This window comes from Rattus norvegicus, chromosome 5 (assembly GCF_036323735.1).
Source record: "Rattus norvegicus strain BN/NHsdMcwi chromosome 5, GRCr8, whole genome shotgun sequence".
NCBI classification, from domain to species: domain Eukaryota; kingdom Metazoa; phylum Chordata; class Mammalia; order Rodentia; family Muridae; genus Rattus; species Rattus norvegicus.
This window is the reverse complement of record NC_086023.1, coordinates 146,974,289-147,044,825: the sequence shown is the minus strand read 5'-3', so window position 1 is coordinate 147,044,825 and position 70,537 is coordinate 146,974,289. Positions and strand designations below refer to the sequence as shown.

At 46.1% G+C, this 70,537-nt stretch overlaps 2 protein-coding genes, 1 long non-coding RNA gene and 2 pseudogenes across 6 annotated transcripts; 2 read left to right on the top strand and 3 right to left on the bottom strand.

The window, feature by feature from the left end:
• Positions 1-6,791: 6,791 nt before the first annotated feature.
• Positions 6,792-7,374, top strand: Rpl35a-ps3 (ribosomal protein L35A, pseudogene 3; annotated as a pseudogene).
• Positions 7,375-14,127: 6,753 nt separating this feature from the next.
• Positions 14,128-15,497, bottom strand: Diablol1 (diablo, IAP-binding mitochondrial protein like 1). The gene is made up of 2 exons (XM_002729540.6): positions 15,278-15,497; positions 14,128-15,241 (listed from the first exon to the last, which is right to left on the bottom strand). The coding sequence occupies exons 1-2, from the start codon at positions 15,452-15,454 to the stop codon at positions 14,708-14,710; spliced, it is 711 nt and encodes a 236-aa protein (XP_002729586.3). The 5' UTR covers positions 15,455-15,497; the 3' UTR covers positions 14,128-14,707.
• A 21,814-nt stretch (positions 15,498-37,311) lies between these two features.
• Positions 37,312-37,431, bottom strand: LOC120103253 (small nucleolar RNA SNORA70; annotated as a pseudogene).
• A 1,601-nt stretch (positions 37,432-39,032) lies between these two features.
• Zbtb8a (zinc finger and BTB domain containing 8a) lies at positions 39,033-67,296 on the top strand. 4 transcript variants are annotated; one of them, XM_039109794.2, is made up of 6 exons: positions 39,033-39,055; positions 39,317-39,418; positions 48,451-48,538; positions 56,460-57,320; positions 58,849-59,018; positions 66,639-67,295. In XM_039109794.2, exons 4-6 carry the CDS (start codon positions 56,498-56,500, stop codon positions 66,969-66,971), a joined length of 1,326 nt encoding a protein of 441 aa, XP_038965722.1. In that variant the 5' UTR covers positions 39,033-39,055; positions 39,317-39,418; positions 48,451-48,538; positions 56,460-56,497; the 3' UTR covers positions 66,972-67,295. The 4 variants fall into 4 exon arrangements, with proteins under 4 accessions (XP_038965722.1, XP_038965723.1, NP_001101383.1 ...); NM_001107913.1 differs by lacking the exon at positions 39,033-39,055 and having other exon boundaries at positions 39,140-39,418; positions 56,534-57,320; positions 66,639-67,296; NM_001399150.1 differs by lacking the exon at positions 39,033-39,055 and having other exon boundaries at positions 39,281-39,418.
• LOC120103131 (uncharacterized) lies at positions 66,080-69,596 on the bottom strand. Its single transcript, XR_005505222.2, has 2 exons — positions 67,323-69,596; positions 66,080-66,902 (listed from the first exon to the last, which is right to left on the bottom strand). It is a non-coding gene; the product is annotated as an uncharacterized LOC120103131 (long non-coding RNA).
• Positions 69,597-70,537: the final 941 nt, after the last annotated feature.

Here is a 70,537-nt window from a genome sequence, read left to right as displayed (position 1 = left end):
TTGACATGCGAATGGGACCTGTAACTTGGCAGCAGGTCAAAACCAGTTAACATGCTCTGTGACATCCTTGACGCTATCTCCTCGGCATAGGTCAGGCGCAGTACACAGATCACACACGCGTGGACTCTGCCTTGGATTTTATGTCAGCTATAGGACCTCAGACATAGCTTCCAGGGTCTCAGTAAGACATGCCTGTTCCAAAAGTCACCATACTCAGGAAATCCCAGCACTGTGGCTCCGTTAAGGTATATATAGTTCTCTCATTCCAGGTATAGTTTACCATTTAGAGGTAATTTCCACCATAAATAGTGTTGCCTAGCAACATAGTAAATATATGACTCTTATCAGGTTGTCAGGGAAACGGAGATAGAAAAGTTAACTAAAGGTCAAAATTTCATAGAGCAAATAAATCTTTTTTTTTTTTTTTTTCGGAGCTGGGGACCGAACCCAGGGCAAGCGCTCTACCACTGAGCTAAATCCCCAACCCCAAATAAATCGTTTTTATTTGATGATATATGAAGTAATTGCACAGCAGACACTCCACCTAATTCTTTTCTTAGCAGGTAATATATATATATATATATATATACATACACACACACACACACACACACACACACACACACACACACACACTGTAGCTGTCTTCCGACATGCCAGAAGAAGGCATTGGATCCCTGTGGGTACTGGGAATTGAACTCAGGACCTCTGCAAGAGGAGGCAGTGCTCTTCACCACTGAGCCATCTCTCCAGCCTCTCCACCTAATTCTTTTTTTTTTTTTTTTTTTTTTTGAGCTGGGGACCGAACCCAGGGCTTTGCGCTTCCTAGGTAAGCGCTCTACCACTGAGCTAAATCCCCAGCCCCCTCTCCACCTAATTCTTATAGCCAGACGACTTTCTTATTAAAATATAGCCATCACTTGGGGCTGGAGAGTTGGCTTGGTGGTTAAGAATATTTGCTACTCTTCCAAGGACTGAAGTTCAGTTCCCAGCACCATGTTGGACAGCTCACATCCACCTGTAACTCTAGGTAGAAGGGGTCTGATTCCTTCTGGTCTCCTTGGGTACCCGGGCTATATGACATACATTATACACATAGACACACATACATAGAAGCAAACAGCAAACAGCAACTTTTTCCCCCTGTCTTAAGTACTGTTCTTCTTTGTGTTTATCTCCCTATGAGTGATACAGTTTGCCAAATGTTTTGAAGTATGTCTAAGAGTTGGATAAGCAGTCAGAATGGAGCCATCAGAAATGCCATGTATCGGGCTGGAGAGATGGCTCAGTGGTTAAGAGCACCGACTGCTCTTCCAGAGGTCCTGAGTTCAATTCCCAGCAACCACACGGTGGCTCACAACCATCTGTAATGGGATCGGATGCCCTCTTCTGGTGTGTCTGAAGACAGCGACAGTGCACTCATATATAGTAATGAATAAATCTTTAGAAGATGTCATGTATCACCAAGTGTACATGGTACTTGAAGGTGCTCCTGCATGCTACGAAAGGAGAAGAGATTCATCAATATCTCCCAGGTACAAACCCTGCAACCTGCAAGAGTGACCAGCCCACAAGATACACTGATACAGTGGTGGCACAAAGGACATGGGAGGCCCAGTCAGAGATGGAACCCACACCTGTGAAGTGACCCAAGAACCTGGGATTCGGTTGCAGACCTAGGGGAAAACCTTATACTATTGTTCTCCTAAGGAACATAGCAACAAAATAACTCGTCATGACATCATGCTGTACCAATAAATCAGTTCCTAACTCAGTCCTCCTCAGAGAGCCTTCTTGTGGTAGTCTAACACAGACTTACCACCAGACAATGTGAATGGAGGGGGAGATTTTGGAGCACTCAGTCCCAATGGGATGTCTTCGTTAAAACCTCCATGTACCCTGCAAGGTTCAGGGATGTATGTGGCAGACGAAGTGGAATGATTGTTAGACACCCGGGTGATGGATGAGTCTCAGGAAACAGCGCCTTCCAGATACAAGTCTGGTGTACGTATGAACTCACAGAGACTGTAGCAGCGTCCACAGAGCCTGCACGGGTTCAAGCTAATAGGGTAACGACACTGAAAGGGACAAGTAGGTATGGACTCACATCCCTAAACAAGATACTATCTGAAACTGAGACCTGCTGGCAAAGGAAAATCAGTTTTCTTCAATGGAAACATCTCAGGGCAGGCCCCTGCCCCAGGAGCAGCTGGCCAACACAAAAGCCCACGAGTATTTTTGTAGACTTTTTGTCTCATTTTGCTTTGTTTGGGCATTTTTTTTCCTTGTTACGCTTCTGTTTGTTTATTTTTATTTCTAATTTTGTTTTTGTTTTTGTTCTGTTTTTTAAGATTTTTTATTTTATGGATGTGAGTACACTGTCGCTGTCTTCAGACACACCAGAAGAGGGCATCAGATCTCATTACAGATGGTTGGGAGCCACCATGTGGTTGCTGGGAATTGAACTCAGGACCTCTGGAAGAGCGGTCAGTGCTCTTAACCGCTGAGCCATCTCTCTAGCCTCATTTTTGGTTTTTGTTGTTTGTTTCCAGACAGGATCTGTCTACACAGCCCTGGCTGTCCTGGAACTCCCTATGTAGACCTGGCTGGCCTTAAACTCACAGAGATCTGCCTGCCTCTGCTTCTGCCTGGGCTTCCTGAGGGCTGGGGTATTAAAAGCATGTGCTACCAGACCCAACCCCATTTTGGAGTTTTTACTGGAGGTTTTGTTTTTGCTTTGTTGGTATATTTCTTGTTTTGATTTATTTTGTCTTTTATTTGTTTTTGTTTTTGTTTTTTTAAAGAGAGAGACAAAAAAGAAGGGAAAGTTGGTGGAAGAGAAGTGGGGAGAATCTTTGAGGAATTGGAGGAGGAAACACAATTGGTGAGACAGGATTCAATGAAAACAATTCTTTAAGAAGTATGTCACGAGGCTGGGGAGATGGATCAGTGGTTAAGAGCACTGGCTGGGGTTGGGGATTTACCTCAGTGGTAGAGCGCTTGCCTAGCAAGCTCAAGGCCCTGGGTTCGGTCCCCAGTTCCGAAAAAAGAGAAAAAAAAAAAAAAGAAAAGAAAAAAAAGAGCACGGACTGCTCTTCCAAAGGTCCTGAGTTCAATTCCCAGCAACCACATGGTGGCTCACAACCATCTGTAATGGTATTCCAGGTCCCCTTCTGGTGTGTCTGAAGAGAGATACAGTGTGCTCACATATTTAAAATAAATAAATCATAAAAATTAATAAAAATCCTAAATAAAAATAGAACACTCCCTAGTCTTCCTAAAGTTCTGAGTTCAATTCCCAGAGCCTTCATGGCAGCTCACAACTGTCTAATGCCCTCTGTTGGTGTGCAGATGTACATGGAGACAAAGCACCCATACATAATACATATATAAATATATGGTTATAATACATAAATAAACCTTTTTTTTTTTTAATGTCATGGATCAGGGGCCTTGAGAGATGCCTCATTGGCTAAGTGCTAAGAGTACTGACTGCTTTTCTATTAGGCCCGGCCAGGTGCAGTCTCAGCTCTCTTGTGGTGCCTCACAACCATCTGTAACAACAGTTCCATGAAGTCTGACCCACTCCTCTGGCCAAGCAAAACACTCATACATAAAAATGTAAACGGACCGGCTGGAGACAGGCTCAACGTTTAAGAGGACTGCCTGTTCTTTCAGAGGACCCAGGTTCGATTCCCAGCACCCCATGACAACCCATAACTGTCTCTAATTCCAAGATGTGACACTTTCACATAGATATACATGCAGGAAGAATACAAATGCACATAAAAAAAAAAGGAAAAGGAAAATGTTTAAAATATAGATAGTTTTTTTTTTTTGTTTTGTTTTTTGTTTTTTTGGGTTATTTTTTTTTTTTTTTTTTTTTTTTTTTGGCAGCTCACAATTGTCTGTAACTCCAGACCCAGCAGATCTGTGACTCTCTTCCATTAATGGCCAGGCTCCCAAGTGGTATGCAGACATAAGTGCAGGCAAAACACCCATACACATAAGATAAAATAATCATTATTTTTAAAAGTTCAGAGTCAGCAAGGTGATGGTGGCACAGGTCTTTGATCCCAGCACTTGGGAAGCAGAGGCAGGCAGATCTCTGTGAGTTCAAGGTCAAGCTGGCCTGATCCCCCCATCCCTCTCTCTCTCTCTCCATAGACAGACAGATATATATAGATATATAATGTGTAGCTATATATATATTCATCGATGATGCTCAGAATCATATGTATTTATTATATAGGTGCATATGTCTTACTATAGGGAAGTTACTGACTGAAAACTTATGAGGCCTCCACCTGCTGTGCTGTGAAGGGAACCTGTGCTCACCCAGGAACCAGCGAGCACTGTGCGTCATGGTCGGTGTCATGAAGTGCGTGAGTCCCCTTGTCTGCTTCAGTTGCTCCTGGAACATCAGTAGTGAGGAGAGTTCATTATTTATTCAACAGTCACCCAACCATTATTTATGAAGTTCTTACTGAAGGCCAGAGTCTGGTTTTGCAATGAGTCAGCACAATCCCTGCTTTTAAGGACCTCGATATCAGGGAGACAAGAATTAGAGCAGTTATGGGTGACAGCTCCGAGGATATGTGGGTGGGAGCCCTTACCCAGGCGTCCAGCCTCACAAAGGCTCTCTTCTCTAAGCTGCCTTTACTGGGGCCCCTTCCAGTGATCTTCTGTTTATAAGCAGTTTAAATTGTTCCTGAAACTTCTCGCCTTGCCCGAACATGGTGGCTCTGGACATGGGCAGTGTTTAATTGCTTGTTTAGATGTGTACACATGGTATACACACTTCAGGGCTAGAGATGTTGCTCAGTGGGTAGCATGGGCCTGAGCACACCTCCTATTCCAGATGTTGTAGCCCTGGGGAGGTGGAGGCAGGTGGTTAAGGAGTTCAAGGTCATCTTCAGCTGCATATAGTTTGAGACTAGCCTGGGGTGAGGGAAACACATTGTAGCACTGCAGGATTTCAGATATATGGAGCATTTCAAAAAAATATCTCCAGGGGTTGGGGATTTAGCTCAGTGGTAGAGCGCTTGCCTAGGAAGTGCAAGGCCCTGGGTTCGGTCCCCAGCTCCGAAAAAAAAAAAGAATCAAAAAAAAAAAAAAATATCTCCAGGGATTGGGGATTTAGCTCAGTGGTAGAGCGCAAGGCCCTGGGTTCAGTCCCCAGCTCCAAAAAAAAAAAAAAAAAGGAAAAAAAAATATCTCTAGCATCCGGGCTGGTGAGATGACTCAGCGAGTAAGAGCACTAACTGCTCTTCCAGAGGTTCTGAGTTCAATTCCCAGCAACCACATGGTGACTCACAACCATCTGTAACGAGATCCGATGTCCTCTTCTGGTGTGTCTGAAGACAGCGACAGTGTACTCATACACATAAATAAATATTAAAAAGCAACAAAAAAACCATCAACATTTACACAGGACAGTGTTAAAAGACTATAGTAAAATCATTTATTGTTAAAAAACATTTGTCAATTAAAACTGAATTTAAATCAACATCATATCTGTTGTTTTGTTGGTTTTCTATGATAAAAGGAAAATATTCTTACTGTGACAAATTGGGAAAAGTTCTGGACTGGGTCTGGCTACCCATGTGAAGTAGTTTAATACCCAGAGATCAGGACAGCTCTAGGGAAGGATTGACAAAGGATTTCAAGGCTAGGAAGGACCTGAAGCAAGGTCTGCTTTGCAGAGACATGGAATGAAGCGTCTTGCTCCCCCACTGCTGGGCTCAGAAACTAGGCCCGGAGAGGGTCATGTCGATAACAAACACGTCAGGGCAGGCAGAAAAGTCTGTTCACAGATAGCATTTGTTACCGTGGTCACCTATCAGACCAAACTGCTGCTTGGACTTGTATGATAAAAAATGCTTTGTGTGGTCACGGCCTGCATTCTCGTCATGCTTAGGCAGGGAGAGGGGAAGCCCCAAGTTGAGTGTAGGGGAAGTTAATTTAATTTCTTTGCCCTGTAATCCTCTTTTATATCTCGGCGTTGTTAATACCACCATCATAAACACACACACACACACACACACACACACATACACACACGCAAATAATGTAAACTGAAATTTCCACTATCTAGGTACTTGCTCTGCATTTTTTTTTTTTTTTTTTGGTTCTTTTTTTTGGAGCTGGGGACCGAACCCAGGGCCTTGCGCTTGCTAGGCAAGCGCTCTACCACTGAGCTAAATCCCCAACCTAGGTCAATTTATCTTATCTAAGTTTGTAGTTTATATCATTATCAATGGTGAGTTTATTGTGTGGATGTTTCGTGGAATGAGAGTTTAAGATATAACTCTGATTGCTAAATTACAAGCTTATGGAGTTTTGATTTTTTTTTTAAAGATTTATTTATTTATTATATATAAGTACACTGTAGCTGTCTTCAGACACACCAGAAGAGGGCATCGGATCTCTTTACAGATGGTTGTGAGCCACCATGTGGTTGCTGGGAATTGAACACATGACCTCTGGAAGAGCAGTCGGGTGCTCTTAACCGCTGAGCCATCTCTCCAGCCCCTGGAGTTTTGATTTTAACAGGATGCTGGGGGATACTGGGAGTTGTGACTAGAACCACAGTGGGCAGATGCTGGGAATGTGAGCAGAATTTACAACCAGAGAGTTCCAAGAGGGTGGCTGCTGCTGTGCTCAGTGAGTAGCTGGCAGCAGCATGAGATGGCGAATCAGGTTGAGACGCTTTGCTCTTTGAGATAAAAGTACCCCGCAGATGCCATGTGGCCCTACAGGTGTCGGCACCTGCACAGATTGGTAGATTATTTTATTAATATTTACTTCAACACCATAGAACATAGAGAGATCCCGTCTTTAAAAACATCATTAAAAGGGGTTGGGGATTTAGCTCAGTGGTAGAGAGCTTGCCTAGCAAGCGCAAGGCCCTGGGTTCAGTCCCCAGCTCCGAAAAAAAAAAAAAGAAAAAAAAACATCGTTAAAGCTCTTTCCGCCATCTTGGCGCCTTTGGAGGCCTGCTGGGAACAGGACTTCTAAAAAAAAACCACAAAAAAACAGTATGTCTGGAAGGCTGTGGTGCATGGCCATTTTTGCTGGCTACAAGCGAGGCCTCCGGAACCAAAGAGAGCACACGGCTCTTCTTAAACTTGAAGGTGTTTATGCCCGAGGTGAAACTGAGTTCTACTTAGGCAAGAAGTGTGCTTATGTGACAAAGCAAAAAACAATACAGTGACTCCTGGAGGCAAACCAAACAAAACCAGAGTGATCTGGGGGAAAGTAACTCGGGCTCGTGGAAACAGTGGCATGGTTCGTGCCAAATTCTGAAGCAATCTTCCTGCAAAGGCCATTGGACACAGAATCTGTGTGATGCTGTACCCATCCCAGATTTAAACTAATGGAGAGTAAATAAATAAAAGTAAAAAAAAAATCATTAAAAAAAAAAAAACTGGGGCTGGGGATTTAGCTCAGTGGTAGAGCGCTACCTAGGAAGCGCAAGGCCCTGGGTTCGGTCCCCAGCTCCGAAAAAAAGAACCAAAAAAAAAAACAAAAAAAAACCTACAAAAATAAATGAACAAAAAACGTTTGAAAGTAAAAATAAAAGTGTTTGAAAGTAAAAATAAAAACGTTTGAAAGTAAAAAATTTCAATTTTCTTGAAATTTTTTTTCCCAGGGCTCAGTTGGTAGTGTGCTTCCTTCATGGACATGAAGGCCTGGGTTTGAGTCCTAGCTTCTCAGAAACTGGGAGATGAACCAGGAAGGTTAGAAATAAGATTATTTTACCGCTCCTCCAGAGGGCCTGTGTTCGGTTCCCAGCACCCATGGCAGCTCACAACCATCTGTAACTCCAGTTCCATGGGTTGTGACTCCCTCTTCTGGCCTCTTCAGGTACTGCAGGCAGGTGGTATACACACACACACACACACACACACACACACACACACCCTGGCAGATTATCACAGGGTATATAGCCAATCTCAGCTTTGAGTTCTATAGCCAATCTCAGCTTTGAGTTCTAAAGCCACATACTTTCCATAATAAAGTCTGACTTTACTTTTGGTCACTAAGTTTCCAAGTGGCTTTACTTCATCTTAAACAGGCATTTGTCAAAACGTTTTGTGTTTTTTTTTTGTTTGTTTGTTTTGGTTTTTTTTGTTTGTTTTTGGTTTTTTTGGTAAAAGAAAGTCAGGGGTGGTAGCACAAGTTAATCCCAGCAGTCAGGAGGCAGAAGCAGGCAGATCTGTGTGAGTTCCAGGCCAGTCAGGGCTTTATAGAAAGGCCATGTCTCAAAAAAATATGAAGGGGAGAATTCAAAATTGGTAATCATCTTGACCATGAACAAACAGAGATTGATAATTCTCTTAAAAGGTGGGAAGTAACCAACATGGTTTCTAATGCCTGTCATCAACCAACATGGCTGCTTATGCCTGCCATCCTACCATGTGGTAGACAGACAGGTATGATGTGAGAGCTCACTATGAATTTGAGGCCAGACAGAGCTACATAGCAAGACCCTGACTCAAGCTGTGGTGGTTTAAATATGTTTGGCCCATAGGAAGTGACACTGTTAGGAAGTGTGGCCTTGTTGGAGTGGGCGTGGCCTTGCTGAAGTGGGTGTGGCCTTGTTGGGTTGGGTGTGGCCTTGTTGGAGGAAGTGTGCTACTGTACAGGTGTGGTTTGAGGGCTCCTAGTGCTCAAGCTCTGCCCAGTACAGAACAGTCAGTCTTCTCCTTGCTGCCTTCGAGATCAGGATGTTGAACTCTTGATTTCTCCATCCACAAGTCTACCTGTATGGTGCATGATGGTTCCCACCATGATGATAATGGACTGAACCTCTGAACCTGTAAGCCAGTCCCAATGAAATGTTTGCCTTTATAAGAGTTGCCTTGGTCATGGTATCTCTTCACAGCAGTAAAACCCTAAGACAGAAGTTGGTTCCAGGGACTGGGGTTTTGCTGTGACAGGCCTGACCATGATTTGTTTGGAGGAATGTGGAATTGGGGACTTAAGATTTGGAAAGCCATGGGATGCTTTAAGTGTGACTGAATGGGCCATCACAGTAGGAATATGGGAGACATTGGTGCTGAATGTGATTTGAATTCTGGACATTGCTCTCAGGATGTTTCAGTGAGGAATGTTGCTGCTTTTTGCCCTTGTCCAAAGAGTCTGCATGAAGCTAAGGTAAAGAAAAGAGATTTATACTCAATGTATTGGCAAAAGAAGTCTCAGAACAGCCCAGCATAGACTTTGTCCTCTGGTTTCCTCTCAAGAACAGCATTTCGTAAAGTGTAGCGAGCTTCGAAAAGAAAAATGTGAAATGTATGGTTCAAAGAGTAAAGGGGCACCAGGAAGTGGAATGAAGCTAAATCCTGTGTTCAAGGATATTAAGTGGAATTGAGGGAGTGTTGACACCTCCAACAAGCTAAGCTTATGTATTTGCAGGTGCATGAGGGGAAGTTATACCATGTTAAGCATCATTATGACCTGATTATTATTTTTATTTAGATACAAGGAGATATGATTATGTGTCAAGTCAACAAGGGATGGATTGTGATGGTTATTCTAGACTTGATTAAGATCTATAATGAAAAGCCTCGGTACAGGCATGGTGGAGCACCTTTATTCCTAGGAGACAGAAGCAAGCAGATTTCTGAGTTTAATGCCAGCCTTTTACAGAGCAAGTTCCAGGTAAAGAAAAACTTAACATCCAGGTGTTGTGGTGCACACTTGTAATCCCAGCATTCAGGAGACAAGAGCCCTGCAGATCTCTGAGTTCAAGGTCAATCTATAGAGCAAGTTCCAGGACAGCCAAGCTTAGGCAGAGAAGGAAGGAGTTGGAAAACAGAAAGCTGGTTATGATGTAATAGAACAAGGAGACCAAGTTCCAGCTCGTGCAAGCAGCAGAACTTGACAGCTTTGGCCGTGTGGCTCTGACTTTAGAGTTAACAGTAGAAGGGACTACTGGGACAATTGATGCTGGTCAGCTGGAGCTAAGAAGTTAGTGGTGATTAAGAAGAGACCAGCATTGCTGAGGTGAAATCTTCTGGAAAGCGTTTTCTGAGAGCACAAAGAAGCTATGTTCCAGAGGTGGCCAAGGTTGTACTTCATGTTGGGTAGCTGGACTTGGTAATGAATGAGTCACCCAGGTGATACTGGTTTTGAAGATATGAAGGGGTCATGGAGAGCAGCTGAGGCTTGACACTGTGAGAGTCCAGGAAAGGACATTGGTGAAGGTGAAGGTGCAGCCTCAGTTGCAGTTGACAGCCCAGGACCTTAGGGGTTATGCATTTGGAGTTGAGGCTTGGCACCATGAAAGGAGCCTATGAGAGGCTATTGGTGAAGCCTACCTGCAGTAGGAAACCTCAGTGTATTGGAGATGCCAGTACCATGGGATGAGCACCAAGAACAGCATCGGCAGTGGAGTGAAGTCAACCAGGAGAGTATTACAGAGCTATCAGAAATGATTCGAGCCCTTTGGAGGAAGCCAGAAGTTCATGTGTGGATGCTAGACATTGGAACAAGAAGCTGTGAAGTTGGGCTGGAGAGATGGCTCAGTGGTTAAGAGCACTGACTGCTCTTCCAGAGGTCCTGAGTTCAATTCCAAGCAAACACATGGTGGTTCACAACCATCTGTAACAGGATCTGATGCCCTCTTCTGGTGTGTCTGAAGACAGCTACATATAATAAATCTAGAAGAAGAAGGAGAAGGAGAAGGAGAAGGAGAAGGAGAAGGAGAAGAAGAAGCAGCTGTGAAGTTGGAATTGCCTTGGAGACCCTAAGATGTTATAGATCCCAGAGCCATGAGATCCCTATCTAAGAAAGCTGCTAACAGGGAGTGAAACCTGTTCAAGAGAAAGAATTGTGTTCTGTCAACAAAGCTTAAAGGAGTTGGATATCAGACATACAGAGTTTGGCGTTTACCCAGCTGGTTTTCTGTCTTGCTTTGATCCAGTATTTCCTCGCTATGACATTTTGGAATAGTAGTGTATATTCTTTAATGTTTGAAATATGTGATCTGCTTTTTAATTTCAATTTTATAGAGGATTGCATTTAAGAGATTAAATGAATCTCAGAAAAGACTTGAAAGGTTGAACTTGTAACATTGTTGAGACTGCTATAACCTATAGATACTTTTGAAGTTGGACTAAATGCATTTTTCATTATGCTATGGCTAGGTATGACGCCTCCACCCCCATAGACTCATATGTTTGAACAAGCCAGTGGGGGGCAGGGAGTAGAATGTGGTGGTTTGTATATGCTTGGCCCATGGAGGGGCACTATTAGGGGGTGTGGCCTTGTTGGAGGAAGTGTGTCATTGTGCAGCTGAGCTTTTAAGGGCTCCTAGTGCTCAGGCTCTTCCCAGTACAGAACAGTCAGTTTTCTTCTGGCTGCCTTCGGATCAGGATGTAGAACTCTTGGTTCCTTCAGCCCCAATTCTACCTGTATGATGCCATGCTTCCCACCATGAAGGCAATGGACTGAACCTCTGAATGTGTAAGCCATGCCCCAATTAAATGTTGTCCTTTATAAGAGTTGCATTGTTCATGGTGTCTGTGCACAATAATAAAACCCTAACTAAGGCACAATCCTTCCTCCCCTCAAAATGAGGAACTTCGGGGACTGGATTGGTCAAGTCAAGTCTGTTCCTCTGGTCTAGTGGTGTCCATTTGTGTCTAAACACACACACACACACACACACACACACACACACACACACACGCACACACACACAAAGAACTAAAACCAAAAGATGGTAAAGCAATAAATGAGTGGATTTAACCCATACAACCTGAAATTTACTTATTCCTGCTCTTAGCATTTTATCTTAATGTTTTTAAAACATATGTACATATTTGTGTTTTAAAACGATTTCAGGGGAACAACGGTTTCAAATATTTCTCATTCGAAGTCAGGAAGTTGGTCCAGCTCCAGCAGTATATTGATATAATTTTGCATTTTTTAAAATGGCGAAGCTGCGTTTATTTAAGATTAGCTGGGCTTGCTGCCTGCTCTTGAGAAAACATTTATAGCCTGTGAATTTTTTTTCAAAGATTCCGCATAACAATATAGAACTGTTAATGTTAAATACTCTTTCCATCTGCCTCAAAACTCATTAGCTTCATTTAGCATAAGAAGGAAAAAAAATAGACCGGTACTCTGTTACTAGTAATAGAGTTAAGCCTCTTCTTGCTTCTTGGTTTTTGCAAATAAAGTTTTATTGCAATAAAGGGTCCTCTGTTCCATTCTGTGTTGCAAATGCCAGCTTTTGCATTGCAGTGGCAAAGTTCAGTGCTTGTGACAGGCACCTTTCCTCTGCAAAGCCTAAAATGTTTGCGATCGTTCTGAATGAGATGTCCTCCATTTGAACACTTGATCCCCAGTCAAACAGTGGTTGCTGTCAGAACTACTACTTCAGCATCATTTGGGGAACTAGGAGATAACTCAGGTGTGAGCGCTTTTTGTGACAGACCTCTAGACCCTAGCACAAGATGGAAATGCCATTTGGACTGTTAAAACTCAGCACGTAGACATCACCACCTGCAAAAAAATCCTGTATCCTTAGAAGCCCCAGTAAGCCAGATTCAGCCTCCTTTTAAAACAGTGAAAAGCAGAAAAACTTATGTATTCAATATGGCCACACTGGAATGAAACACAAAGAGATCAGGTGCCCTTCCAACACCATCTTTCTAGTCCTAACATAGGGGGGAGTACAGTTTCAATGGAGGGCAAGCAGTAGCCTTAATCAGTCCTAGTCAGGGTGTGGTTCTGCCTATCACTGACCAATCACTGCTTGGTTCCAGTTAAAGTCCCTTCCCTTCTCACGTAGGCAGGCCCCCCGGTTTGGTTGGCGGCAGCCTTCAGCCTTTTCCATCCCCTAATATGGGAAACCTGGGGGAGAAGGGGTGGAATGCCAATTTCCAGGGCTTCTTGGTTCCAACAGTCCACATAGCCAGAATGAGAGACCCAAACACCTTTTTTTTTTTTCTTTTTTTTTGGGGGGGGGGGCTGGGGATTGAACCCAGGACCTTGCGCTTCCTAGGCAAGCGCTCTACCACTGAGCCAAATCCCCAACCCCCAAACACCTTTTAGAATATCCTCATTCCCTTCAGGCATTTGAGTTCCAACGGGAGAGAGTTAGTGAGAAGGAGCCGTTTACTATTCAATTCCATCTACTGGATACATCCAGGATATGCAAGTCATTAGAGACAACCACTTGTGTCAGCTGCAAGGGGGACTGGGCTGACTGTTGGTTTAACGTAGCCCAGGCTGGCCTTGAACTTCTTGTTCAGTCGAGGGATGACCTTGAACTCCTGTTTCTTGCCCTGTTGAGGGCTGGAATTACAGGCGTGCACCGTCACACCTGGCTAAGAACGGGCTTCAAAATGTTAAATTTATGAGGAGACACATCGACGTGTATGTTACTACAATGAAAAGAGAAGGCTAGTTAACTGTTCTGGACTCTTGGAGGACCTCATGAGGGAGGAGGCTTCCCGGGAGCCACTGCGAGGATAATGGCCACGCTGTCGCCCAGCCTCCACCCGCCCGGGGAAAGGCGCCTGAGTCTCCTGGCAGCAAGCACCGGAGGCAGCGGGAATGAGCTTGGGCGTTCCTGCAGCAGTCGGGCGCCAGGGCTCGGGAGGGTCAGGTCTGGGAGGCTGATTTATGGAGGATGTGAGGGTCTTGATTCGCTTCTGGCCATGCATCTTAGGCAGTACTATCGCAGAAGTCCTTCTTAGCGCTTGGTATTCAGTGGTCCAGGGTTTAAATCTGTCAGGACTCATTACTGATAATGTTCACTTTTGCCTTAAATTAAGGTGATGTCTGCCAAGATTCTGTGCTGGAAAGTTACCCCTGGCAATTAAAAAGACTTTCATACTTAAATCACCATTTCTCTTCTTTGGAAGTTGTTTTTAAGGTTTGTTTATTTTACATGTATGAATATTTTGCCTGCGCCCTTGTGCACCGCGTGTGTCCCTGATGCCTGGAGGACAGAAGAGAATGTCCGATCCCCTGGAACTGGAGTTGTGGGTGTTTGGGCGTTGCTATGTGGGTGCTGGAAGTTGAACCCCAGTTCTCTGGAACAGCAAGGGCTCTAAACTATTCCAAACCCTATTGTTCTCATTTTGAACATTTTAAATTTAATAATTTTTTAAGACTTTTTTTTTTAATGCAAACACCAAACTTCTCTTCCTTTGGATACAGCAGAGAAATTCAAAAAAGGAACGAACAAGAAGCACGTGTTGGAGAAGGTGCTGTGGGGAGCACCAGGGGAACTGTTCACACTGAGTAACGCCTTAGCTGAGCTGTGCTCACAGGGAGAAAGGACATTATAAACACAAAGAAATGTTACAAACCAGACAAGCTTCCCTGTGGAGGAGCAAGCAGTAATTCATACTTGAACATCTGAGTAACAGTAAAAACTGGAGTTAAACAGCTATTGAACCTAAGGGTGTGGCAGAAAAGGCCCCTCCTCCATTGGCCCCGGTTGGTGAAGTGCTTTGGGAGTGAGGTAAAAGATCAAGAGAGAAGCTGTGTGAGGGACAGTGCAGAGCCAGGCCCAGAGAGGCTGCGAGCAGAGAGAAGGGGCCTGGCGCAGCTCGCAAAGGCTCTGGTCTGACTGTCAATGGCAGAACCTGTCAGCTTCTGCAGTTGGGACGTCACTGGGTGGATGTCATGCACCTGCTTTCCCCACAGAGTGGATGGACAGGGCACTGGGCTCGAGCCCTCAATCTTCTTGTAGGTAGGCCTCCTCTTCCTGGTCCGCCTCATCGCTCGCTTCCTGTGTTTTCTGGCGCAGCTCTTGTGTCTGCACTTCCGCCAGCTTGGTTTCCGCCTTCTGGGAGAGCTGGCGCACCTCCTGCACCTGCGACTTCACCAACTGGATGTGATTCCTGGCGGTTATAGAGGCCTGATCTGCTCCAGTTTGATAGGCAGCCTCCGCAGCCATCTCTGAAAGGCTGACTGCTGTCATCCACGTGGTCTCCAGCTTCAAGTACTCCTGCTGCTTTGAAGTCATCTCAACTCTGGCTCCTATGATCACCTGCCACACCTCATCCTCCTCCTGGGAATTCATCTTCCCCAGCAAGCTTGTATACTGTCGGTACAGAGACACTAACGTGTAGACAGCCTTAGTATACTCGGTGATGGCTTCGATCAGTGCGTACGTGGTTTGAGACAGAAAGGTAGAGGTGCTGTCCGTCACCAAAGACACAGCCCTCCTCATCAGTGCTTCGTTGCTGAGAGACTGAGGCTCTGATTTCTTCTCTTCCTTCATTTCAGGACCAGGACAAAACACCTGAGCAATAGGAACGGCGCACAGTGTCACACCGAATCCAGTCAACATAGTTTTGTGCCATGGTCTTATCAATTCTGAGAAACAGCGTTTCTTAGAGTTAGCAGAGACAGGAAAACGCTGTCCGTACCTGAACAGAAAGGTTACGCTCCGAGTCATCCAACTCCTCAGAGCCGCCATCCCGCGGCGGACGGACGCCCTTAATAATTTTTTAAAGTGCGGACTCACCATTTCCGACTTTATTCCTCCGGTGTAATCTGTGGATGTCACTCACATTTAATGTTCCTGAGTCAGGCCAGTGAAAGGCCTTTCAAGCAGCTGTCTGTGTTTCCATTGATGTGTCTCCACTGGTCTTTGAATACTTCCTGCCCTCTGACACAGGATGTTCTTGTACATTCTCCTACCGGCCTTAGGCGCAGAATCCAGTACTTCTCCGGAGAGCCCTGGTCCTGCTTGATAAAGAACGTGTTATCTTGGGGCTGGGGATTTAGCTCAGTGGTAGAGCGCTTGCCTAGGAAGCGCAAGGCCCTGGGTTCGATCCCCAGCTCCGAAAAAAAAAAGAACCAAAAAAAAAAAAAAAAAAAAGAACGTGTTATCTTGAGACAGGATCTTCCTCTGTGACAGGCTTGCTTTGGATTTTGGAGTCTCCTGCCTCTGACTCCTCCGAGCTAGGATTATAGATAGGTACCACGAGGTCCAGCAGAGAGTGGGGATTTAGAAACCTCGATCTGAGCCCTGGGTGGTGGCACAGACCTGTAATCCTAGCACTGGGTGAACGGAGACAGAAAAATGTGGATACTTCTGAGTTGACCCCATCTTTAAAAAAGAAAAGGGGGTTTGGGGATTTAGCTCAGCGGTAGAGCGCTTGCCTAGGAAGCGCAAGGCCCTGGGTTTGGTCCCCAGCTCTGAAAAAAAGAACCAAAAAAAAAAAAAAAAGAAAAGGCCAGTCATAATGGGTGGTATATACTTTTAATCCCAGCACATGAAGGCAGAAGCAAGACAGTCCACATAATCAATTCTGAGTTTCAGGCCAGTCGGAGCTAAACAGTGAGATCTGTTAAGAAGAACAGGGCAAGGAGGGGGGGCAGGGGGAGGAGGAGCTCATTGCTTTTGCTTTGAGGCCCTCTCACTAGACATGTCTTTCATCCATCAAAAGGTGAGTGAGTGCTAAAACATAAAATAATACAGTCATTATAAACTTGTAATAGAAATAATAAGATATATACAGTGATTAGATAGACTCCAGTTCCAATCGAGAGAAGGAAGTTATTATATTTTCTCCCTCTCTTCTACTTTCTCATGTATCTACACGGAGGATGAGCGCAAAGACATTTGTTCTTTCTCTTTGTAAAACATCACAGGGGTTGGGGATTTAGCTCAGTGGTAGAGCGCTTGCCTAGCAAGCGCAAGGCCCTGGGTTCGGTCCCCAGCTCCGAAAAAAAAAGAAAAAAAATCACCGTAGTGCAGCAAAATATTGCCTTCAGAAAATTTTGAAATTTATTTTTATTTTAATGTAAATGTAGGTGCAGGATGTGCCTGCCTGATACCCTTGGAGGCCAGAAGAGGGCATCAGATGCCTTCTGATTTGGAGTCACAGGTAATTGTGAGCCACACTGTAAGTCCTGGGAACTGAACTCTGGTCCTCCGGAAGATCAGTAAGTGCTCCTAACCACTGAGCCATGGCCCCAGCCCCTTTCCATCGGTAAAATTTCAAAACCACCAAAAATAAAGACAGGAGAGTCAAGAAGAGTTTCAGCCACAGCAGCCACAGTGGTGCCACCTGTAATCCTGGCATTCAGAAGTCTGAGGCAGGGGGATGCAGACCTCCAAGATAGCCAGGGCTCCCCAGCAAGAATCTATTTAACAAAACCAAACCAAAACAAACAAAAAAACCTATAAAAACAACTATGCTTTTGTAGAGTCACAGTTAGCCTTTTAATGAATTTGATGTATTTATTATTGGCTGTCGTGGGTGATCACATGCCAGCCCACACCTATGAAGTGGATGCCAGAGAGCAACTTACAGGACTCAGTTCTGTCACCTTGGTCCCGGAGATGGAACTCAGGTCGTTGGACTTGGTGGCAGTCTCACAAGCCCCTTGGCTTTTTCTCTGGGTATGAGATTCTTCATTTGAGTTACTTGAAATCATACAGTAAATGCAATTTTGCAGCCTGGTCTTTTTTTTTTTTTTTTCATTAAAATTTGCAGAGGTAGGCAAATTGCAACCCACAGGCCAGAGTTGGCTCTCTGCCCCGTATTGTGTTCTTGTGAACTCAAATTGGTTTTTAAACTTTAAATGGCTGAAAGAAAACCGAAAGAGCAATAACACGTTCGGACGTGGGAAGACGACAGCAAATCCCAACGTTCCGTCTCCGTAAGTGGTCAGTGCCCCTGGGTTTCTTTATTTATCATCAAGGAGGCTAAGTTGCCCGAGAAGTCCAAAATTCTATTTATCTTTTACAGAGAAAGTTTGCTGGCTTTGCAGTATTACATGGTAACCGAGAGAAAGAGAGAGAGAGAGAGAGAGAGAGAGAGAGAGAGAGAGAGAGAGAGAGAGAGAGGAGAGAGAGAGAGTTGTGTTGAGGTTCTTGTATGGCGGGCAGAAATTAACGTCAGATGCCATTCCCCAGAAGCCGCTCACCTTCATTACTCTTCATGTCTCCCTCCCAACTTCACATCCTGTCGTCGTCGTCGTCGTCGTTTTAGCTCACTGAGCTCATTGAATTTACCTTTGTCTTTTTTTTTGTTGTTGTTGTTGTTTTGTTTTTTTCAAGATAGAGTTTCTCCATGTAGTCCTGGTTATTCTGGAACTTGCTCTGTAGACGAAGCTGGGCTCGAACTCACAGAGATCCATCTGCCTCTGGGATTAAAGGACAGAACCACCAGCTCCCGGCTTTACCTTTTTCTCTTGAGACAGAGTCTCCCGTGGGCCTCACCAAGTAGACTAGGCTATGCCCAGTGAGCCCCTCCTGTCTCCACCTCTCAGGTGCTGGGATTACAAATCCTTGTTACCAGGCTGGGAAATGGATCCTATTCTGCCCCTCAAGCTTTCACCGCAAGTACTTTAGAGTCTGGGCTATCTATCGTCCCAGTCGTCAATCATGGCTTTGCACTGGCTGCTTAATCCATGTTTGAAATGTCATGGGAAACTAAGATTGAACACCTGTATGCTTTGCCCTTAGGAGACGAAGGCAGGAAAGTTACTTGGAGTTTGAAGCCAGCCTGGGGATACACAGAAAGTTCCAAGACCACCTCTCAAAAGAAGCAACAACAATAACAACCAGACATGCTGTAAAGTGCTCATTAAGGGCCACTTATTAATGAATTTCTTCCACATGATTCAAGAGGGGAAGGGAAGAGGAAAAATAAAGGTTTCCAGATGTGTCTGACTTTATGCATCTATTGAAATCACTACCAACCAGTGGAAAATACATCCTTACGTTACTCATTTAAAGTAAACAGAATTGTGGTACAGAGCTTGCCTAGTGTTTACAGAGTTCTCATTGCATGTGTGCACAGATGCACACACACATACACACACACATGCTCATACATGTACACAAACGCACATGTTCACACACACATATGCACATACATGCTCACATGCCCCCCACATGCACATGAACGCACATACACACACATGCTCATACACACACATGTACACAAATGCACTTGCACACATGCCCCCCACATGCTCACACACATCTACAAGCAACTGGGCACAGTAGCACCTGCCTCAAATCCCAGCACTTGGGAGGCAGAAGCAGGCAGATCTTGGAGTCTAGCCTGGACTACTGAGCAATTTCCAGGGCTACTCAGAAAAGTCCCATCTGCAGAGCAGGGGGTAGGGGCAGGGAATGAAGAGATGGGTGGAAGGCTGAAGCAGGAGAATGGCTTGAGGCCACCAACCTTTAGTTTGAGGCAGGCTAGCCACCACAGTGAGATTCTACCTAAGGGGTGGCAAGGGGATCAGGGATGGAGGATGGAGACGGGACTCCATACCATCATGAGGACTGAGTTTGGATCCCCAGGACTCACTTAAAAGCTGGATTCTGAGGTCATCAGTAATTCCAGCGTGGGAAGAGGGTGGAGCTCACTGCCCATTGAACTCCAAGTTCAGTGAAAGATACTATCTCAAAAAATAAGGTGTGTTGTGGTTAGGAGAGAGAGAGAGAGAGAGAGAGAGAGAGAGAGAGAGAGAGAGAGAGAGAAAACGCTCAGTGATTAGGAGCACTAGCTGCTCTTCTAAAGGCCCTGCATTCTGTTCCCAGCACGCACTTGGTGGCTCACAACCACTGTAACTACTGTCCCAGGGGGCTCCAACACCCTCCTTTGGTCTTCAAAGGCATCAGTACACATGCAGACAATACAGTACATATAAATAAATAAGACAAGTGTTTTTAAAAGGTGCAAAGCAACTGATCAAGATGCCAGAAGTCAGCCTCTGGCCTCGGGAAATCCCAGAGATCTGCCTGCCTCAGTCTAAGGAGGGTTCCAACTAAAGGCATGCAGCTAAGAAAGGAGGTTTTTCCGTCATTGAGTTCTTTTGGGAGAAGAGGCCTCACTCTATTGCTGTTCTCAAACTCTCTGTTCAAGTGATCTATTCCTCTGCCTTAGTCTCCTGAGAACCCGGAATTTACAGGTATGGGAACCACACGGCAAGACTCGGCCGCCTGATCCTAAATGGGGTTTACTCAGTGGTTTCCTGTATGAGGCATATTGGGACACAGCAGCCAAGCGCTGCCGTGGAAGTTTTATATTGCTTATCAAGGCCGCTAACACAGAACACAATAAAATCTGAGTACTTGCACACAATACTAAATCGTCTAAGTGTGCTGCCTGAACGCAATCAAACTGGACCCGGGGACGGAGCTTGTAAAGTCCAGGGGAATGAAGGCTTAGCACATGTCCTCAACTCTACCAACCAAGCTTCCGCAAAGCCTTATCAATGGCCGATTAATTAAGGACTAAGTTTTCTGGATAGCCTCTGGGCTACAGGATCTGTGAGGATTGATGACTTACAGTGGACACTAATTGGCCCTAAAATAAGAGAAAAGAATTTAAGATATGCTTTTATTTATTTTATGGGTAAGAGTTTTTTCCTGCTTGTAGGCATGTGTACCACGTATGTGGCTGGAGTTTAGGAAGGGCAAACAGGGAATCAGATCCCCTGAACTGAGGCTGAAGATGACTGTGAGCCACCCTGTGGGTGCTGACACCCAAACCTCTGTCCTCTGGAGGAGCAGTCAGAGCTCTTAACCACTGAGCCATCTATCCCGCAGTCAGTGTTTTAACAGCTGAGTTTTCTCTCCCGCCCCCACTTAGTTGTTTTTGTTTGTTTCCTTTTCTTTTTGAGACAAAGTTTCACTCTGTAGACGAATCTCTCCTCCTACACACGGAGATCCACCCAGCTCTGCCATCTGAGTGCTGGGACTGAGGTTTTGCGCCCTGCCCAGCCTCTAAGTTTGATCGTTGAGAAAGGGTTTCTCACTGGCCTGGGAGGAAACCCAGGTCATCAGGTCAATCCCTTTACCTGCCGCACCATCCTGCCAGTCTGATTTAATAGTAAAATTTTAGAGCCAAGGAGTGGTGGCCCAGGCCTTTAATCCCAGCACTCAGGAGGTAGAGGCAGGAGGAGCTCTGAGTTCAAGGCCAGCCTGGTCTACAGAGTGAGTTCCAGGACAGAGATACACAAGAAACTCTGTCTTGAAAAACAAAACAACAGCAACAACAACAAAAATGTTCAGACTGCTTTCTTATTGGACCCAGGGCCCCTAGCCCCATGATGGCCCCACCCACAACAGGCTGGTCCCTCCCCCATAAGTCCCTGGATAAGAAAATGGCCTACACTCTACAAAGTGGATGACTCCTGACAAATGGCATCTGAGAGTGACCTCTAGCTCTCTCTCTCTCTCTCTCTCTCTCTCTCTCTCTCTCACACACACACACAAACACATATACACATACATACACACATACATATGCACAAAGACACATACATGTACACACAACATACACATACATACACATAAATATGTTCTTACAAGCACATACACGCACATGCACAGATATACACATACATGTACACAATACATATATACATGTACAGATATACACATACATGTACACAATACATATATACATGTACACACATACATACACATATACACATACTCATGCTCACAAACACATATATACACACATCCTCACATATATGTATATACATATTTTCTTTCTTTTATTTATTGTTTTGTTTTGAGAGAAGGTCTCTCATACAATGCAAATCTAGCTAGCTTGGTACTCACAGAGCTCCTCCTACCTTTGCCCCCTGAGTGCTAGAATTAAAGACATAATACTCTAATGGGTGTGTGTGTGTGTGTGTGTGTGTGTGTGTGTGTGTTTAGACATAAACACACACACATACACACATGTTTGTTGAGACAGGAGGACTCTTGGCTACACTACAAGTCACTTTATAGACCCAGCTGTCTTCCAACTCACAGAGATGCACTCTGTCTCCTGAGTGCTGGGATTAAGGCTTGTGGCACTGTGCCAGTCTCTAACAGCCGGCCATATTTTAAAAGAAAAAAAGTTGTGGCTTAGGATTTAGCTCAGTGGTAGAGCGCTTGCTCCAAAAAAAAAAAAAAAAAAAAGAGTTAGCTGACCAGTTTGGAGAGATGACTCAATGGTTAAGAGCACTAAATGCTCTTCCAGAGAATACTGAGTTCAATCCCCAGCAACCACATGGTGGCTCACGACCATCTGTAATGGGATCTGACTCCCTTTTCTGATGTGTCTGAAGACAGCTACGGTGTACTCACATACATAAAATAAATAAATAAAATAAATAAATCTTTCAAAAAAAGAGTTAGTTGAGACAGTACACACATACATAAAATAATAAATAAATAAATCTTTTTTTCTTTTTTTTAAGAAAAGAGTTCATGGGGGCTGGAGAGATGGCTCAGTGATTAAGAGCGCTGAGGTCCTGAGTCCAATTCCCAGCAACCACATGGTGGCTCACAACCATCTGTAATGGAATCCAATGCCCTCTTTTGGTGCAAGACAGCTATAGTGTACTCACATACATAAAATAGATAAATAAATCTTTTAAAAAGAGTTAGGTGGGGTTGGGGATTTAGCTCAGTGGTAGAGCGCTTGCCTAGGAAGTGCAAGGCCCTGGGTTCAGTCCCCAGCTCCGAAAAAAAGAACCAAAAAAAAAAAAAAAAAAAAGAGTTAGGTGAGACAGGAAAGTGCTTGCCTTGAAAGCATGAAGACCCAAGTTCAGTCTCCAGAAGCCATGAAAAAGCTAGACAGGGTAAGACTTGCAGGAGGACACCCGAGCCTTGCTGGCTGGACAAGCTAGCTTACTATATGAGGTCCAGGCTAATGGAAAAGTCTGTCTCAAAGGAGGTGGAGAACGCTCCTGAGGGAGAAACCTGAGTTTGTTCTCTGAAATCTACACATACACATGCACACACACTTTATACATACATGAGTACACATGCATTTTAAATGTTAAATAAGGAAATACCAATAGTCTTTATTTAATGTATTTAAAGATTTATTTATTTACTATATATGAGTACACTCTAGCCATCTTCAGACACACCAGAAGGCGACATCAGATCCCATTAAAAATGGTTGTGAGCCACCATGTGGTTGCTGGGAATTGAACTCAGGACCTCTAGAAGAGCAGTCAGTGCTCTTAACCGCTGAGCCACCTCTCCAGCCCATTTAATGTATTTAAAATACTATTATTTAAACATGTATCAAAAAATTTAAATGAAGAAGGTATTTCAGATGCCTTTCTTTTTTTTTTTTTTTAAAGATTTTATTTATAAGTACACTGTCACTGTCTTCAGACACACCAGAAGAGGGCACTAGATCCCATTACAGATGGTTGTGAGCCACCATGTGGTTGCTGGGAATTGAACTCAGGTCCTCTGGAAGAGCAGCCAGTGCTCTTAACCTCTGAGCCATCTCTCCAACCCCCCAGATGCCTTTCTTTTAAAAAAAAAAATGATTATTATTTTTTTTTTTTGGAGCTGGGGGCCGAACCCAGGGCCTTGCGCTCGCTAGGCAAGCAGCGCTCTACCGCTGAGCTAAATCCCCAACCCGATTATTTTTATTACATGTGTGAGTGTTTGCCTCTATTTATGTCTGTGTGATATGTATGTGCACGCCTACTGAGACCAGAAGAGGGCACGGAATACCCTGAAAATGGAGTTACAGATGATTGAGCCACCACGTGGGCGCAGGGAACTGAACCCAGGTCCTCTGGAAGACCTCAGTGCTCTTAACCGCTGAGCTGTCCCCCTATCCCCTTGGGTATCTTTCTTTGTCTTGGGAATTCAATGTTTATTTGTACATTCACGGCGTCCCCAATTCCACAGTCACATTGCCTGAGCTGCTGAGGTTGTCTCATGGAGAGAGAGGATAGAGCTAGATTCTGGTCTGAAGGAAAAACCAGGTCGAATGTCTGCGGCCCCAAGAAACCATCATCGAAAAAATATGAATAGAATCTTCCACCAAGTAAAATATCCTCCCTAAGGAGATCAGACGTTAAGATCACTGGCACCACCTTCAAAGGTGGCTGCACCCTCTCCTAGCTCTTGGAGAGCTCCCTGGAGAGACTTTTCACGTTGTGTTGCTTTTGCTCTGGCCTTTTTCCACTTCCTTATCTCCTCCAGGCTCATGTGTCTGCTGAAAGTTTACTTCTCCTTTAAGAACCAATCCTGGGGGTTGGGGATTTAGCTCAGCGGTAGAGCGCTTGCCTAGCGAGCTCAAGGCCCTGGGTTCGGTCCCCAGCTCCGAAAGAAAAAAAAAAAAAAACTAATCCTGCTGGCTTCCTCCTCTGCCTCTTTCTCCCTTACCAAACCCCTTACACACAAGGCAGGACCATGTCCTACCCACTGTGCAACAGATCCCCAACACTGTCCTTCCTACTGGTGTTTACTGGGCTACTGGGCACTTCTGGGTTTTTATTTCCTTTGTGTGTTTTTATCACACTGTGTGTATTACCTGGAGGCGGGAGGCGGAGTCAGAAGACATGGGAGTCAATGTTCTCCCTCTACCGCCTGGGTCTCTAGGATCAAACGCAGATCTTCGGAATTCGTATTAGGTGTCTGTACCAACTGAGCTTCCTTGCTGCCTCCAATTTTTTTTTTTCATTTGTTTTGTTGGTTTTTTGAGATGGAGGTCTTACTGTGGGGCCCTGGCTGGCCTGGAGCTTGCTCTGTAGATCAGGCTGGCCTTGAACTCAGAGATCTGCCTGCTTCCTCAGTGCTGAGGCACTGTTTTTGTTTTTCATGACTGAGTTCTTGGAGGCCATGCTGGCCTTGAACTTGATATGTAACTGAGGACGACCTTGAAATACACCTGTATGTAGTTTGTATGCATGTATTCCTGCATACATGCATGCATTTCTTCTTCCATGGAATTCTGGGATTAAAACAAAACCCACAGGTCAATCCCCGGGGGCCTAAGTGGTGAGACAGGAAAGAACTGACCCCCCACAAATTCTGAATTCTCCTCTGATCTCTACACGTGTGCTGTGTTACACACTTACACACTTACACACACACACACACACACACACACTAATAAGTTTGAATGTGATAATTTTTTTTCTTTTTTTCTTTTTTTTTTTTTTTCAGAGCTGGGGACCGAACCCAGGGCCTTGCGCTTGGTAGAGTGCTAGGCAAGCGCTCTACCACTGAGCTAAATCCCCAACCCTGAATGTGATAATTTTTAAATGGTTTATATGGGGCCTGAGAGGTGGCTCAGTGGTTCTGAGCTTGCTGTACCGGCAAAAGGACCAGAGTTCAGTTCTCAGGGACCATGAGAAAACACATGTCTGCAAAAGCATCTATGGATGCTGGTCAGCAAGAGATGATGTGTCAAAAAGGTAGAGGTGAGAGATGATACCCGATACCCTAGAGCATTGACCCAGTCTTCCAGTGCGCACAACACATCTCCATACACCTCACACATCATCGTGTGCATCCCCACACGCGTACTGACAGGGCAAGGCAGTAAATCTTATGTTATGGAGTTTGTAGCAGTGTGGGAGCCGAGTAAAGTCCAGGTTCCCAGTACTGACTGAAAACGCCACAGCTGAGCCAAGTCCTGCTGAGGAGAAGGATGAAGGGAGGAGAGGGAGGAAGGTTTCCCCTCTGCCAGCCTCTCCTCCAGACTCACAAGACCAAGGAATCACATAGCTCAGAGGCATGCGAGTGCACAGTTACAGCCAATGGGAGGGCCCCACAGCGAGTTGTGGTGCATGCAAGCCCTTCCCTGTGGCTGTTCACATGCTCTGTTAACTCATCCTGATCCTGTTAGTCATCTCCAGTGAGTTAACAGGCTCCCTGAAAACCTTCCCCTGCAACAGAGGCCAGCACGTTTTTTCCATAAAGGGCCAGGTAGTAACTACCCCAGGGGCTGGGTATACCATGTGTTGTAACCCATTCAGCACTGACATAGTTGCACAGAAGTCACCATAGGCAACATACAAAAGAGCCGCCATGGTTAATGTCATAGTCATCTCCATTGCCAGTTTGATTGTTGGGTGTGTCTATAAGGGTGTCTCCATCCCACTCCTGGCCTGAATCAAGAAGACAATGCAAATCTGAGAACTGGATTCATCTCTCTCTGGGTCCTGACACAGACACAGTCTCACTAGGGTCGTGCCTGCCCACCGAGGTGAACTGTAGCTCTTCCAACTGTGAGCCAAAGTCGACCCTCAGGTAGCGTTTGTCAGGTACCGGGTCAAAGAGAGAAAAGGTAACTAATACAGCTGAGTTCTGGTAGATTTTTTTTTCAAAGCAAAATTTGAATCCATATACCTTTCAGTTGCCCAAAATATTCTTCTGTTAGTTACAATCAACCTACAAAAAATGTAAAAAGAAAACAACGTTAGAGAGACTGGGTCAAGCCTGTGGTCTGTAATTTGCCAACCCTTGGTTTATAATAAACAACATTGATGTATTTCCTGTTTGTTTTTCTTTTCTTTGTTTTTAGTATTTATTTAGTTAGTTAGTATGCTAGTTTTTGTTTCTTTGAGACAGGGATTCTCTGTGTAGCTCTGGCTGGCCTGGAACTCTCTGTAGACCAAGCTGGTCTCAAACATGGTATATCTTGCCTCTGCCTCCCAAGTGCTGGGATGGAAAGTGTGTGCCACCATCACCCAGCATTTTGTCTTGTTTTGTTTCATTTTTATTGTTTACTTGTGTGTGTGTGTGTGTGTGTGTGTGTGTGTGTGTGTGTGTGTGTACCCAAGAAGGTCAGAGAGGTGTCAGTTCCCTAAAGCTGGAGTACTAGGCAGTTGTAAGTTACCTGGTTTGAGTGCTGAGAACCGAGTTAGGGTTCTCTGCAGGAACAATAGGTGCTCTTAAACGCTGAGCCATTTCTTCAGCCCTAATTTGAAGCCTGGATTTACATTGAATATTAGATCCTCCAGTCTTAGCCTCTGGGGGGGGGGGTAGCATTACATACCTGAGCACCATACCTGGCCACAGGAGTTCTTACTCTTATCTGCTGGTCATTTCAGGACAGATTCTGTGTCCTTTTTTTTTTTTTAAAGATTTATTTATTTATTTTGTATATGAGTACACTGTAGCTGTCTTCTGATACACCAGAGAGGGCATCGGATTCCATTACAGATGGTTGTGAGCCACCATGTGGTTGCTGGGATTTGAACTCAGGACCTCTGGAAGAGCAGTCAGTGCTCTTAACCACTGAGCCATCTCTCCAGCCCCCAGGACAGATTCTGTGTCCTTCTTGACCCAGGCTGTGCTGCATTAGTCACCTCCACCTGGGTCACCTCCATATTACATCTTGTAGAATGTTTTTATTTCCTGTAGGGCATCACACAATCCTCCAAACATTGTCATGAAGGGAGATAACTCTGGATCATAGCCCTGGTAAAGAAGCAAAACCGTAGTGTAGGGAATGTGGGACGACGATGCCAGATGGGCATAAGAACTGGTTAAGTGGGGTGTACTCAGACTCTGGGAATCTGAGAGATTTGAGACAGGAGGTGCCCCCTCTCCCAACCCCCAATGCCTGCACTAGAACTTTTAACCATGACACTATTTGAGAGGACCACCGGACACTCAGTCACGTGGTATAGCCCCTGGAGTTCTCCACGCTCATGAGGTATCTAGATAGCCTCAGCCTTCAGCCAATGAGCTTCTCTTCCTGGATATCTCACACCCTTTCCCGTAAAAGTATATAATCCCTGGTTCACATCCACTCCGGATAAAGCAATATGAGCATGCAAGGATCATTTCAGAGAGCTGCTTCATTAAAGATCTCCACAGGGAAGGCCTTTGCTTAAACAAGCTGCAACACTAAGCCTTCCAAAGAAGGCCTTTCTCTTCTGCTCCTCTGGGTCTAAGCACTTGCTCCCAAAAGACTAGATCCTATTTGTCTAGGGCTCTGCTTTACCCTTCCTGCTTGGCATGAAAATGCCCTGAGGGGAGATGTGGACCTCAGATTCTTGTTCCTGATATCTGAGCTGGCAAATTGGCAATGTCCAGACACTGCCAGCAAAGGGAGGCAGAACCTGGGACCCAAAACGAACCCAAGTACCACATAATAGCAGTAGTTAGGTCTAGGGTAACTGTTGTGAGCTGGTAACACTGCTTAGGAGGAAGGCGAAGGTTGCTGGACCCTCTCCTCGCATTCCACCCACCTATCTTTCCTGCCCACGGCTGCATATGACCTGGAAGGGAATGTGGAGTGGATGCACCAGGGTATAAGAGGCAGAAGTTAACCAAAAGGAGGGATTGCATGGTGCAGCTTGCATGGTGTCATGGTCCACAATGGGAGGGGACTTTCCAGGTTGTAGACTTTTTTGAATCACTGTAACCCCTTGCCCGTAGTTCTATAAATAGCCCCTATAAACTCATGTTGAATCATGTTATTCTTCAGTGGACTTGTTTCTTTGGTCTGTTGGAAGCCTATCTGGAATTGACTTGCTTGCATCTCTCGGGGAAGGGGAGTGTTGGATGGGGGAATAACATCATAGCAGAGAGGAAAAGCAAGAGGGCCCATGGGACTTCGTGGTGTATTCCCGTATTTCCGCTCAAGCACTGCCGTGGTGCATCTCCATACTTCCGCTCAGAGACTGCATGGTGCCTCCCCGAACTTCCGCTCAGGGACTGCATGGTGCATCGCCATACTTCCGCTGAGGACAAGCATGCTGTCATTGCTTAACGGCGCCACTGACTCCAGTATAACACACCAAGCCTGAAGACGGGGTAGGGAACATATTTCATCCACACGCAGGCCTTAAAAGTCACCGCGGCAAGCTGGGCGCATGCCTTTAATCTCAGTACTCCGGGGGCAGAGGCAGGCGGATCTCTATGAGTTCCAGGCCAGCCTGGTCTACAGAGTGAATCTAGGACAGCCAGGGCTACACAGAGAAACCCTGTCTAGAAGAACAAAACAAAACAAATGATCTGTGACCATGTTCTGTGATAAGTATGGAAAGAAAATGCAAACATGTTTATATAGTCGCTATAAACATGGGAAGCTGACTTCACAAATGAACTTTTAATGTTCTATTTCTGGGAAGACAGTGTCGGTATTTTTGTGTTTGTGTGTGTCTTAGAGCATCATGAGTGTGCAGATGACCAAGCAGGCCAGGAGAGGGCGGCAAATCACGCGGCAACTGGAGTAGCAGGCCCCTGTGGGCAGCTGGATGTGAACGGGTGGGAACCGAACTGCAGTCCTCTGCAACAAGAAGAGCGCAAGCACTTTCTCCAGCACCCGGTGTTGGGATTTTGATAGGGCAGGCATTGATTCTGTTTTGGTGAGATGGCCATTTTCAGGACGGCGAGTCGGCCAGCTCTCAAGCTCAAGAGGTCACTCCATTTTCCCAGTTCTTCAGCTCTTCCCACAGAGGCTTTTGCAGACTTTACTAGGGGTACTGTTCGGGGTTGGGGATTTAGCTCAGCGGTAGAGCGCTTGACTAGCAAGTGCAAGGCCCTGGGTTCGGTCCCCAGCTCCGAAAAAAACAAAACAAAACAAAACTAGGGGCACTGTTCATTTCTCTGGTTAGGACATTCCAAGGCTTGTTTTTAAATTTTAGTATTCACTTATTTACTGGATGATATGAAACAAACAAACAAAAAAACAGGGGCTGGAGAGATGGCTCAGTGGTTAGAGCACCAACTGCTCTTCCAGAGGACCTGAGTTCAAATCCCAGCAACCACATGGTGGCTCACAACCAACTGTAGTGAGATCTGTTGCCTTCTTCTGGTGTGTCCAAAGACGTGCATTAAATAAATAAATCTTTAAAAAAAAACAAAACAAAATAAAACAAAACACCCAGCAGGGTACAGTGAGCTTGCTCCAGGCTAAAGGTGCTTGCTGCCAACCCTGAAGACCTGAGTTCGACCCCAGGGACCCATGTGGTGGAAGGAATCTTGTGTCAACTTTACTCATCTATTTCTCCTTCATTCTTGGAGGAAGCACATGATGAGAACTGGACTATGGGATCTGCTGTCTCCTCATCTGGATTCAGGGTGAGCCCTTCCTCAGTTAACCCTCTGGAAGGACCCTGGCATACCCTCTACCTGCCAAGAGGCGTGCCTCAGTCTCCTAAATTAAGTCTCAGTTCCGCCATGTTGATAAAGAAAAGTAACCAAGACAGCACCAAAATCTGAAAGTTCTCTACTGCACAACAATCCCTCTCCCCACTCCCCATCCAAGTTGTGTTTGTCAGCTTGACATCTGAGAGAGGAACCCCAAATGAGGAAATGCCCTTAGCAGATCGGCCTGTTAGGCAAACCTGTGAGACATCTTCCTGATAATGACTGATGTGGGCAGGCCCAGCTCACTGTGGGTGGCGCTCTCCATAGGCAGGAAGTCCAAGGGTGTATAAGAAAACCCGCAGGAGGACCTAGCCAGTAGGCATCGATCTTTCACGTGCTCTACCTCAGTTCAGGCCTCCAGGTTCATGCCCTGACTTCCCTTCACAACGGACTGTAAGCTGTAAACCAAATAAGCTATTTTCTCCACAAGTTACTTTTGGTTGTAGTCTTTATCACAATAGAAAGTTAGCTAGAGAACAAGTTTGCGTTTTTATTTGAGATAGGGGCTCTCTATGTCGTCATGGCTAGGCTGAAACTCACTCAGTACAGTAGGCTGGTCTTGAACTTGTGGCAGTCTTCCTGACTTTGCTGGGATTACCTAATCGAACTGCTTTGCCTAGCGGGGCCAACTTAATGGTTAAAATACCAAGCATTCAGCTGGGGGAACACTTGCTTAATATGTGTGAGGTCTCAGGTTTAATACTTCTTTCTCTTTAAGACATTTATTTATTTGTTTGTTTATTCATTTATTTATATGAGTGCTTAATTTACATGTGTACACCTCCATGACAGAAAAGGGCATCGGATCCCATTACAGATGGTTGTGAGACACCATGTGGTTGCTGGGAATTGAACTCAGGACCTCTGGAAGAGCAGTCAGTAAATGCTAGCTGCTGTTGTAAATATCAAAAGTAAAAAAAAGTATTGGTCTTTTACCTTGCTGAGTCTGGCACCACAGTACCCCAAGATATCTGCTAGGTATCTTGGTGGAAACACATCCCAACTCTGCCGCTGCCCAGTGTCTCTTGCCACCACACACTTTCCTACTCTCAAACCGTCACATAAAAGAACACACAACAGGGGTTGGGGATTTAGCTCAGTGGTAGAGCGCTTGCCTAGCAAGCTCAAGGCCCTGGGTTCGGTCCCCAGCTCCAAAAAAAGAAAAAAAAAAAAAAAAAAAGAAAAGAAAACAAAAGAACACACAACACAATAACCTTTGACCCAACTGGTACCATCCATCCCTTGAGAACATTAATAACAACCTGCAAATACACAGAAGGAGAACTTTACATCAGCCTCCATCGTCCTGCCAAGGCTTCTGCCTCTCTCTCCCTCCCGTCTCTTCTCCTCTCTATCCAAGTCTCCTCCTCTTCCTTCAAGCTTCTCTCCCACACGTCCTTCCTTCTCCTCCAATGACAGGCCTCCTTCTATACTGTACCTGCCCCTCACCTGTATTTTACAAATTCAATGGGGGAGAAGGTTCTGGTGAAGTCACCAGATTCCTGAGTATGTGACTAGGCTGTTGTCCCTGGGGCAGTGGAATTAGCATCAAAGTACAGATAACTCCAGGGCAAACCACAACAGCTAGCCCTCTCTTTAACCCTGGGTTTGAATACTTAATTCTGAAAACCAAACAGAACATTTTCTCTTTATAAGACTGTGAGGTGTGAGGACTGGGCTGGAGAGATGGCTCGGAGGTTAAGAGCACTGACTGCTCTTTCAGAGGTCCTAAGTTCAAATCCCAGCAACCACATGGTGGGACCATGTGTAATGAGATCTGATGCCCTCTTCTGGTGTGTCTGAGGACAGCTGCAGTGTATACATATACATAAAATAAATAAATAAATCTTAAAAAAAAAAAAAAAAAAAGAGGGTTGACTGTTAAAAAAAAAGACTGTGAGGACCAACAGTCCAGGAGAACTCAGTTGAGTGATTCTCAGGGTCTCTCGTGAAATTGTTGATTTAATGGGGCTGCAGGCAGTCAAGCGAGGACGGGCTGGCAGACGCCTCTCCTGGTAACCCACTCACATGCTCTTGGCAGAGACCTCAGTTCACCTCCTCAGGGCTTCGTCAAGATTCTCCCAGAGTAACTTACTCAAGACAGAAAAGAGCAAACCAGAAGGTGCTATGTCTTGGCAACTGAGTCTTTAAAGCCACACACACCATTATTTCTACTTTATTCTATTTTAAGAAGCAAGTCACTAGGTCTAGCCCACACTCTCGTCAGCTGTCTTCTTCCCCTCAGGAGAGCACGTCAAACTATTTATGTGCATTTAGAGGTCATCGCATCTATCTCTGCTCTTATCTTGGCCCTGAGATTGGAGATGGGTGTAGTGGATTCAACATTATTCCTCAGAGCCATTCTTAGAAATTCTTAGAAATTAATACTATAAACTATTTCTTCTGTGTACTAACTAAAGATGTCCTTTTCATCGTCGTGGCTTCTAAGAGTGTTTAAGCTTTTTTTTTTTTTAATTTATTCTAACTGGGTGGTGGTGCTATATGCCTTTAATCCCAGCCCTTGTGAGTTCAAAGCCAGCCTGGTCTACAGAGTGAGTTCCAGGACAGTCAGAGTGACACAGAGGAACCCAGATTGTTTCCCTGCTGGCTGTAAAGCCCAGGGACCCTCCAGAGATCCCAAGTTCTCTCCTCTCGCATCATATTCCCTCTACTATCTACATAACACTGACAACAAGTTGTGTTTCAACAGGGTTTCATATAGCCCAGGCTGGCCTTGAATATCTCAGTCTCCTACAGTAAGTAGGAACAAGGTATTAAGTAGCCTTCCACTGGGTCCTGCCTCAGTTCCTGCCTTCAGGTTGCTGCCTTGCTTGGGTTCCTGCCCTGAGTTTCAAAGGAGGCCAGTGATTGGGTCTTGTCAGCCAAATAAACCCTTTCCTCCCCAAGTTGCTTTTAGGAGACCTCCCAAGCAGTGGAATTATGGGCTTGTGTTACCAACAGCTGTTGATGGCTAACGGTCATCTCAAACCACTCACTTATTAAGCGTCTAACTTAAGCAGAAATGAATTTCTATCGGAAGTTCACAGAATTACAGGAAGAGTTCAAACACAGGGATGGAAGGCAGCCAGAAACAATAGCCAAAGTCATATCATAACTCTCCCAGTGAGGATACCAACACTGTTCCTGGCACCTAGAGACCGGCCAGCCAGCGCAAGAGCATCCGAGAGAGGCAATGCTGCTACCATCACAGATTCGGTCACTATGGCACCCGGAGCTACTGCTGCAGCTGTCCCTGCTGCTGAGGTCCTCTGTGGTTCTTGTGCACTGGCATTGTAGCTCCCTCTTCAAAGTGGTGCATCTCATTGTCAGAATATACACAATGGCCTTTGTGTCTGCAAGGAATTCTGGGAAAGTGAGTCACTGGCATTTTCATATTCTATTGCGGAAGGTAGGCTCTACTTCCCACCAATTAACCCTAAGGTAAGGAATTCTTGAAATTCTGGGTTTCAGGTGACAGGCACACAGAGAGGACGACGCCCATCTGTATCACAGAGACACCTCATTTTCAGCATCTCTAGGCTGGCTTTATTGTCTTTATGACTCTCTGAATTCCACTAAACTAAAACTGAACAAACAGACAACAAAAACTGAATCTTCTGGGCTGGGTTGGAGTGATGGAGAGATGGCTCATCGGTTAAGAGCACTGACTGCTCTTCCAGAGGTCCTGAGTTCAATTCCCAGCAACCACATGGTGGCTCACAACCATCTGTAATGGGGATCTGATGCCCTCTTCTGGTGTGTCTGAATACAGCTACAGTGTACTTGTATACATGAAATAAATAAATACATCTAAAAAAAAAAACACAAAAAAAACAAAACCAAAACCAAAACAAAACAAAACAAAAAACTGATCTAGGCTCTTCCTTTTCTTTTTTCTTTTCTTTTCTTTTTTTTTTTTTTTTTTGACAGCTCCGGATAGGCTGGTACTATCTGTGTAGATCAAGCTATCCCCAACCCACAATGATCTGACTACCTCTGCCTCCCAGGTGCTGGGATCCAAGGTGTGTACCACTGTTGTGTGACAAAACACTTCTTGGGGGGACACAACATACTCCTCTACCCACCCAGATAGGAACCCATGACAGACTGTAGTACAGGAACCACCAGAGTCCAGCTTGGTGAGACAATGAGTTTCACTCGGGTTATTTGTAAGAATATGGGTGATGGGTTACTTACAGTAGCAGCCATGACTCAAAGGCATCACCGAGGCTCACCCAGCATGGGTGACAGCTCACAGGAGCTGGGGAAAGCTGGAGCCCACTGCACAGCCTGCCGGCAGCTCAGCGGGCTGGAGAGCATCCTTTCCAGGTTCCACCACTGATCCAGGTCTCTTCCGGACAGCTCTTTCCTGAGTCTTTGAAGCTGAGCTCTGTTCCCTGTAGCAGGGAGGGGCCTAGCGGAATCTGTCCAGTTTCAGGGAGTTCGTGAAGTTATTTTTCTGTTGTTTGACTCCTGGAAGGATGGAAGTTTTAATCTCAGAGGGACAGTTACACAACAACCATCATGCTTGATTCTTCTTCTTCTTTTTTTTTTTTGGTTTTCCAAGAGAAGGTCTCTCAGTGTAATAACAACCCTGGCTGACCTGGAACTCACTCTTTAGACCAGGCTGGCCTGGAATTCAGAGTGAAAGGACTGAGACAGGCTGACTCTAGGACAGGCTTCAAACTGGCAGTTCAGGAGACCAGGCCTAAATTTCTGTTTCCCAGGGCTAGGCAAGTCTGGGCAAGTCAGTTACTAGAGAAAAGTGACAGGTGTCAGGCAGCCAATCAGAAGCTGCCCCTCAATCAGAAGCTGCCCCACCACCTGGTCCGAGGCAAGGACAATATCAGTTTCCAGGCTTCCCAGCAACAATTTCTGGCCTCCCACATCCAGGAAAGGTTCTGGAAAGTCTCTAGAGCCCTAGTGAATTCCAAACACCCCCCATATCTCTAGAGATCGAGCCAATCAATCAAGATAAAGGTTATCTACCTCCCAGGAATTCCCCTAACCTGCTTTAAACTGGGCTCACCTAGGTGTCTCCATTTTGGTAAATGATAGACCCCTGTCTGCTAGACTTCTGCAGAATATACTGCTCTTTGCTTTTGTACACTACTTAAGTCTCAGGTATCATTAGTCTGCTAATTATAGACCCTTATAAGAGATCGTCCAGGGCTGGAGAGATGGCTCAGTGGTTAGGAGCACTATTTTTCCAGAGGCCTTGAGTTCAAATCCCAGCATCCACATGGTGGCTCACAACCATCTGTAATGGAATCCTATGCCCTCTTCTGCTGTGTGTGAAGAGAGGGACAGTGTACTTACATAAAATAAATAAATCTTTTTTTTTTTTTTTTTGGTTCTTTTTTTGGATCTGGGGACCGAACCCAGGGCCTTGCGCTTCCTAGGCAAGCGCTCTACCACTGAGCTAAATCCCCAACCCCTCTTTTTTTCTTTTTTAAAAGAGAGATGATCCTCCTGCTTTGGCCTCTTGAGGTCTGGGCCCTATTTGGCCAAGAGTTTTTACTCACTACTGTACTTCTGTAAAACTAGAGTTGCTCTTTCACTTCAAGAGTCAACAGTAGGGCTGGGGATTTAGCTCAGTGGTAGAGCGCTTACCTAGGAAGCGCAAGGCCCTGGGTTCGGTCCCCAGCTCCGAAAAAAAGAACCAAAAAAAAAAAAAAAAAAAAAAAAAAGAGTCAACAGTAAACAACTTGCTCTTGGTAGGTTGATAAATTATTCTCTGTTGATGAAATGAGCCAATCCCAGCCAAATTAAATTATATAAAGGCAGGTTTATTGGGGGGGGGCAGCTCTTGGGTGGGTTCACTGGTCCCAAGGAATGAGATCAGAGAAGTCACCATAGGGAGGGAGACAGGAGAGGGAGGAGGGAGGCAGAGAGGTGGGGAAAGAGACTGAGGGGAGGGGGGGAGGGAAACAGAGCGGTGGGGGGAGGGAGAGAGAAAATGTAAGCAAGCAAGGAGAGAGAAAATGCAGAGAAGGGAAGAGCAAGAGGAGACCAAAATGTCTGGATTATAGAGGGAGGAGCTTCTGGGGAAGGGGAAGCCCAGCCCTCCCGTGTTGAAAAGCTCAGGGCGGAGGGCAGGGTGTGCCAACTATGCCCTGTGACAACTAGTAACTGGGGATGCTGGGAGTGGCGCCAGGTCTACTTTAGCGTGTTAAATATGCATCTCAGCCCCTTGTCCCAGATCTGAAACCCAACAGTACAGTATGTGTTGAATACATTTCTGTAAAGTTGGAGGAAGATGGGGGAGAGATGGCTTCGTGGTCAAGAGCCTCGGTTGCTCTCTCACAGAGGCTGTGATTTGAGGGGGCTCAGGAGCAGCCTAACTCCAGTCCCAGGGGATTGGACGGCCTTTCTCTTCTTCACCAGAAGCAGCAGGCTCATATAAGACCCACAGACATACAGGCTAGCAAGATGTTCATAAACACAAAATTAAAAAAAAAAAAAAACTTAAAAAACATTGGAATGAGTTCTCCTCTGTAAGAATGTGAACCTGAGAGAGTTTTAACAACGAAAGACAAGGAAGACAAAACAAAGATCTACACCAGCTAGAAAGACCACGGAAGTCCTGGAAAAGGCAGTGTCTGAGCACCGAGAGTGGGAGCCACTGAGGTCAGCAGGATGGAAATAAAAGAAACTCCCTTTTTCCTTGCAATACAGTTCATCATCAGCTGTTAGTCCCCCCCCCCCCCCCCCCCGGGAACATGTTTACAGAACTCCTTGTGCTTTATTTGTTCATTTATTTTTGAGGAAAGGGCCAGGCGGCATATAGCCCAGGCTAGCTCAGAATGCCCGTTCCTCTGCCATGCCTGACTGTTGGCTATTTTAATTCACTAGCACTAAAATAAAAGCTCTGGGCAGGCCCAGAGGCACGCACCTCCCTTCCCAGGTGCTCCTGTGGTTGAAACACCAGGATAGCCTGAGCTCAGGAGTTCCAAGACAGCCCGAAGTGTCCAGTAAAACCCCATTACAAAAACAAACTACCCCCCCAAAACTGGTGAGATTTACCACTGGGTACAATTTGGTGGGGGTATAGGAGAACACAGTGGGAGTCCTCAGGAGTACAGGGCCTGCCACTTGTCCAGGGGATCTCGATTGAGGATGTATTTGACCCTATAGCCATCAGAGATAAGCCACTTCTCAGCTACCACATCTTTAAATATATGGGCATTACATTTGGGGAAGCCCCACTTCCTTGAGATAGGCATCTTCTGGTGACCAGGAACCTGAATTTGGCTCGGTGTAGAGCCCCAGTCACATGTTCCTTATCTGACAGCTTGGTGTAGCTGGACAGGATGACCTGGCCGAAGTGAACCCTGGCCACTGTCCCAGGGGCTTCCCAAAGGCACCTTTCACACCTGTCTGGGGCTTAGGTTAGGGACAGCTTTGAGATCTGGCATGAATAGCTGCTACAGAATTGTTTCCAACTTCCGTTTGGATAACCATATAGGCAAAAGGCTTCTGCCATCTGCAACAATTGCACACCAGGCCCCCACAGGGAAAGGGACCTTCCTGGTTGACTTAATCGGCTGTGGGAATCTTTGTTTTGTTTTGAGCTTAGCCCTGCTGGAGAAGAGCACAGAGAGATTTGCCTGCTGCTGCCTCCTCATTGCTACAGAAACCCTCTTATTATAATGTCTAAGTCTTTCAGGGATAAGTTCTCTCTCTCTCTCTCTCTCTCTCTCTCTCTCTGTGTGTGTGTGTGTGTGTGTGTGGTGTGTGTATGTGTGGTGTGTGTGTGTGTGTGTATGTGTGTGTCAGAACAGTTTGAGCATATTCAGTAATTCTAATCAGTGCTAATTGTTTTCTCATTTTCTTTCTTTCTTTCTTTTTTTTTCAGACAGAGTTTCACTATGTAGCTCTGGCTGTCCTGGAACTATGTAGACCAGGGTGGTCTTGAACTCAGCGCCTCCTGAGTTCTGGCATTAAAGGTGTGTGCCACAGCACCTGGTGTCCTAATGATTTTCAAACAAGCTTCCTTCTGTCTTTCCTTCCGTGAGGAAACACATCTAATCACAGAGCACCTGGGGAGTAAACAGGTGTGACATTAGGAAATTGGTCTCTAACCTGGGACAAATAGCTGGGGTGCCTATTTAACATGACAAAGGGGACCTGGTCCGCCAGGTCCTCCCTGCATCCCTCAATCCATACCTGTTACAGGGCCCTCTTGACTGGTTTATCCTGCCCCCTAGTTTGAATTCTCCTGCCCAGGGGGCTGGGCTACTCTTCCTTATATAATCTAAGCATTTTGGCTACCCGCCCTCTTTGTAATTTTGGGTCCCCTGACTGCTGTACCTGGTTATGCTGCTCTCTCTTCTCCCTTCCCGCACCTCCTTTCTTCTCACAGGGCACAGCTCAGTCTGCTCCTGTCCACACTGTGCTCTCCCAGATGTCCCTGCCTCTGGCTATGCTCTCTCACATTCTAAAATCAACTTTCTCCTCCGCTATACCTAGGACCCGTCTTGTTCCTTTGCTTTCTATTTCTTCCTTCCGTCCTTTCTTTTCTTTCTTTTTCATTCAGAACTGAATGGATGTATTGATTCTCAATGATGTTCGAATGCATAGCTACTTGGGAAATCAGAAACCCTGGTGGGTATGACTTCAGGGATAGCTTCAAAATATTAAACGTATGCTTTGAAATTTTGAGTCCCCCCCTCCAATTTGGCAGGCAGTACTTGACAATCAGCATGAAGGAGTAGGAAACTAGTTTGTGGAATTTAAACAGTGTAAAAGTTCAGCAGTTTACTATTTTAGGAAATGTATTACCTGATATTTGTGTGCTCTGGATTAGGGTGACATCAGAAGAGAAACTTGGTTTACGACCAGTTTTTATATTTGAAAACAGAAAACCTGTTTTATTTTTATATCAAGAATCACGTTCTCTTATCTCAGCCCCTCGGGGCTTGCCTCTTCTAATGGTCTGATGGGGAACTACAGAGGTTTCTAAAAGGCTATGACTGCCTGGAATTAAGTGCTTTGACAAAGGGAAATTTTGTGGAAATCTCTCCCATTTTACGTCGTTAAACTTAAGCACAATAATGTCACAAGTACTTATACAGTAATTGTGGGCACGCCTAAGTCCCTCCCTCTCTCCTTGAACCAATATCCCCACATCTTAGAGATCCAGCCCTTCTGCCCTCCGGAGGCGCCTTTTCCAACGTAAAGTACAATTTTAAATTTTAAGCTCCCCACTAAAAGAATGATCCGCAGCCAACTGCTGGGGAACCTGGGCGCCCCAGAGCCTGCGGAGGGTGCAGTCGGGTGTGGGCACGGACAGGGGGAGTGGGCGAAGCTGCTGGTTGGTGCCTGAAATCTGTGCGTTGCCCCTTTAATTGTGTCCTCAGCCCTCGGGCGTTTCTGTCCAACGCCCACGTCAGCAAATACCTTTTGTTTCTCTCACGTTGGGGCTACTTGTTTTAGGGCGCAAAGCCTCGGCTTTGGAACAGGGTGCTTCCCCTACCAGGAACCGGGAATCGCTCCGCAGCGCGCGCGAGCGAGCAAGCGAGCAGCCAGAGCCCCGCGGTAAGTGGCTGCGCGGGCACGGGCGCGAGCGGGTGGAGGGCGGCCGGGGCGTCGGGGCTGCGGGCCGGGCCGAGAGCCTGGCGGAGGGCGGCGGGGCCGCCGGGGTGCGCCCCGGGGCTGCAGCCCTGGCCGGTGCGCCGGGCGGCCGGGCGCCATTTGCAGCGGAGGGCGCAGAGCCGCGGCTCCGAGGGCCGGCGACGGCCACAAAGGAGGCGCGGGCGGCGGCGGCGGCCCCGGGCGCGGCTGCGGGACAATGGCTGCACCGTCGCCGCCCGCGCCCGCCCCGCCGCCGGGCTTCCAGCCCCGGCCCGGCCCCGGGAAAGGCGGGAAGGCGCCGGTGAGGCGGCGCCACGGGGCCGGGCGTGTCTGCAGCCGTCGGACGCGGGACGCGGGGCGCGGGGCGCTGCAGCCCGGCGTTCTCACTCCGCCCTCCACCCTCTGGCTTTCCATCACGACGCGACAGTTCCGGGCTTAGAACCGAGGGCAGAAATATGGAGCCCCAGCTGGCTCCCGGCAAAATGTCCCTGGCATCTCCCACCGGGCGACCTGTCTGGCTTGGTCCCTTCGCGCTCTGGCGCGCTTACTCGCCCTTGACCGTGCGGTTAGCCATAATCCACGTCTTTCCGAGACGTGTTTGGAATAGGATTCACACCTAGCGGGCACCCAACCGCACACGCCGCCAACACCTACAACTCTTTATATTCGCAGAACTTTAGCAAATGGAGTGGTTTCACTTTGACGAAATAGAGCACTTAATTTCTTATGGGATGGCTACCGGTTCAGTCGTTTAGTCTACCTAGCAAAGGAAAAAAAACAAAAACAAAAACAAAACAAACCCGCTAACCATGGAGTCTCATCCCTAGGCAGGGAACTGAGAGGGGGGTACCCCCGCACCCCTAAGGCGCCCTGTTCTTGCAGCGTCCTGGAGCAGTCTTCAAAGAACTAAAAACCTTCGCTGATTTTATCACTTAGATCGCGCTTCTATTTACCTATTTATTCTTTGTTTTAAAGCGGACTCAGGCTAGATTTGAAATTCTGATCTTCTTACCTCCGTGGGAGTGCTGGGATGCACTAGACAAATTTCTGTCTTCAATGGCATAATTATATATTTTGTAATGTTCAAAGAGGTTAATATAAGTTTTTAAAATATCTCTTTTTTTCTTTTTCATTTTTTTTTTTTTTTTTTTGGTTCTTTTTTTTGGAGCTGGGGACCGAACCCAGGGCCTTGCGCTTCCTAGGCAAGCGCTCTACCACTGAGCTAAATCCCCAACCCCTTTCTTTTTCATTTTTTACGATATATATTTCCTTTTGGAGACAGGGTGACAGGGTTCCGTGTAGCCCAGGCTAGACCTAAATCTGTAGTTTATGATGACCTTGGACCTCTGATTCTCTTGTAGCCCCCTGCTAAATGCAGGGTTTACAGGCGTGGGCCACCGAACCTGGTGTTATCCTGTATTCCAACCGAACCCAAGGCTTTATGCATGTTACGTAGGCACTTTACCACCAAACCATATGCCCAGCCCTCTCAAAACCTTAAATGGCTCCTTTATGTCTTCCCAAAAAAATATACACAGGCCCCATGGTGTGTGCATGCGGCCTGCGTGCGCATGCGTGCATGCGTTTGTGCATCCCAACGCGCGCGCGCGTGCGCGTGCGCGTTTGTATTTTGAACCCAGGGCCTTGCATGTGCTAGGCAAATGTTATCGTTGAGATACACCCCCAAGCCCTTATATTTTAAATTTTAATTTCATTATGAGATGAGGGTTTTGCTTGGGCTGACTTGGTCTTACTTCTTCCCGCCTCAGCCTCCCAAGACCCTGGGGTTTAGGGGGCATTACCCACATACCACACAGTGGCCTGCTCTCCCCACCCATCCCTTCTCCATCTTCCGTTCCTGTTCGCCTCATGGCCTTTGCACCTGCTGTCAGTTTGCCTGGAGTAGGTACTTTCCTACTATGGGCATCAGTCCTCTCAGCGAGGCCTTCCAACCATAGTTCAAAACTCAAGTCTCTATTTTTTTTTTCTTAAGATTTATATGTGTGTGTGTGTGTGTGTGTGTGTGTGTGTGTTTTGCCTGCCTGTGTACTAAGTGGATGCCTGGTGTCAGATAAGGGTGGTGGATCCCCCTGGATGGGAGTTACAGATGACTGTGAGCCTCCATGTGGGTGTGGGGGATCGAACCTAGATCCTTGGAGAAACAGCCAGTGCTCTTAACTGCTAAGCCATGCCTCCAGCCTCCCTAAGGGTTCTAACATTTAATCCTAAAACTTTCCTATCTTGGACCCTGTAGCCCATATGTGCTACTAAGATAATCAAAGAAAGAACAGTCGATGTTGCCTACCTTTAATCCTAGCAGAGGCAGGCGGATGTCACTGATTTGGAAGCCAGCCTGGTCAACAGATCAACCAAAGAACAGGTATTTACTTCTTACACCTGTAAATGCCGGGAAGTTCCAGATTATGGTCCCCTGACTGGCAGCTGCTTTCTGCTTCCGGGATGGCACCTCCTCACCACATACATAATGAGGGTAAATACAGTCTGTGTCTTCATTAGTAAAAAGGATAAGAAGGGATAAGGCCAGGAGCAGACCTACTCCTCAAACCCCTTTTGAAGGATGTTAATCCCGCCCTGAGGGCAGTGCCCCTCCCCCCCCACGGCGGCCTAATAACCCCCTAAAAGCTCCTGGTCATACTCCTCCTCTGCGAATGAACTTTCAGCATGAACTTTGGAGGACACACAGCTTTCTAAAGCAAAGCTCTTAAATTGTTTCTGGACTTAATTCTAAATCTTCCCAGAATTACATGGCCATTCCTCCTCTGAAGAATACAGTCGACATTCAAAGAACAGTTTGCTCAGTTCCAGTTAGCCCAAAGTTGGGAGGTAGGGTTTTTGCTAGGACCCACACACTAAGGCCTAGATCAGTGCTGTGTGTAGTAGGAAAAGATGATTTCTGGACCACAAACTCCATTCAGGTTTTCCCTGTCTTGCCCAAATCTTCAGTCTACATGACTTTTCTGTCTATGCTAAAGACCTTCCAAGTTAATGGTTCCTAAAATATGTGATTGCCTTTTCCAACCACCCTTTAAAAAGATCCTTGACCTTAACAGGAATTGACTTCTCTACTCTTTCTAGGGACTACTATAGATATTTAACTCATCCGAGATTCAGTAAATGTTTCCGCTTGACTTTTTGGATGACTCTCGGGAGTTAATCTGACTTGCCAGTAGAACTTGTAAGATCAGTCTCCAGAAAAAAGAAAATTCGGAAGGCATTAAACTTGCCCATGGATACCTCTGTAGAAAGTAACCCCCCCCCTTTTTTTTTTGATATAGGATACTATTTGTTATTGTTAATTATGCTGAATGTTACCGAGCTGTAGGGTACACAGTTTACCCTGTCCTTCCTGAAGGGACTGGACCCTGGATTAGACACTACCTACACCCAAACACCTGCTCTCACAGAGACAGCCTTTATTAAGCCTGGAAGAAAAGTAAATGCTTTTTGACTCAGGCAGAAAACAGAAGCAAGTGACCTTATAGGTGTGATTGTAGGAGGAAAAAGGAGCGGGTCAGTGTTAGAATGTCCTAGGGTGCTAGTGGGCTAGCATGCGGGGCTCTGGTTCTCAGCCTTAGGAATGAGTCTGGCATAAGGAACATAAGACCTTGGTAGCTAGCTTTAGGGATGTAATCTATGGTTTACAAGGGAGAGGGAGGGCTGGAGAGATGGCTTAGTGGTTAAGAGCACTGCACTGCTCTTCCCGAGGTCCTAAGTTCAAATCCAACACATGGTGGCTCACAAGCATCTGTAATGAGATCTCAGGCCCTCTTCTGGCGTGTCAAGGGAGACCTTGAAGTCCAAGTCATTTCCTCAATACTGGGATCCTAGCTGTGTACAGCCACTCCACGTTCTGTATGTGCTAGACAGCTCTTTACCAGGTGACTGCACCACTCCTGGGTTTTCCTGCTCCTTCTGGGCCACGTCTTTCCCTGTATTGTTTCAGTTTTCTTTGGGGAGTGTAAACTGAGGGGCATTGTGTGGGGCATTTGCATATACTGTGTGGGGGGGGCAAATTCGTTCTGGGCTCAGGCTGTTCAAGTGTTGATGTGGTTCTTTCTTTTTTAGATTAATTTATGTCTGTTGTGAGGGTTTCAGATACCCTGAGTTACAGACAGTTGGAAACTGTCTTGTGAGTCCTCTAGAAGGGCAGCTAGTGCTCTCAACCCCTAAAACATCGCTGCAGCCCCCGACTTTCTGGTAATTTTTTTAAAATTTTTTAAATTATTAGATGTAAGTACACAATAGCTGTCTTCAGACACACCAGAAGAGGGCGTCGGATCCCATTACAGATGGTTGTGAGCCACCATGTGGTTGCTGGGAACTGAACTCAGGACCTCTGGAAGAGCAGTTAGTGCTCTTAACCGCTCAGCCATCTCTCCAGCCCTAGTAACTTCTCTTGTACATTAGTTTTTTTACTTATACAGCGGTGAAGCTCCTGATGGAGACTCCAGGAATCGAACTTGCGTCCTCTTGAGAAGCATCATCGCTTCCATCCTCAGAGACCTCTCTCCAGCCCCGACTTTCATGTTGGAAAACATTATTGAAAATATAATAGGGGTTGGGGACTTAGCTCAGTGGTAGAGCGCTTGCCTAGCAAACGCAAGACCCTGGGTTCCGTCCCCAGCTCCGAAAAAAAGAAAACAAAGCAAAAAAAAAAAATATATATATATATAATTATTGGAAGCCAGTGAGATGGCTCTGAGGGTCGAGGTATTTGCTGAATTTGACCCGAATTTGGTCCCTGGAACTTACATGATGGAGGAACCCCAGTGCCCACGGTTGTCTTTTGACCTTCAGGTGCCCACCATAGGATGTGCTATACAGTACATTAATTACAGTAATTAATTAAATTAAATTACAGTAATTTAATTTAAAACTTAAACAACTGCTGTAAAGTTTTTGGAGACAGGGTTTCTCAGTGTAGCCGTGGCTGTCCTGGAACTCACTTTGTAGATCAGGTTGGACTTGAACTCACAGAGATTCGCCTGCCTCTGCCTCCTGAGTGCTGGGGTTAAAGGCCGTGCTCCATGGCCCCTGACCTAGTCTATACTGGGTCTGTCGGATCATCGTTGGAAGCTGAAAAGAAAATTATTCAAATTATTTCAGGCTTCCTAGAGCAATGTTTTTTTTTAAATATTTATTTATTTTATGTATATGAATATACTGTCGCTGTCCTCAGACACAGCAGAAGAGGGGGCATCAGATCCCGTTACAGATGGTTGTGAGCCATGATGTTCTTGCTGGGAATTGAACTCAGGACCTCTGGAAGAGCAGTCAGTGCTCTTAACCACTGAGCCACCTCTCCAGCCCATTCCTAGGGCTCTGTAAACACATGAAACAAGTGAGACTGAAGAGAGGAAAAGGGGCGAGAGGTGGGTTGTCTGCTTAAAGCTGTTCCTGCCTCAAGCAACTCCATAGGGGGCCAGGGAGATGACTCAGTGGGTAAAGTGGCCATGCCACGGGGTCTGATAACCTGAGTTCAATCCCCGGAACGCCAGTGATAGAAGGAAAGTACCAATCCCTACAAAGTTGTCTTTGGACCTCACTAAGTAAATGAAACAAAGAAAGAAGCAGTTGAGATTCCCACCCTCTGTTCCTGTGAAGCTTCCTGAGCACTATGTGCACCTCCAGCCAGGAGTAAAGAAGCAAAAGTTCCAGTCTAACAGAAAGGGACCAAAGTTACATGGCCGACTGGGGAAATCTGATTAGCAGCGCCTGGGTGGATCTTGGACAAACCTCCAAAGAAGTCTGGCAGCAGTAGGAGCTGTGACTCTGGCTGAGGCTCACAGTGTGAAGAGTGCCTCCTAGGGGCTTCCACTCAGATGAAATTGGGAACTTGCAGTAGGCCACTGAAAGATGCTTGGATGAGTCACTGTGAAGCTAAACTGGGATCTGTTTAGAAGGAGAGAAGTACAAACCCAAGAGAGTTTGCTACAGTAAGATTTGTTTCTTTTCTAGTTAGGATCTCGTATAGATCATGAAGTCTGGAGTGCTAGGATTATAGGTGTGGCCCACTAACACACACACACACACACACACGCACACACACACGCACGCACTGTTAATCCCCTGGCTCTGGAGACAGGCAGGTGAGAATCTCTGAGTTCAAGGCCAGCCTGGTCTACGTAGTGAGTCATAAGGAGAAAGGTAACATTTGAAATGAGCTGTATAGGTGATTCTTTTTTTTTTTTTCTTTTTTCTTTTTTTCTGGAGCTGGGGACCGAACTCAGGGCCTTGCACTTGCTAGGCAAGTGCTCTACCACTGAGCTAAATCCCCAACCCCCCTATATAATTTGAAACGGGTTCTCTTGCTTTTTGGTACCTATAAACATTTGGTAGAACCAGTCAGTTTTACATAAGCATTCTAACAGACACAAGAAAAATGTATGACAGTGAAATTCTAAATTGTTTGCAAGATGGGTCAGGACTTAGGAGCACTCGCCTCTCTTCCAGAGGACCCGAGTTCAGTTCCCAGCACTCAACATTGGGCATCTCCCAACTGCCCATAACTCCAGGTCCAGGGATCAGACGCCCTCTTCTGGTGCTCGTGGGTACTACACACAGATTGCATATACATGTAGACACATAAAATTTTAAAAAAACAAAACAAAACTATATTTAATTTTTGAAACTCTAATTGATCCCAGCACCAGGGAGGCAGAGACCGGTGGAGCCTGGTCTACATAGCAGGCTCCAGGTCAAGCAAGATTACACATTGAGACTCTGCCTCAAACAAAACAAAACCAAAACTTGGGGCTGGGGATTTAGCTCAGTGGTAGAGCGCTTACCTAGGAAGCGCAAGGCCCTGGGTTCGGTCCCCAGCTCCAGAAAAAAGAACCAAAAAAAAAAAAAAAAAAAAAACCAAAACTTAAGCGTGTGCTTCCCAATACTGGGATTAAAGGCACGCACCACTTGTTTATTTAAAAGTTATTTTTATGTGTATGATTATTATACGTACATTTATGTGTGTGCCTGGTGCCCATACAGCTCAGAGTGGGACCCTGGATGGATCCTATTGTTGTGGACCAACGGGTTGGTGCTGGGGACTCTGACTCAGGTCCTTGGGAAGAGCAGCAACTTCTCCTCTATTGTCGGTGATTTTGAGACAAGAGTTTCTGTGTCCTGGATCTCGCTCTGTAGACCAGCAGGACTTCAACTCCCAGAGATCCGCCTGCCTCTGCCTTCCGAGTGTTGGGATTAAAGGAGTGTACACCATGCCCGGCTCAAGCCCGTGACCTTAACCACTGAACCATCTCTCCAGCCCTGTGATTTACCTTGAAGACCTGTGGTGGATGTTTTCCTTGGGTTATTTCTCATGGCTGTAGTCCTGTAGTTCCAGAGCCTCAGGTTACTGTTGTTAATGGTTTTTTTTTGGTTCTTTTTTTCGGAGCTGGGGACCGAACCCAGGGCCTTGCGCTTCCTAGGCAAGCGCTCTACCACTGAGCTAAATCCCCAACCCCTATTGTTGTTTTTTAGATGAAGAAACCAAGGCATGTAGCTCACAGACTGCTCACCCCTCTGCTCCAGTCCTGAGGACAACGGGGTACCAGTCTGCCGTCTGGATCTTGTTTCAGGAAAGCAAAAACAGTTCGAGTATTTTAAGCAGAGAGAGATCTACTGAAATGTTTGGGTCCTCATCAAAAGGGCTTGCATAAGGGGCTTGTGGTTCAGGGCTTCTGAAATGTTTCCCAGAACAAGACTACCCAAGGGGCCATCACAGAAGGACTCTGGGGGCTGCAAATGACATTCCTAGCTGCAGTTTGGGGATCCAGAAACTGCTGCCTTCAATGTCACCAGTGACTCTACTACTTATCTGTTTAAGAATTATAACTGATGGGGCTGGAGAGATGGCTCAGTGGTTAAGAGCACCGACTGCTCTTCCAGGGGTCCTGAGTTCAATTCCCAGCAACCACATGGTGGCTCACAACCATCTGTAATGGGATTCGATGCCCTCTTCTGGTGTGTCTGAAGACAGCGACAGTGTACTCATATAGATAAAATAAATAAATCTTTTAACAAAAAGAATTATAACTGTTAACAATGTCTTAATGAGATTCATGACATTCGAATATTTGTATAAGTCATTTGCTGTCTTGCCAGCCATCAAGGTTCCATCAACATGTCTGCCAGCATTAACAGCCCAGCTATGCACACATGGTTCCCACCTGCTTTCTGCCTCCCTTGCACCTGTCACAAAAGAATACCTCATTGACCTCTCACACTGTGGAAACTTTACTGCAAAGGACTGTGGGAAATGTGCTCTTCGGTGTCTGAGTTGCTAGGGTGGAGCTTGGTGATTGTCCCAAAACCTGACATTTCACTACCGTGTAAAAGCTGTGTAAGGCACAGGCTCAGTTTAGAAGTTTATTCTCTGGTAACTGAATTCACTTTGGCTGGCCACAGAGTAGACCGTGATTGTGCCCCTACAGAGCTCTGGTGATCCCAGAGCACTGCTCCACCCACCCCGTCCTAACAGACACAATCATTCATTCTGCCAAGACTTTTTCCTCCCTCAAACTTCTACTTTTCCTGGGCGTGGTAGCACATGCCCGTCCTTCCAACCCTGGAGGCTGAAGCAGGAGGATCGCAAGTTTGAAACCCATAAAACAGTTATTCCTCCAACTTCTGAGTTTATTCACAGTTTCCCTCCTGCTGCTTTAGTTGCCAATTTAGTTGCTTTTGTAGCCGGGTTACTATTATTTTGAGGCAGGGTCCAAGGCAGACCCAGCCAGCCTTGAACCCCTGACCCTCCTGTTAGACTTCCCAAGTGTTGGGATCCCAGATGTGTTCCACCATCCCCTAAAGTGTTAATTATGTAGAAGGTGACATAATGCATCAAAATGAATAATCTATGCCAGATTATTTTTACATGCTGAACATCGATGCCTTCTATATAAATAAATAACCAGGTATCCCTGCAGATATGTCTCTCATTACAGAAGTTCACCCTGCGTATCTATCTTTTCTCCCCACAGACACTGTGCTGTTCGTGCTGACTTGGATCCCTTCCTCTTTGCCCTGCAACAGTCTTAAGGTTTCAAGAGTAGCATCGGACCTTTCCAGGTATGAGGAAGTCATGTCCTTGGTGCTGGAGACTGAACTCAGGCCCTTGGGTGTTCTGTTTCCGATCTCCACTCCAGCTGCACGTGGAAAGGTTTAATCCTTTGATTTTATTAATATAAATATTAATTCTGTATATTAGTTCTATGATGTGTATAGGTATTTTGCCTGAATGTATGTCTGTGCACTGCATGCATGCAAAGGTCAGAAAGGGGCCGTAGATCCTTTAGAACTAGAGTTATGGTGCTTATAACCCACCATGTGGTTGCTGGGATTTGAACTCAGGACCTCTGGGAGAGCAGTCAGTGCTCTTAACCGCTGAGCCATCTCTCTCCAGCTCCTAATGTTCCTGGTCCCGTATAAGGGAGAAGTTCATCCCAAGGCCTCCTGCTCAGATCAGGACCAGGAACATTTAGACTTACCCTACACCCAAACCGCCTGACCGACTTTTCTTCTCATGAGGAGCACAGATGCATGCCGCCACGTCAGAGTTTATGTAGGCTCTAGGGGTCAGAGCAGGTCCTCATGCTTGCGTGGCAACTACTTCACACGCTGGCTTGCCCCCCAAGCCTCTAACTTACTGTCGAATATCATCCAATTTTTAATTTTTATTTCACATGCATTGGTGTTTCTCTTGCATGTATGTCTTTGTGAGGGTTTGGGATCCCCTAAAACTGGAGTTACAGACACCCATGTTCTGCCACATGGGAGCTGGGAATTGAACCTAGGCCCTCCTGAAGAGCAGCCAGTGCTCTTGGCTGCTGAGCTGTCTCTCCAGCCTGTGTTGAAATTTTAATATAATATTTTCCACTTATTCTTTGAGAATTTCATGTATGTGTACAAGGAGTTTTGATTACATCATTGCTCATTCCCTGCCTCCAAGTTCCCCCGTACCCCATACTTTTCCAACATGTCTCCCTCCTGACTTCATGCGCTCCTTCTCCCTGTCCCTTTCTTCTTCATAACCTGCTGAGTCCTGTTACTGTCAGCCATATGCACATAAGGATGAGGTCACTTGTTGGATAGTGGACAACTTACTAGGGCTACAACTACAGCGAAAAATGACCCTTCCTCCTCCAGTCGTCATCAGTGTCTCCTTGGCTAAGATTGGGCGTCTTGCGCCTCTCCCCAGGCATCCTGAGTTTGACCAGCTCGGTTCTGTGCTTTTCTCGGTTGGGTTAGCACAGCTGTTGAGCATTTTCCAGTCAGCCTTCCATTTCATGTTCAGAAGTCATCTGACTCCATCCACATCCACACAGCGTCCCCATCCACACAGCATCCACAGGGTGTCTCTCTGCAGCCCCGGCTGTCCTGGAACTCACTCTGTAGACCAGGCTCGCCTCAAACTCAGAGATCCTCCTGCCCCCATTTTCAAAATGCAAGTGAAGTTGTTCCTCCCCCAGAAGAGGACAGGAAATCGAGGCACAGTCCAATTCAGTGGTACTGGTTCGTATTTCTAAGGGGTGGCATTTGCACCTTGGCAGTTAAGGTCTCTGCAGAATCAGAGCAAGAGCTGCAGAAGTTGGAGGTAGAGGCTGGATGCAGGGGAGGCTGCAGAAACTCCGCGGTTGCCTTCGTTCTTGCTTTGCGGTTTTGCTCTTGTTTTATTGGTGCTGGAGACTAAACCATGCTAATATGAACCACCGAGCTGTACCAGCTTCACCCTATTACTTCTTTCCGTGTGTGTGTGTGTGTGTGTGTGTGTGTGTGTGTGTGTGTGTGTATGTGTGTGTGTAACATGCTCCTATGTGCATGCATCCGTGTATATATACATGCGTATGCACATGAGTATAGAGGCCAGAGGTTGATGTCAAATATTCTCTTCAGTCACTTTCCACAACATCGTTACTGTTATATTAAGACAGAGTCTCACTGTGTAGTCTTGGGTGGCCCCGGAACTCATTATGCAGACCAGGCTGCCATCGAAGTTACTGAGATCTGCCTGCTTCTTCACCTCAAGCGATGTGACTGAAGACACGTGCCTCTGAGTTCGGCTGCCGCTTTAGTTTTCGAGACAGAGTCTTGCTGAACCTGGAGCCTGAGAGTAGCAAGCCTCGGGAATCCCTGTCTTATCCTCCCCACACGGGAGCTACAGGCACGAGATGCTGCAGTTGGCTTTCCCTCCTACCTTCCATCCCTCCATTCATTTCTTTTCTTGTCCTCAGTGTTGGAGACTGACCACAATACCTTGTAGACAAGGACTCTACCGCTGAGCTGTAGCCCCGCCCCCTTGGTGTCAAGACCCGAGTGTCACAGTTTTGGAAAGGAGATGGGGTCATACATTGCTCAGTGCCCACCCCACCCCCGCGCCCCATGCAGTGCTTTTAACGCACACCGCATCCTGTTGGCCAGCACCCAGCTTTTCAGAGCATCATCTCTGATGGGATCAAAATGGTAGCCGGATCACTTGGCCTTCTTCCACACTCCGCCAGACGTTCTGGTATTTTAACATATTTGGAAATTATTTTCTCCTGAGTCCCAGTTGCAGTCAAGGAGAGAAATACATTTCAGAGCTGCTCCCCTCCCCCGCCCTGCACCCACAGGTGCCTGTGCAAACACTTTAAATCCAGAATCTGGTAACTGCATCCGGGTCAACGAATTCAGCCCACTTCAACAGTGTATTCCTTTGAGGTCATTATTCATTCCTAGGTCTGTGCCAAGGTTGTTTAGTGAAATCTGACAAACCCTTTCCTTCTGTGTGGGTTTAGAAAGTTAGCACCTTGGAAAACATTCTGTGGCTGTGAGTATGGTCCAGTGGTGCTGGCGTGGTGAGGGAGGTCTGAGGAAGCTTGCTTACTAGGCACCCGCTACGGGTGAGCATCTCAGGTCAGGAGCCACACAGCTGTCTAGAAAGGCAAGTTAGGAATGGCAGCCTGCCCCTTGTCTTAGCCTATGAGGCTATTCGGATTCAAGTCTCCACATTCCAGTGCACGGCCCCCACGGGCTGGTAGCCATATCATAATGCAAAATGCATTCAGTCCCACTTCAAGAGTCCTCATGGTCTTTCTGCCTCAACCCTGATTGAAACTCCAGTCTTCCGAGACTCAAGGCAAAGCATCTACTTCCAACACACAGCCCCACATTACCATTTCAGAAGGGAGGAAAGGGAGCTTACTGAGGAAATGCTGGACCAAAGCGAGCCTGAAACCCAGCAGGGCAAACTCCCCATTCTGCATCTGCACATCTAATGTCTCTCTTCAGATCTCCAACTCCTTTCAGCTCTGTTGACTGCAGCACACTTCTCTCTCCTGGGCTGGTTCCACATCCAGTCTGCAGCTTGCCTCGGCAGGTAGCCCACGGCTCTGGCCTCTCATCATGTTAGGATCTCCAAGACAATGCAGGCTTCACTTTCATAGCTTCACACAATGGCCTCTCTGAGCCTCCATGGAGGTCACCCTGACACGTGCCTGACCTTGGTGACTTTCCTTAGCCAAGGAGGGAGATTCCACAACCCCTTTCTTGTATCCTTGACTCTAAAGCCAGAACCATGTGGCTGACGCTGCCAAGGCCGCCTGCTTGCCAGGCCTGGAACACGCCCCATCCAATACATTTTGACCAGCTTTCTCCTGCTTGAAGGTTTCCTTCACTGCATATGCTTTCCTTTACTTCCGTCTCACAAATTGGAACTTAGCTGGATGAGGTCTTGCCCTGAAGTTGACAATCCCTTTATTCCATTCAGCCTCCGGCTTTTCTTATATTTTTGGTTGTGAGCCTATCCTTTACCGGCTGAGCCATCTCTCCGGACCCATCTTTGTGTGCTGGGCTGACCTCCATTCTACATCCTGGTGTTCCTTCTCTCCTTTTTTTTTTTTTTAAAGATTTAATTTCAATCTCTCTCTCTCTCTTTCTATATGTGTGTGTGTGTGTGTGTGTGTGTGTGTGTATAATATATATATACATTCACACCAGAAGAGGGTATCAGATCCCATTACAGATGGTTGTGAGCCACCATGTGGTTGCTGGGATTTGAACTCAGGACTTAACCACTGAGCCACCTCTCCAGCCCGTTCCTTCTCTCCTTAAGCTGTGTTTTCGTATTTGTCCTGTCCAACTTGCTCCTTTTCAGTATAGAACTGCAGAAGAGTGATTACTGATGACCACAGTTCTTAGGGGTATCTTCAGACAAAGTCAATACTAGGCAGTCTTTGAAATCTCAGCCAATGCCCTAATCTGAAACTCTTTGATTTGGCCTCAGGCAGATTTTTAGGACAAGGGGAAAAAGGAGTCACATTCTCTGCCAACATAAGGCTAGGCCACTCACTAACACACTCCCCGTCTGAACCTTCTGGAGCCAGCCGATCATTTCCATTGCCCTCAGCCCCATTGGCCTTCATGGCCTTACTAGTATGGCTGACTAAGGCCTGCTTAAAGCCTCCAACCACGTTCCTAATCCAAAATCCCAAAGTCACAAGTTACCAGGTCAGGGCTGTCACCGCAGTATCCAGCTGCCCGGTACCGACTTCTGTCTTAGTTACTCTTCCATTGCTGTGAGAGAAATTGAATCGGAGACTTCCAGTTTCAGAGGTTTAGTCCGTTACCAAGGTGGCGGGGAGCATGGCTCCACTCGTGTTGGTGGAGCAGTAGTTGAGAGCTTCCTCCTGATGTGCAGACCCAGAGAGACAGACAGATGGACAGACAGACTGGGCCTGGTGTGGGCTTTTAAAACCTTAGAACCCACCCACAGTGACAACCTTCCTCCAACAGGGTCACATCTCCTAATTCTTTCAATTCCCTCCAAATAGTCCCTGGAGAGGAAACATCCAAATGTTTCTGCGGGGCATTGCTTACTCACGGCACCCCTATGTTTCAGATAGAGTGTAGAGGTAAAGCTCATCACACACATGCACACACACACACACACACACACACACACACACACACACACACACACCTGAGTCTCGCACTTGGGAGGCTGAGGCAATAGGATCCTGGGTGTGAGGCCCACCTGAGTTCTGACTGGGGTAAGGGGTGGGGCGGAAAAGGGGAGAGGAATGGAAGGAGGAGGAAGATAACAGTCTCAGTGAAGAGAGGCTCTTTTCCCGGTATGTGGGGAGCTCAGGGCACTTCAGAGGTACAAGGTTCTCCGATGATCTGAATCTGTTCCAGACCTCTCATTCCAAGTGCCCAGGTCCTTCTCCTTCATCAATGGTTCTTACAGAAGGAATTTGGTCAAGGCGTGAAGTAACTTCTGTTGTAACTTTGAAAGCCATGCCTACTTCGTGATTGGTTTCTCCTGATGTCCCTACCTCAAGCTGTAGGAAAAAACTCCCTTAGGGCAATAGTTCTCTGGTCAGTTGGGCTAAGAGTCTGAGGCCTGGAGCCTGTCCTTTCCCCTCTTAGGCGCTCCATCGCTGTTGTCATGGTTATTGCAGTGAGCAGTCTTGCCTTCAATATGCAGATGCAGGTGAGGAGAGAGCCTCCGAGCCACCATCCGACACACGTCTCCACAGTTCACTTTTTCATTGGCAAGGAAATCTTTTCCACCACAAACAGCTGGAAAATGAGCCCCTAGATTCTGATATGGAGGGTTTAGTTCCTGCCCTCTTGTCTGTCAACCAAGATGATATCCTATGCAGAGATCAGAAGCTGTTCTCTATGTTCCAGACAGATAATTTATTTCAGGGACAGAAGAGAGTGATCAACCTGCAAACTCATTATTAGTTCTCTCTGGAAACCCTGTTGCCCAGTTCATGGCGGGGGCATACCAAAGTGTGTGCACCCCTAAACTCACACTTAATCCTGTCTTGCAGTCCTGCCTGCTCCCCAAGGATCTGAGCTGTGGACTGGAGTGTTTGCACTAGGTGACAAGTGTAGTCACTCCTGTGTGAATGGAGCTGGGCTCATCCCTCTCAGCTTCTGTCGCCCCTACCACGTGTCAGAGGCAGTGCCTGGGAAGATATTGTCCTTTCCTTTACTTTTTTTTCCTTTTCTTTTTTTCGGAGCTGGGGACCGAACCCAGGGCCTTGCGCTTGCTAGGCAAGTGCTCTACCACTGAGCTAAATCCCCAACCCTTCCACTTTACTTTTAACGTGAAGCGTCTTCCTGCTCCCCAGTAGCCCCCAGGTAGAGCCTGTTTAAAGAACTTGCTCATAGCAACTCTGACCAACACAGATACCCGCTTTCAACTTCCACCAACTGCCCGGAAAGCAATTTTTACTGAAACTTAAAATTTTTCTTGATGGAAAAATTAACTTAAAAATAGTTTAATTTGGGGTTGGGGATTTAGCTCAGTGGTAGAGCGCTTGCCTATCAAGCGCAAGGCCCTGGGTTCGGTCCCCAGCTCTGAAAAAAACAAACAAACAAACAAAAAAAATAGTTTAATTTTCTGTGAGCCAGGCAGTGCTGGTACAGTGCCTTTCATCTCAGCGCTCTGGAGGCAAATGCAGGTGGATCTCTGAGTTGGAGGCTAGCCTGGTCTACAGAGTGAGTTCCAGGTCAGGATAGTTTCTCTACACAGAGAAACCCCGTCTTGGAAAAACAAGCAATAAACAGAACAAAAAAATTGTAAAAATTGAAGAGTACACTGAATGTCTTGCCCTCCTCCATTCCTTAGGACTTCAGTATTTTCCCAACACCACCCTTCTTTTCATTACTAGACATGGCAAGAAATAATTTCACTCGACTGCTATTAAATCATTTGTGGTTATACCACTTGACCCTAAGCTGTCTCATTTTATGTTTTTTGTTTTGTTTTTTAAGATTTCTTTGTTTAATGTATGTGAATACACTGTAGCTGTCTTCAGACACACCAGAAGAGGGCATCAGGTCCCATTACAGATGGTTGTGAGCCACCATGTGGTTGCTGGGAATTGAACTCAGGACCTCTGGAAGAGCAGTCAGTGCCCTTAACTGCTGAGCCATCTCTCCAGCCCTGTTTTTTTTTTTTTTTTGTTTGTTTGTTTGATAGGCCATGTTCTAGCCTGAGTGAGGGGGAAGGGTAAGAGAGATGAAGGGTCGAGCTCAGGAGGCCAGCGGGGAGGATGCTACCAGCCACAGTAAAAATGAGCTGCTCTTGAGGCTGGGGAGATGGTCCTGAGTTCAATTCCCCGCAACCACATGGTGGCTCACAACCATCTGTAATGGGATCTGATGCCGTCTTCTGGTGTGTCTGAGGACAGTGACAGTGCACTCATCATATATAAAATAAGTAAAAACATCTGAAGAGAAAAGAATGGGCTGCTCTCTTAGGCAGCGGGGAAGTGCAAGCCTAGAGGCCCTGCACTCGGGAGACTGAGTGCCATCCAAAATAAAGACACTGTCAGGTCCATTGCTATGGGGTTTCAGGGTCAGCTGCGCTGTCATTTCCATATGGTGCACCGCTTGCTTCTGTCGTCTTTGTGCACCAGGCACATCTTTCTAAGTTTGAGCGTCAGACCTTGACAAATAGTTCCAGTCATGTAGTGACGACTAGAATTTTACATCAGAAATAGAGGTAGGAATAGGGTAGACTGGAACCCTCTCCTGCCGGGTTGGTGAGTGTGTGTGGGAGTGCGCACATGTGGGATGGGGTTGTTTTATTTTGTCTGTTGTTTCTGTTTTGTTTGGTTTTTGCAACATGGGGCCTTCCCCCCCCCCCATAAGCTCAGCTGGTATTTTGCCATGTGACTATCTATATCCTTCTCCTCACTTCTTATTTTGAGACAGAATCTTGCAAATTTTCCAGGCTGACCTCGAACCCTCTGTAGCTCAAGCAGGCCTTGAGCTTGTAATCCTCATGCCTTAGCCTTCTGAGTAGCAGGGACTGTAGGCCAGCGGTAGCCGCTCCTGTGGGACCCGCTGTCTTCTGTGTCTTGGGAACTATTTTATAAGAAGAAAAGAGGGTTAGCTGGGAAACCGATCTTTCTGATTAGTACTTTCACCGGCAAGTTGCAGGCTTGTTTCTTAGGTCCTCTCCGGTACCCACGTATGTCCTTACCCCCTTTAGGTCCTCTCCGCTACCCACGTGAGTCCTTCCCCGGCAAAATGGAGATCTCCTCGCACCAGTCCCACCTCCTGGAGCAACTGAATGAGCAGCGCAGGCAAGACGTGTTTTGTGACTGCAGTATTCTAGTCGAAGGCAAGGTCTTCAAGGCGCATCGGAATGTATTGTTCGCAAGCAGTGGCTACTTTAAAATGCTGCTTTCTCAGAACTCCAAGGAGACAAGTCAGCCAACCACAGCCACGTTTCAGACCTTCTCCCCCGACACCTTCACGGTCATCCTGGACTTCGTCTATTCCGGCAAACTCTCTCTTACTGGACAGAATGTGATAGAAGTGATGTCTGCCGCGAGCTTCCTTCAGATGACTGACGTCATCAGCGTGTGCAAGACTTTCATTAAGTCCTCCTTGGATATTAGTGAGAAGGAGAAAGATCGCTACTTCAGCCTCTCGGATAAGGACACCGGCTCTAATGGAGTAGAGCGTCCCTCTGTCTATAGCAGCAGCTGGCAGGAAGATGGCGGGTCTCCCCGCTCTCACCTGAGCCCAGACCAAGGACCAGCCATAGTGAGTGGAAAGCCATGGAACAAGTACAGTTACCACCCAGCCTCCCAGAGGAGTCCTCAGCCACCATTGGCCAAGCATGAGCAAAGGAAGGACCCCATTAAGAAGACCAAGCACTTGAGATTGCCACAGCCATCTGAAGTTGTTCATTTCAAGTCGGGCAAAGGAGATGCTCGGACATCCGATTCCGGCCACCATGTTTCCCAGTCTGAAGAGCAGGTCCAGGTGGATGCTGAAGTGGATCCTGTTTCTGCTGGCTACCCGTACAGCCAAGGGCCTGAGGTCGCCTCCAGGAGCTTTCCAGGTACCCCAGAGAAGCTAAGTCTCTCAAGTTTAAAGGCCCTTCATTTTAGGTGCCACAGCAGTTTTAAAGAGATTTTTACATTATTTACATGTGTGTGTGTGCGTGTGTGTGTGTGTGTGTGTGTGTGTGTGTGTGTGTGTGTGTGTGTGTTTGAGCATGTCTGTATGGGTGACACCCACAGGCCAGCCAAGTGTATTGGATGTTCTGGACTTGGAATTACAGATAGTTGTAAGCTACCAGATGTGGGCGCTGTGAACCGTTCTCGGGTCCACTAGAAAAGCAGCCGTTGCTCTTCCTGAGACTTATCTCTAGCCTCTTACGATTTTTTTTTCTTTCTTTTCTTTTTTTTTCGGAGCTGGGGACCCAACCCAGGGCCTTGCGCTTGCTAGGCAATCGCTCTACCACTGAGCTAAATCCCCAACCCATGATTTTTTTTTTTTTTTTTTTTTTTTTGGTTCTTTTTTTCGGAGCTGGGGACCGACCCCAGGGCCTTGCGCTTCCTAGGCAAGCGCTCTACCACTGAGCTAAATCCCCAAGCCCCCCCATGATTTTTTTTAAGTCATACTTTTTACTTAAATTTATTTCATAGGACCTGGAGAGATGGCTCAGTGGTTAAGAGCACTGACTGCTCTTCCTGAGGTCCTGAGTTCAATTCCCAGCAACCACATGGTGGCTCACAACCATCTGTAATGGGATCTGATGCCCTCTTCTGGTGTGTCTGAAGACAGCTATAGTGTACTCATGTACATAAAATAAATAAATCTTTAATATATATATATCTTTAAAAATCTCTGAAGTGGGTGGACCAGGAGGGGAGTAAAATCTGGAGTGTAAAAATAAATAATTAATTGAAAAAAAAATCGGGCTGGAGAGATGGCTCAGCGGTTAAGAGCGCCCGACTGCTCTTCCAGAGGTCATGAGTTCAATTCCCAGCAACCACATGGTGGCTCACAACCATCTGTAAAGAGATCTGATGCCCTCTTCTGGTGTATCTGAAGACAGCTACAGTGTACTTATATATAATAAATAAATCTTTTTAAAAAAAAAAGAATTAAAAAAAAAAAAGAAAAAAAATCTCTGTGAAGCAAGGTACACACTTTTAATCTCAGGATTGGGGATCAGAGGCAGGCTCATCTCTGTGAGTTTGAGACCACCCAGGACTGCCTAGTGAGACTCTGTCTCAAGCAAACAAAAACAAACAAAAATTCCTCTTTAAAAATTAATTTGCTTCATTTTCGGCTTGTATGTGTGCGCGCGTGTGCGCACGGTGTGTGTGTGTGTGTGTGTGTGGCACTACCTTTCCAAGTGTAAAACTCTAATGTGAAGGATTGGATTAGAGGGGAAGAGTGGAGGTCTGTGCAAACACGTTTTACTTCTGTGCCAGGGTTGCTCGGCAGTCCAGGGCACTTAATTCAGGTCATCTGACTTTCCCTTCCCAAGTCTGGACCCAGCAACTCCTGGATCCCTTACGCTGACAGAGTCGTTGCCGTGCTCTCTGCGGTGATTTAACCCCACTGTCTCCTGACAGACAATCTGCCCAGGCTACGGTTCAAGTGCCCATACTGCACACATGTGGTAAAGCGGAAGGCGGACCTCAAGCGCCACCTGCGCTGCCACACAGGAGAGAGGCCCTACCCGTGCCAGGCCTGTGGGAAACGCTTCAGCAGGCTAGACCATCTGAGCAGCCACTTCCGCACGGTGTGTATGCAAGTTCTCGCCGTTTTGCTTCTATGTGAGCATTTATCTGCTTTCTCTCCCTCTCCCTCTCCCTCCCTTCCCTCTCCCTCACCCTCCCTTTGTTTTTACCCCCTTCTTGTGGTACTGGGGGACTGAACACTTCATCGTGCATGGTAAGCAAGGTCTCTACCCTTAGTTAGATCCCCAGCCCTGCTCTTATCTGCTTTAATAATCTAAGTGAGGCATGGGAAGGGGGTTCACTCAGTAAAGTGTTTGCCACACAAAAGTGCGAACTTGAGTCGGGTTCCCCAGCAACTACAGAAAAACATAGCATGATGATGATGATGATGATGATGATGATGATGGTGATGATGATGATGGTGGTGGTGGTGATGATGATGATGAAAACATAGCATGATGATGATGATGGTGGTGGTGGTGATGATGATGATGAAAACATAGCATGATGATGATGGTGGTGGTGGTGGTGGTGGTGATGATGATGATGATGATGATGAAGAAGAAAACATAGCATGGTGATGATGATATGATGATGATGAAAACATAGCATGATGATGATGATGGTGGTGGTGGTGGTGGTGGTGATGATGATGATGATGATATGATGATGATGAAAACATAGCATGATGATGATGGTGGTGGTGGTGGTGATGGTGGTGGTGGTGGTGATGATGATGATGATGATGATGATGAAGAAAACATAGCATGATGATGATGATGATATGATGATGAAAACATAGCATGATGATGGTGGTGGTGGTGGTGATGATGATGGTGGTGGTGATGATGATGATGAAAACATAGCATGATGGTGGTGGTGGTGGTGGTGGTGGTGATGATGATGATGGTGATATGATGATGATGATGATGATGAAGAAAACATAGCATGATGATGATGATACGATGATGAAAACATAGCATGATGATGATGATGGTGGTGGTGGTGGTGATGATGACATGATGGTGATGATGATGGTGACGACGACATGAATCACCCTAGTGTGGTGGCTTGCACTTGTAATTATAGCTCTAGGAAGCAGAGGCAGGAGGCTCCTGGAATTCTAGCTGGTCTTGCTGAATCAGTGAGCTCCAGTTTAGTGAGAGATTTAAAAAAAAAAAAAAAAAAAGGTTAGAGGGGCAAGGAGATGCTCAGTGGTTAGAGCACTGGTTTTTCTTGCAGAGGTCCCGGACTTGGTTCCCAGCACGCACACGGTGGTTCGCAGCTATCTGTGACTACAGTTATAGGTGATCTGACACCATCTTCTGTACTCTAGTGGGTACCAGGCACACAGGCTGCACATACATACATGCAGGCAGAATGCTCATAAATGAATAGATAAGTAAATAGTAAGTCTGTTTAAAATGCCGTATATAATATAATGGGGTACAGTAGAGGAGGCCACTGAATGTCTACATGTATGTAGATATACAGACGTGTATACGTCCATGTAACAACCACAAATTTGTGAAAGGAAATCTCTTCGCTCTACCATATAAGAACTCTTGGCCCAGTGAGATGGCCCAGTGGGTAAAGTCCTTGCCACCAAATGGTCTCAGCCTCAAGACCTGAGTTTGATTTCCAGAACCCAGAAGATCTCCAAAGCTGTCCTCGGGCTTTCACACGTGTGCACACATACACATTCACACACACACACACACACACACACACACACACACACACACGTACACACATACACATTCACACACACAAACAACAACAATAATAATTCATAATAATAAATAAGGTTTTTTTTTAAAAATTATTCCAGAAGTACTATTTTTTGGTTTGTAAATAATGTATAGATTTATACATTAAGTTATATAAAAGTGGGGCTGGAGAGATGGCTCAGTGGTTAAGAGCACTGACTGCTCTTCCAGAGGCCCTGAGTTCAAATCCCAGTAACCACATGGTGGCTCACAACCATCTGTAGTGAGATCCGATGCCCTCTTCTAGTGTGTCTGAGGACAGCGACAGTGTACTCATATAGAATAAATAAGTAAATCTTTTTTAAAAAAAAGTTATATAAAAAGTTTCACCGTGTGGCTCAGTGGGTGAAGGCACTTCTGTCACACCTGACAACTACGTTTAATCAGTGACTCACATGGTGAAAAGAGAGAACCAGTTCTTGAAAGTTGTCGCCCTCTGGCCTTCACATGTGCCCTGTGACACACAGGTGCACACAGACACACACTGAATACCAGGTAAATACAGTCCCTGGTCTAGAACTCACAGAGGTGCGGCTATCTCTGCTTCCAGGATTAAAGGGTCGCATCATCACACCCTGCATATACACAGCTAAATAATTTTATTCTTCAAGACCTTGAAGTAGGAGACTCTCTTTTGGTGCTAAATCTCTTTTATTTCCATGTTAGTTCATCAGATCTCAAATGGTTTGATATATTTCTCTGCTAGGAGACAACGATTATCCTGTACAAATATTTTAAGCGTCAGAATGCTTACAGAGTCACCATTTATCTGTATACTCGGCATCTACTATTGATAGCTGAAGCCTGCTGAGCCCTCTGTCAGGGTCTGGGTCTGACCTGTCCCTAGTACACTTCCTCTCTAGTCTGTGTCAGGCTCCCATGGTCTCCCTAAGGAAAGGAGAATGAAGGCCGATAGACACTCCAGGTTAGGGACTATCAGGAAAGTGTCAGGGAATTTGCTGTTCAGTGCTCAATACCTCATGGTTTAATAACGTTTAATGATGGACTAGGTGTAGCTCGTGCCTCTAATCCCAGTGCTAAGGCAGGAGGATCACCATGAGTTAGGGGGCAGCCTGGTTTACAGAGTAAATTCCAGGACAGCCTGAGCCGCAGTGTAAGACCGTGTCTCAAAAACAATCCAAAAATGGGACCAGAGAGATGGCTCAGTTGATAAAAGTCTTTGCTGGGCAATCGTAATGCCCTGAGTTAGAGGCAGCTGCAGGGGAGACCCTGCCTCAAACAAGAGGGAAGGTTAAGGACTGACACCAGAGGTTGTCTGCAATGACACATAAACATGTAGCCACACAGGAACACAGACACACACACACACACACACACACACACACACACACACACACACACACACCTAGCAGGGCTTAGTCCTTTAGTCCCAGAAGAGGCAAGCAGATCTCCAGGCTAGCCTGGTCTACAGAGCAAGTTCCAGAACAGCCAGGGCTATACAGCGAACCCCAGCCCCACCAAAAAAGAACGAGTACAGAGGATCAGGCAGATCACAGTGGTCCATAATTCCATCTCAAAGGGCTCCAATACCCTCTCCTAGCCTTCATGGAGACCCACACATGTGTCACATACTCATACAGGCACACATGCATGTAAATAAAAAGAAATCATGGGGCTGGGGATTTAGCTCAGTGATAGAGCGCTTACCTAGGAAGCGCAAGGCCCTGGGTTCAGTCCCCAGCTCCGGAAAAAAAAGAAACAAAAAAAAAAAAAAAAAAAGAATTGTACTCAAAAAAAAAAAAGGGGGGGGGTTGGGGATTTAGCTCAGTGGTAGAGCGCTTACCTAGGAAGTGCAAGGCCCTGGGTTCGGTCCCCAGCTCCGAAAAAAAAGAACCAAAAAAAAAAAAAAAAAAAAAGAAATCATACACATATATATATAAATACATACACATACATATACATACAGACACACACACACACACACACACATATATCAGAAGATGTGCCAATGAGGTGACTCATCAGGAAAAGGCTGTCAAGCCCCTGATGACCGGAGTTCATACATCAGAAGCATATGGTGGAAGGAGAGAACCAATTCCTGAAATACCAAACTACTGAAAATTCTCCTTTGATCTCCACGTGCATGCTGTGGCACTCATGGACCCACACCTTCACCTATGCACCTGCACTGTCACCCACACACCCTCACCCTCACCCATGCACCCTAACCCTCACCCACACACCCCCACCGTCATTCGTGCACCCACACCAGTACCCATGCGTCACACGGTCACCCACGCATCATGTAAGCACCACTGACAGTAACAACCTTTTCAGATGGGCATAGAGGGGTACGCCTATAGTCTATTCATTTACTATATACCCTCACAAATTCTTCTATGCACTTTTTTTAACAAAAATAAGACCAGACTACGCATGTTCTTTTGCCTCCTGCCTTCCCACTGTAGTAACTCAATTCTCTAGCATTCAATTCCGTTCTGATTTCCCCATATCCTCCCACCAATCCCTATTATAGCTGGTTTGTCTGAGCCAGAGTCAAGCTTGTCTTCATTGCTAAATCCCCAAAGTGTATTTTTTTTTTATGTTCTTAGAATACTTTATTGACGGAGTTCTGATTTTTTTCCCGTAAATTATTTTTTTTCCATCTTTATTAACTTGAGTATTTCTTATTTACATTTCGATTGTTACTCCCCTTCCTGGTTTCTGGGCCAACATCCCCCAAACCCCTCTCCCTCCCCTTCTCTATGGGTGTTCCCCTCCCCATCCTCTCTCCATTACCACCCTCCCCACAACAATTCCGTTCACTGGGGGTTCAGTTGTGGCAGGACCAAGGGCTTCTCCTTCACTGGTGCTCATACTAGGCTATTCCTTGCTATCTATGAGGTTGGAGCCCAGGGTCAGTCCATGTATAGTCTTTGGGTAGTGGCTTAGTCCCTGGAAGCTCTGGTTGGTTGGCACCAAAGTGTATTTTTAAACCAGTATAAACCCCCCTACACACACCACACACCACATACACACACAACACCACACACACACACAACACCACACACACACACACACACACACACACACCACACACACCACACACACACACACACACACACACACAGACACCATACACACACCACACACCACACACACACACAGAGACACGTCCCTGCCTGAAATTTCATCTAAGTCTTTTTCAAATAAAGAACTTTGTCCAGAACACATCAAGGCCAATGTTGTATAGTTCATGGGTCACACTAGGAAACTAACTGGAAGACATTGAGGTCACACAGTGAACACTGTCGAAAGGATGGGGTATGGTGGTACCTCTTACACTCACGGGTGCCGTCTTCGCTGGCCTGCTATCACACAGCCATTCATTTCCCCAAGAACTGTTCAGTTAATGGTATTTTCACAGCAAAGAGTGAGTCTGAGGACCGCAAGATGACTCAATGGGTGACATGCTGTGCCAACCCAAGCACTCACATAAAGGGCCAGGAGTATATAGTCTTTAAATTTTCTTTTTAATTATGGGGGAGGGCCTGGGTTCGGTCCCCAGCTCCGAAAAAAAGAACCAAAAAAAAATTATGGGGGGAGGGGGACATCAGTACCCACAGAGGCCAGAAAAGGGCGTCAGATTCCCTAGCGTTGTCACCAAGCCATGTCAGTCAGTCAACAGGGTCTCCAGGCCCTCAATGGCACATTATATATAACATGACTTCAGTCGGTGCTGAGGCTGAAGCGGCTTTATTTTTCCCCGTTCTGTTTTTATACCATTCTAAGTACAAGCAAAGAATAAGGTCAGTTCTAGGTCGAGGGACAAATAGAGCAATAAACAAAAGTAGTCAAGGAACAAGCAAGGCAATAAACAGAGTCCCGTGGTATTCAGGGACAGATCAGGATGATCTAGATCCTGAGCCTACTTCCTTGTCCTGGCCCAATGTCAAATTTTTGCCAAATTCTAGAAAGGGACCCAAGAGCCCTCCAGAACTGGAGGTACAGGCAGTTGTCATTAGCCCACTGCAGTGCTGAAAACTGAACTCAGGTGCTGGGAACTTGGGAGAGCAATGTTTGTACTGAGCCAACCTCTCCAATCCCCATTTTTTTTTTCAAAATAAATCTTTTTAACTTTTGTCTGCATGTGTGGAAGTGTAGTGCATGCTAAATGCATACTCCCTGGTTCCTTCATGAGCCAGGGAGGGTCCTGAGTCTCCTGAAACTGAACTTTAAGGTGGTCGAGATCCGCCATGTGAGTTCTGGGAACTGAACCCAGGTCCTCTGCAAGAGCAGCCAGTGGTCTTAACCGCTGAGCCATCTTTCCTGCCCCCACCTAACTTTTTTTTTTTTTCTTTTTTTCGGAGCTGGGGACGGAACCCTGGGCCTTGCCAGGGCCTTGCGCTTGCCAGGCAAGCGCTCTACCACTGAGCTAAATCCCCAACCCCCCCACCTAACTTTTTAACCAAAGCACCTCATGACCTCTTAACTCATGTGATCCTCACTTTCAGCCCCATGAGTAGCGTCCACATCAGTCGTAAAGAAGCAGGCAGGGATAACAATGGTCTGATGTGTGGAGGAACCACAGGGCTCTTTATTTAAACCAGCGTCCATTCTGGTGAGTCTGGTTCGCCTTTCTGGACAGTCCCTGTATCTGTTCATCATTTTGACTGACAGCTTGAAACAGGTCTATCATGTTTAAGTTTGCTCTGAGATACTTGGTTAATACTTGATAAAGATACAGACTGAACCAGGATTAGGGCACAAGCCCTCTCACCCCCAGTGTGGTCCACTTCCCATCCGAGCTTTGGTTAATAAAAATAGCCAGTAATCTTTGCAAAGATATTGATAAACTTACATTCAGGATTATATTTTTCCTCTAGTAAAATAATAATAATAAGGGGTTGGGGATTTGGCTCAGTGGTAGAGCGCTTGCCTAGCAAGCGCAAGGCCCTGGGTTCGGTCCCCAGCTCCAAAAAAAAAAAAGAAAAAAAAATAATAATAATAAAAATTTAAAAAATCCATGAAGGGGGCTGGAGAGATGGCTCAGCGGTTAAGAGTACTGGCTTCTCTTCCAAATGACCCAGTATCCACATGGCAGCTCAAAACTATCTGTGGCTTCAGTTCCAGGGAATCTGACACCCACACATAGATAAACATGCAGGCAAAACAAAAATGCATATAAAATAAAAAGTAAACAAAACATTATTCTCTGATTTCCATATGTTCACCAAAGCATGCATATGACCCCTTTATGCACATTAATGATAATAATAGTACTACTACTAATAATAATAATAAATAAAATTCTTTAAAATCTTTCAAGCAGAACATGACACAGTGTTTGCAACTTTAACTCTGGGAAGGAATGGGTTAATGAATGTATGGAATTTTTTTTTAGATTTTTTATTATTTATTATATTTATTATTATATAGAAGTACACTGTAGTACTCATGGTGTCTTCAGACACCAGAAGAGGGCATCAGATCTCATTACAGATGGTTGTGAGCCACCATGTGGTTGCTGGGATTTGAACTCAGGACCTCTGGAAGAACAGTCAGTGCTCTTAACCGCTGAGCCATCTCTCCAGCCCGAATGTATGGAATTATTAAGTATGTAATAGTATAAAAAAAACATTACAGCCATTTTTTAGAGAAAGCTGCTATCTGATGTGTCCATCGTGCGGGTTTATCACCGGCACTTGGAATAATTAGACGTCAACTTGGGTTTAATGCTTTGAGCATCTTTTTTTTTTTTTTTTTTGGTTCTTTTTTTTTTTTCGGAGCTGGGGACCGAACCCAGGGCCTTGCGCTTCCTAGGCAAGCGCTCTACCACTGAGCTAAATCCCCAACCCCTTGAGCATCTTAAGTATATGAACTGCTCCCTAAAATAGCAAGCTGACCCAGTTTTGAACGTTTATTTTTATCACTCTTTGAATCCCTGCACAGATTCACCAGGCATGCAAGCTCATCTGCAGGAAATGCAAACGCCACGTGACTGACCTCACAGGGCAAGTGGTGCAGGAAGGAACCAGGCGCTACAGACTGTGTAACGAGTGCCTCACGGAAGTGGGCATGGACAGCCTCCCTGCTGACCTGGAAACGGAGCAGCACCGCGTGTCCCCCGCCGATGGTGATAAGGATTGCCGGTGGCATCTGAGCGAAGAAGAGAACAGGTCCTATGTGGAGATTGTAGAGGACGGCTCTGCCGATCTGGTCATACAGCAGGTTGACGACAGTGAGGAAGAAGAAGAGAAAGAAATAAAACCCAACATTAGGTAGCCTGAAGTGCGACCTGTCAGAGCTGGTGTGCCTGCAGTTACACAGGCATCGTGTGTCTCTCCGCGGGCAGAGCTCGGTTAATGGGTTTCTCCTGTGACTTAGAAGCAACCGGATGTAACTTGCATGCTTTCTGAATAGGCCACTGTACCCATGCTGAACTTCGTTGCTGCACTGGAAAGACCTTGCTTGTGTTGGCATGATGGATGATCACCTACCCTTTCTCTTATTACAGATACCACTTTCTTTAAATATTGGGGGAAAAAAATCTATTTAGCAAACTTTTTTGACTAAAATATTTTAAATAAATCTATCACAAAACTTTAAGACAACCTTTTTTTTTTTAATTTTTACCTTTTTATTTGTTCGTTTTGTTGGGGGGTTGTGCGCGTGCTAGGACACTTGTGGAAGTCAGAAGAAAATCTGTAGAAGTATCGCGTGGGGTGGAATTCAGGTCATCAGGCTTGCTGGGAGCCTTTGCCCTCGCCTGTCAATAAACCCGGATACAACAATCTAAGCTGTTTTGAAAGCACACAGGTTATACTGAATCTCATAGGGAACCACGTAAGGCTGCATTCAGGAGTCTGTCTACCCAACCGCAGGACCTAGCATCAAGTCTGTGGGCTGGAGAGGTGCTCAGCAGTTAAGAGCACTGTTTGCTCTTCAGAGAATGAAATATTTGATCCATCGCACTTATATGGCTGCTCTCAACCGCCTGTAACTTTGTATCTATGGGAGGATCAACACCTGCTCTGGCCTCCAAAGTCACTAGGCACTGAGGTGTAGACGTGCATACAGGCAAAACGTCTATCATACACATAACCTCTTAATCCCAGCATTTATGAGGCGGGTGTGTGGGAGGGGGGTAGTGGCTCTGAGTTTGCAGGCCAGCCAGGGCTACACAGAGAAACCCTGTCTTAAACCCCCCCAAAAAAGAAAAAATTTTTTATAAGTCTAAAATAATTTATAACACAACTCCATTATTTTAAATGATTTAGGATTATGACTGAAAGCTAATGTGTCTGAAACAGTTAATAGGTAAATTTTGTTTTATTTTTTATGATTTATTTATTTATTTATTTATTTATTTATTTATTTATTTATTATAAGTACACTATAGCTGTCTTCAGACACACCAGAAGAGGGCATCAGATCCCATTACAGATGGTTGTGAGCCACCATGTGGTTGCTGGGACTTGAACTCAGGACCTCTGGAAGAGCAGTCAGTGTCAGTTCTATTAACCACTGAGCCATCTCCCCAGCCCTTGTTTTGATTTTTTTTTTTTTTTTTTTTTTTTTTGGTTCTTTTTTTCGGAGCTGGGGACCGAACCCAGGGCCTTGTGCTTCCTAGGCAAGCGCTCTACCACTGAGCTAAATCCCCAGCCCTTGTTTTGATTTTTTTGAGACAGGGTTTTCCTGTATAGCCCTACCTGTTCTAGATTCACTCTGTAGACCAGACTTTCCGCAAACTCAGAGATCCCCCTGCCTCTGCCTCCTGAGTGCTGGGATTAAAGATGTGTACTACCACCACCTGGCCATAGTTAAATTGTCATTGAATTAATTCTACTCTTGAGTGGCTGGAAAGGCAGCTCAGCAGTTAGGAGCACTGCCTACTCTTTCAGAGGAGACAGATTGGTAACTCCGGTTCAGAGGACCCATGTCTTCATCTTGTCTCTGTGGGCATCGCATGTATGTGGTAAGCAGACATAGTATGCAAAAACAAAACAGACCCCATGCCTGTACAAATCATCTAGCTAAAAAAATTAACTTTATGAGCTAATCTTGTTGCGGGGGCGGGGGGACAGGGGAATTAAGTAGAGGTAATGCAGAGATGGTTCAGTAGAAAACAAGTGTTCGCCATGAAGATATAAGGCCCAAAATTTGGTCCTCAGAACCCATGTAGAAATTCAGACACGGCTGTCCATATGTATCCCCCAGTCCTCCTTGGGCACGTGGAGATGAGCAGATGTCTAGAGTCCAGGTTCAGTGAAGAAGCCCATCTCAAGAACTGAGGTGGAGAATGGTAACCTCGCCCTGACCTTCAGCCTCCACACGAGCGTGCAGATGTGCATGTGTGCAATTCTACACACAAGTGGCACACACAGACTATGGCTCGGTAAGCCTGAAACTCTGAGTTTGGATTCCTGGAACCCATAAAAAAGCCAAGCATGTGTGTGGGTGAATGCATGTGGAGCTGGAAGCTTCATGGGCTAGTCAGCCAAGCCAGAATGCTGTGCTTTCAGCTCCCCGTAGAAACCCTCCCCCTTTTTTTTTAAAGGCAAGGAGGTTGAGTTGGTGAGGAAGACTGGGCATCCTGCTCTGGCCTCGAAACACCTACATACCACATCTATACGATACCGGCACAAATAGCACTGAGTTAAAAGCAGGAAACGCACGGCTAAGAGTCAAGTCAGCTGGTGAAGGTCTTTCTTTCTTTTTTTTTTTTTTAAAGATTTATTTATTGTATATGAGTACACTGTAGCTGTCTTCAGACACACCAGAAGAGGGCATCGAATCTCATTACAGATGGTTGTGAGCCACCATGTGGTTGCTGGGATTTGAACTCAGGACCTCAGGAAGAACAGTCGGTGCTCTTAACCACTGAGCCATCTCTCCAGCCCAAGGTCTTTCAATATAACCCTTTTCCTCTCCTTAAAAACAACCTGGGGGGGGGGGGGGTTGGGGATTTAGCTCAGTGGTAGAGCACTTGCCTAGCAAGCGCTAGGCCCTGGGTTTGGTCCCCAGCTCCGAAAAAAAGAAAAGAAAAAACAAAAATACCCTGTAGATGGAACTGGAGAGAGAGCTCATCAGTTGCTCACACTTGCTGATCTTGCAGAGGACCCATGTTCCAGCTCAGGGCTGAGCCCTCCCATGGCTACTAACAACCATCTGTAACTCCAGTTCTAGGAGTGCCCTCTTCTGGCCTCTACTGGCATTGCATGGTGCACTTACATGCAGGCAAAACACTCATTCACATAAACACACACACATACACACACACACACACACACACACACACACACGCGCGCACACATGCGCACACACACACAAAATAAAAATATTTTTAAAATTTGCTTTTGGAATTTCGGGCTGGACATTATGTAGACCAGGCCGGCCTACCCTAAACTCACAAAGACTTGCCTGCCTCTGGAACGACAGGATTAAAGGTGCATGCGTTGTGCCTGGTTCTTTAAGAAATTATAAAAATAAACTGGAGGGGACTTAATCAGTTTTTAGGTTTGTTTATTTATTTATATGTATGTGGGTACATTGCTGCTGTCTTCAGATACATCAGAAGAGGGCATATGAGCCCATCGCAGATGGTTGTGAGCCACCATGTGGTTGCTGGGATTTGAACTCATGACCTCTGGAAGAGCGGTCGGCGCTCTAACCACTGAGCTGTCTCTCCAGCCCTTAATCAGTTTTTAAGAATAATTTCTAGCTTTGTGTGGCTGCCCATACTTTTTTCTCTTAAAGGTTTACTTTTTATGTTTATGAGGGTTTTGCCTGCATTTATTATGACTGTGAGTTGTGTGTGTGCAACGCCTGTGGAGGACGAAAGCTTATCA

What these genes read in the sequence shown, in the direction of transcription:
- Zbtb8a (XM_039109794.2), top strand. Translation starts at nt 56,498, where the DNA reads ATGGAGATCTCCTCGCACCAGTCCCACCTCCTGGAGCAACTGAATGAG. An exon ending in CGCCTCCAGGAGCTTTCCAG is followed by an intron (nt 57,321 to 58,848) that starts GTACCCCAGAGA and finishes GTCTCCTGACAG; the next exon opens with ACAATCTGCCCAGGCTACGG. An exon ending in TGAGCAGCCACTTCCGCACG is followed by an intron (nt 59,019 to 66,638) that starts GTGTGTATGCAA and finishes ATCCCTGCACAG; the next exon opens with ATTCACCAGGCATGCAAGCT.
- Diablol1 (XM_002729540.6), bottom strand. Translation starts at nt 15,454, where the DNA reads ATGGCGGCTCTGAGGAGTTGGATGACTCGGAGCGTAACCTTTCTGTTC. An exon ending in GCGCCGTTCCTATTGCTCAG is followed by an intron (nt 15,242 to 15,277) that starts GTGTTTTGTCCT and finishes AAGGAAGAGAAG; the next exon opens with AAATCAGAGCCTCAGTCTCT.